Source organism: Corvus hawaiiensis, chromosome 10 (assembly GCF_020740725.1).
Source record: "Corvus hawaiiensis isolate bCorHaw1 chromosome 10, bCorHaw1.pri.cur, whole genome shotgun sequence".
In the NCBI taxonomy this organism is placed as follows: Eukaryota; Metazoa; Chordata; class Aves; order Passeriformes; family Corvidae; genus Corvus; species Corvus hawaiiensis.
The window spans coordinates 9,393,414-9,454,361 of record NC_063222.1 but is presented as its reverse complement, the minus strand read 5'-3'; the positions used below and the strand labels follow the sequence as shown (position 1 = coordinate 9,454,361).

The following is a 60,948-nucleotide window of genomic DNA, read 5'->3' as shown; positions in this document are numbered from 1 at the left end:
AGTAACCACATTACTGCTAAGCTCCCTGGGTTTGCTTACTCCAGCTTTGCAAAACCTATGCAGTCACACATTCAGCTTTTCTAAATGAATCACAATTCCTTCTGCCTTCTGATAAAAAAAGAAAAAAAGAAAAAAAGTAGAAGTTCTGCTTCGTTTAGAAGTGAGTAAATATCTCAAATATTTGAAGTTTTTCACATCAGTCATGGGACACTGTTTACACAGGTCTCTCAAAGTAAGCTAAGAACAAAAGCCCTTTCTATGGTGATGGGTAGAAACAGAATTGCATCGTGGATTCACACGTTTCAAAAGGGGGATGCCTTGACAAGGTAACCCACCTATCTCCTGACAGTTTGAGACTCAACTGGGCATAGGGTGCATACAACACTTGAAATCTTTCATTCTACCCTCCACATGCTTTAGAAAAACACATCACAGACTCTCACTTTTTTTCTCTACCTGAATTTATTCATGACATGTGGTGACTCTGCTAATATTGACCTTTGGCTTATGTAGTATTTTACTTCTCTGGTCTCCGTAGATTATTCCACTGACATATTTTTTCAGCAGAAATCATATCTTTTCTTAGTCTATTTACCCAGTCTAAACAAAACAAATCTTCTAAGTGTTCTTTGATATGATAAGGCATCCATTCTGCAGATAATCTGAATGGCTCTTCTGTACACCTAATTCTCTGAATAAACCTGTCATAAAAACTGGAAGCCTAAGTCCTACAAAGTGCTCACCATGGCTGTCATGAGGGCCAACTATCAGGAATTAACTATTTCCTTTATTCTGTACTAAGTACCTGCATGTTCCTGACTATAAAACCCATATACCACTCTCCCAGTCTTCATTTACATGGTACTGATATCCCACACCTTTTTAAAAGATCAGCTGTTCCTCTTTTCTTCTTTCCCTACTAATTATCCTTTTTTCCTGTCCTCTTCTCCTTTATCTTCTGAATATTCTGTAAGCTACAGACTTCAGATAAGCAACTGAGCAATAGACTTACAAATATGTATTTACAAATGTGTATTACAAAGGTTTTTATGTCCTCAAGGAACAGAGGCTGCTCCATTCTCAAGCAAAAGAAGGCCTACAGAAACTACACAGTTTTTTATCATGCCCTCCCTGCTGGCTTTTTTGGCCAAAAGGTTGTTTCTAAATCTGTCACTGATCTGTCCAATGGTTTTGATTAAACATCTGTCTTGTTTCATTCTGCTTCCTTATTTGTGAAATGGAGTTTAAAATATATTAATAAACAGATTGATAATATTAATAAAATATTAATCAAGGCACTTCTAAAGTTTCTCAGTGGTCAACTTTTGCTAGGATAGAGTAGATGTCTTGTACTTTACGCCATTGCACAAATTCACTTCTATCATTTCAAAGGAGCAGTGCAAACACACTCATTTTGTTCAGAATCAGTACACTTTATGAGCTAAAAAACACTCCTTGTAATATCTTGCTATGATTCCAGATTCACAACTTAAAATATGCCCAACTCCTGGCAACAAAAATCCCAATCTCACCATTTATGCTGGTGGTATTTATCCCTGGAGTCTGAGTTGCACAGGTCAGAACGCTAGTTATTTATAGAACAGTCTTAAGATTTCGCAGTTTATATGTCTAAAATTCTTTTCCCTTCATTGAAAAGCTCTGTGAACATACTAGCAGAGAGAAAAAGAACACTGTGTGAGAACATAACACCATCTCCCCTGTTTTGAACAGTCTATGAAAACAAACTAGATAAAATATCAGGGAAATGGTATTTAAAAGGGGGAAAAAACCCAAACCCTCCCCCCCCCCCAAAAAATCCTCATATATATCTCATGTAACATGTACTAAAGAAACCCATCCAGCTTCTTTGCAGAGGCTTACTTTAGATCTAAATTTAACCTTTCCGCCCTCATTAGCAATAATGAAGTAGCTCAATTTCTCAGTGTCATTAATAAGAATGAGCTCAAGTCTCATTTCTAAGCCAGACATATCAGGAGATTAATGCTGGCTGTTTAACAAGCTGTACTTCATCCACTTACAAATGTTGAATCAAAATGCTTTTAAAAATGCCTTCCATGGAACACAGAAAATAATATGAAAAAAAGGAAGTCTTAATCACCCACTACTCCTTTTCCAAAGCACAAAAGTTATAATTTAAAGTCTAATGTTAGCCTGACTTCCTTGTGAGACCAGCTCACTGTTTCCCCTCTTGGAGTAACAGCCCACTCACATTTTGTCACTGCCAAGTCCTTGGGCTTTATCTCAATTTGTGTACTTGTAACGAGGCCTCATCTGAGCTGTCCCTGCAGTACAGGCTACCTTTAGTCATTCCAGTTTGGGATGTATTCTCAATACTTAATCCCCTGGAATTTACAGCCTATGATAGTTCTTCAGGCACAGACACTTTGTATTGGTACTAATTCTGGCCCTGAGACAGAATAGATGTTAAACCCTGGAAAACTGTGCCTTCCAGTGGAATATTCCTTCTTCACTCCCTCTTCACTCCCTGTGCAGTGCCTGATATACTCAATCTTATTCCACTGGAAAGAAATACAGGAGAACATCACACATCCTCAGGATAACCTATACCAAGTGCAATTACACAAAACATTACCTTGTGAAATTTAAAGAAAATCTGATATAGTCTCTGACAATTTCTCAGATTGTAAGTGTTGAGTTCCTAGAACTAAAAAATACTTAAAGAGGAGAACATGAAGGTAGGGGTCACAATTTTATGAATAGTCTGCATTCACTCACTCTTCTAGAAGCTCTTGAAGTATTTGAAAGACTAAAGAAAATGAATAAAAACTTAACATCATAGGTTTGAATTCTGAGTATTCCTAATTTTTTATTTTCCACATCTTGTCATTCCTGAATACATGTGTCTAAAGGGAATATCTTAAGACATCTCTCCTCTCCTTGCTTGTCATGATATTTGGAGACAAACAGAGCATGGTGAATGGGATGATCATTTAAAGTAGGCATCAAGGAGATGAGGAAAAGGTAGTTCCTAGGAAGAAAACACAGCAGCGCACCTCAGCCGAGCCTCTTCCTGTGCTCTCAGCAACATCCATAGATTTGCTTGCTCGAGGGAGATTTGTTTCTTCCATCTCACGACTCAGCAGCTCAGGGCCAGCAATTTCATAGTATTGCTGTGCCTCCTGAGGCCTTAAAAGAGAGGCTGGACTCTGCCTCCACTCTCGGGAGCACCGCAGGCCACACGCAGCCCGCTTTATCCACATGGTGTTCCCTGAGCCAGGCCCTTAGCTGAGCTCTGTGCCACTGTCTGCTGCTCGTCGGCCTCAGTGCTCCATTCATCAACAGGAAAGGGGGGGTTGGGTTTTGTTTGCATATTTATTTGGTTTGGTTTGGCTTTTTTTTCATTCACACAAACCTCAAAAGTTTATTGGACTGAAGGATCCTCCCTACTTTCAAGTCCCCTGGGGATACAAATCTCCCTCTCTCTGCCTGAGTATGTAATATGTACATCATTATTGCATGATATCAATAAATAATATTATCCCAAGGCAGGAAAATTTCATAGCAGGAGAAAGAAGTGGATTTAAATTGTTCAGAACCAAAATTCTCTACTGAATAAACCTTCTTTTCATATTTCTTGAAGGGAGAAAATATATTTCTGTGAGCTTGATCAGGAAAAGGAATAATGTATCACTTAGATAAAAAGAGCATCTAAGAATGCTAAATATTTTAAATAGGTTGTTTAGTACAAATATTGTTTTCTGTTGTTTTATGAGGGTTAACCTCGGTACTGGCAGAAGATAGCAAGTGCTTGTTTGAAGAACGCTATAGGGTAAACAAAGCTATGACTACACTAAATCCATGTTTCAGATGGGGAGTAATGGTCCCATTTCCTGTATATTTTAAATTTGTGAAATGTGGTCATATAAATATTAGAAAAACAGAGGGTCATTATAACCATAGTAAGGAGGATGTGAATCCAACACAGTAGTTCTGAAGAGAAAGACAAATGCAATTTTTGGCGACCCAATGGAAAAAAGGCAGCAGAGATTCTGCTGCATGGGAAGACTCTATTCTCCCACCTTAGGTTGCTATAAAGGAGCAGAAAAAAACCAGCTGTTATCAGGTATTCTAATGTATTCTATTACTCTTTTTGACACAGAAAGCCAGTGATGAAATTTAAGAAAGAGTGTGTTCTGTTCAAAGACTACAAGAGGAAAAGTGCCGCACATGGTATGTGTATCTTGAGGAAAAGTTAGAAAAAAAACTGAAACAAAGTCTTCAATTTTTTTTTGTCTCCTATGACATCTTTGTTAAGTTCTATTACACATATTCTGCTACATGAAGCAGAATAGCAAAGCTAAACCCAAATCCCATCCAAACAAATTCTATTTTAATTTATTATTTCTAAGAAATCAAGAGGTAAAAAAGACCGAATATTAAGTAGAAGAATTAGTCAGGTTTTTGCAATAAAAGTATGGAAAACCCCAAAATCTTACAAAGTCTTGTATGAATGAGATCTTTTGAAAATGGGATTTCATGCAATTTGGATGTTTTTATTTATGGTCTGCACTCTCGGGTGTGATCCCACGTGTCAGCTCCTCTCCACACTTACCCTGACGGACGAAAGGGAAAATATGCTGTAAGAATCCATATCCATCAAATATTATGGATGTGCAGTCCAGCCAGAAATCCCAGCCTAACAAGGAGAATAGAAGTGGTATTAAAGTCAATTCTCAAGAAATAGTGCAAAATAATTTTGAATCAAAGTGCTTCAGACTCCTAATAAAAATTGAAAATATTTCAGTTCAGACCCTTTAAACATTTCAATGGAATGTCTAAATTTTCCATAAAATGATATATTTTTAAAAATTACAAAACATCCATTTATGTAAAGAAAATGTTTCAACAGCTCAACTCATTCTAGCTATTCAATAAGTATTCATGAAAATAACCACATTACTTTTTCTTGTTTGCCACTGTGGAAGCCATGCATGCCAGATGAAGTTAAAATTTCCCAGATTAGGAGTTCACCTATACAGAGACAGAATAAAGCAGAGCCTGTGACTAGTATTGAATCTTCTTTTGAGTTTACTGGGACACATTCTCCTGGATGGAATCACATGGCCTGCAGAAAACCCATCTTCTGTTCCCTTTTAAGCTACTGAAAGAATTTTAAAAAAATTGGACCCATGACCTCACATGAAGTATTCGGCATATGACCATCTTTCATGTAGGATTTAATAAAATCACTGTTGAAGCTTTCCAATACTTTCAAAATAATGTATCTGTTTTAATTAACCAGAATATATTTACTCTTTTCTGTGTGAAATCTTGTGCCAAGCAGCATATGATGCTTTCTCACTTTTGAATATTAAATTTAATATATCTCGTACACACATACTACAGGCTTGTGAAAGTCTTGCATGTTTTTCTACTTTGTAACAATTATTCCTCTGCCATTCGCTAGTTTCAACTACATGCTGTGCCCAGGGGTAATGCAGGATCCCAGCTGCAAAATCATTATCCTACTTTTACTTGTCTCAGTGCAATGTAACAATTTTCTTCCCCATCATCTCCACATCTCACACTTGTCCAAGCCTTCTCCCATCCAACCTCCTCCTTAACTCCCACCACACTTTCAAAAATCTCACATTACATTTCCAACATGCCTTCCACACGAGCTCACATGCTCAGAGGAGCATTTCTCATTTAAGACATAGCTTTGAAAATGCATTCTTGTTCTGTTCTGCTGTTATGAAGTATCTGCTTACATTTTGGGGGAGGGTGGGGGGGATGTTGTGGATATTCATGAAGATTTTAGCAAGTCATGTATTTGTCTTTAGGTACTTGGATTTTCAACATATTAACTCTGATGACAATTTTACACATGATGTTAAGTGTTTTCCTGTTTAGCCTTATTTATTTTCCCTTATCCGTATGTTTTTGAGGAAAACCAAGATGAAAGCCACTCAGTGAGCCAGGACACTCCCTTCAGAAACACCCAAGGAGCAGTGTTCGGGTGCCTCTGGGGAGACGCATTGCTTCAGTAGCTGAGGGGATGACCCCTAAGTCAAGAATAAGAGGAAACAAAAACTAAGACCACCACACAGCTTACTAGTGCTGCTGTTTGGGGTTGCTGAGGGCCCTGGGGCTGGCTTTTCATACCCTTTTCCCCACATTTTCTGCACTTGCTGGTTGTGACCTTCCCAGCCTCAGCGGCTGCGGGTGTAACAGAAGGGGTCAGGTTGGAAGGGACCAGAGTGGGGCATCTGGTCTCACCTCCCTGCTCCGGAAGGGTCATCCTAGAGCACAGGGAACAGCACTGTGTCCAGACAGTTCTGGAATATGAGAAGCGGGACGGGCCCGCCACAACCGCGCCGCACCGGCTGCGCTGCCGCCTCACGGCTACCCACGCCAGCCCGACAGTCTGAGGCAGCGCTCGCGTGACGTCACACCCCGGGGCCAATGGCGGCCTCTGTTTACTTGGGGGCGAGGAGATTCGTTGCATATTCACGAGGTGGGCCCAGTGCCTGCGCTGACGTCACGCCTCCGTAGCCAATAGCAGCATCGGTTTTCCGAGGGCGGTCGTTGCATATTCATGTTATGCATATTCATAGCCACGCACTCTAGGTGCCGCAGCGGCCGCGGCGAGGGGCGGGTCCGGCTCGGCCCGGCCCGGCCCGGCCCGGCCCGGCCCGGCCCGGCCCCGCCCCGCCCCCTTCCCTCACAGGAAGCCGCTGCCCGTGTGCCTGCGGAGCCCCGCCCGCAGCGGGAGGCGGAGCCCGGCCCGGCCCCCGTTCCTTCACAGGAAGCCGTGGCCCGTGTGCCTGCGGAGCCCCGCCGGCAGCGGGAGGCGGAGCCGGCCCGCCCGTATTTATGCTGAGCCCTGCCAAGAGCGGCGCTGTGAGCGTGGGGCGGAAGCGCCCGGCACCTCCTTCCTCCCGCCCGGGTGCAGGCGACGAGGATGAGCCAAAGAGACACCCTGGTGCATCTCTTTGCCGGCGGGTAGGTGAAGCCCCGGGAACGGCTCGTGCGCTTTCCCGTCCTCCTCCCCGGGATGCGGGTCTGGCCCCGCTGCTGGCTGGCCTGGGCGCGCGGGCGGCGGCGGCCTGGAGCGGCTGCCTGGGGACGTCTCGGTGGGGCTGTGAGGGGCTGCTTCGCTCCTCTGGGGCCGCGGGGAGGAGAGAGGGGGCCGCACTCTGCTTCCCGCCGTGAGGCCCTTCCGGGCCCGCTGCGGGGTCGGGCCCGGCCCCGGCCCCGGCCCCGGCCCCGGGTGTTGCGTTGTGTCACGGGTGGAACGCGGGCCCCTGAGGAGGCGGGGTGGAGGCTTCGCGTAAAACCAGCCCGCTCCATCTGATTGCGGTTCCCGGGTTTGTCCCTTATCTGGCGTTTTCGTGGAGAAACACGCAGGGCCCACTGTGCAGGGGCTACCCCTCTGTACGGAGAGGCTGCCGGGACTCCCCTGGCGGCTCCGCGGGCTGGGAATGCCCCGCTGGTCACGCTCGTGTCCAAGGGCCGCTGTATCCATGGAATGCATTTTAACGCTCCGGTATGTGCTGCGCTTCCGTGTGGGGCTTTGGCGCGGTCGTACAGCTCTCCACCCACAAAGGCAGAAGAAATAGGAGGGAAGAATGTTCCCAGAAGTAAAGATGTAGCCTTAGTTCGTTTTGAAGTAACTTTTTTACCTTCACAGCTACTAATGAAGTTTCAAAATGTATGTTTTTAAGTTTCAAAACTGTATTTCAGAAGCCTGTGGTCCTTCCAGGGGCAGGTTGGGAAGGGCACCCAGCTTCAAAGGGAAAGCTGGGGGTCCTGGTGGACTTGACTGTAAACGTGTGCTTGGGTAGTGAGCATGGCTATGCAGAAGTGACAGGGGACACACCTTGCATCCCATGAGAGAGCTTGAAGCTGTGACTTCCCTTTATGCTCCTGTGCTGCTTCTGGACTGAGGTGTTTGAGGTGGCAGAACGGTGTATTGATTCTGAGCAAGTCTGAGTGACTTGGATACATGTGAGTACTTTCTCTGCTTTTGGCACACTTTGCAGCATTGTGCACCTGATCCAGTGCCTGTGGGGGGGCTTTGTCATCCCCTTAATTTCTTGCACCGTGTTTAAGAGGGGAGTGGTTATGCAGCAGGAGGCCCAAGATGCAGTAATGTGTACTGGTTTCTTCAGACTTTGCATCCTTGTAAGCATTCAGAAAAGCAATAGCAGGAACTCAAGCAGGATAGGGAGCTGCTGGAGAGGGTCTGGTAGAGGGCTACAAATATGATGAGGGATCTGGAGGATCTCTGATATGAGAACAAACTGCAGGAGCTGGGCCTGTTTTCTAGCCCAGTTTGGAGAAGACTGAGAGGGGATCTCATTGATGCGTACAAATATCTCAAAGAAGTGCCAAGAGGATGGTGCCAGACTTTTTTCAGTGATACCCAGCTACAAGACAAGGAGCAGAGGCCACAAACTGAAACACAAGAAGTTTCACCTCAACATGAGGAAGAACTTCTTTATATTGAGGGTGGCGGAGCACTGGAACAGCTGCCCAGGGAGGTTGTGTAGTTTCCCCCTCTGGAGACGTTCCAAACCCACCTGGACATGTTCCTATGTCACCTGCTCCAGGTTACCCTGCCAGGGACATTAGACAATATGATTTCCAGAGGTCCTTTCCAGCTCTAAGGGTTCTTTGTGTGGTGCCTGATTGTAGCCCTTCAGCTTGACAGCTCTGCACAGGGGAAATTACTGGGCAGAATTGTGCATTATGTCAGAAACAGGTTTACAAACCTCAAACTCAAGACCAGATGAAGATTGCTCAGCTCAGCTTGCTGATTCCTATTTATTGCAGAGCAGTCTGGTCAATGGTTAGGTGCTGGCCAGCTGGGTCAGGGGTTATGCTGTGACGAAGAGGTTGAGTGCCAGCCACATGTTTCCTGTAACTTTAGTTCAGCCAAGCTAGCACTATTTGGTCACATTTTGCAGTAGAGGAGTTTTTTGGGGTCATCTCATGACTTTGCAAACACGGTGCACTACAGATCACCTGAGTGATCTTTAGTCTTCAGTGAAACTTAGAGGAACGGAGCTTTGTTTGCATTTAAGTTGCACCAGAGCCTCTATGGAAACAACATGATTATCTCTGTCTGCTGGCTTGCTTTTTTTTTTTTTTTTTTTTTTTTTTTTTTTTTTTTTTTTAAATGTTGAAGTTCATTCTTCAGTTCCTGCTTTCTGTAATGAAACTTTAACAGATGACACTGCTGGCTTAGTAATGTAAGCGGGGCCATTCTGGGATCTCTCTGTAGCTGCCTAGGCTGTATGGGGTTTTTTGTGTATCTTCTCTTTTTCCACCACACAGTCAAATAGCAGCTATTATCATTGTAGACATTATGTTGGTAGTATAAACTCAGGTCCTTTTATTGTAAAGCAAGGATGCAGTTGAACACTCTCCATTCTTAAATTAAAAGGTAGTGATTGAAATATAGGATGTAATTAACATTTTTAGTTCAAGTAGTAAGTTATAGTTGCTTTTCTAGTTGTTAGACTCATTAAAAAAAGTAGTAGAAAACCTTAATGTTTTGCTTTATAGGAAAGATTAATATGTTTTGGATGTTCTGGCTTGCAGCCATCCAGTGAAAATTCAGGTGTTGGCTACAAAAATAGTGTTCAGGTTTTCATGATTTATTCTTCATTTCCAGAAAGTTTGACAGTAATTCTGTATCATACAAGCTTCCATCAGAGCAGTGAACTTGTGTTTCCTCAGCAAAAGGAGGGGATTGGGTTAGGAGGTGGACAGCTGCTTTTCCGAGTTCACAGTTGGATAGTCTCAGGTTTGCTTGTTTTCTTCACTCTTGGCATTTCTTGCAGAAATCTGGCTGTTTTCTAATATAATGTGTGAGGAAGTATAGGAAGGAGCCTCTTTATTTGTTTTGATTATAGAATGGTCTTAAATTGGTCTGTAATTGTAACCACTCTGTCTGACAGAGGTTCTTGGCAAATCCCTGCAGTGGCTAAAATGGTTAAGGTGCAGAAAATGTATTTAAGTAAGTGTTTGAATTCTCAGCAAGATCAGACACTGTTGAAATATATGAAGTAAAGATTAAAGATCCTTGGGCTTTTTCTGATTTCAGAAGATAGTTAATAATGTGTAACACCTATTATGATGATTGGGGCTTTTTTACTCCCTTTCAGAAAACAGCCACTTGAGTCATAACTGAGTTGCTAAGCACTCAGCTCCTCTCTGCCCTAAAATACATTCCTGGCATAACCCTGGATGTGTTTCAGAACAAGTGAGAAGGAGGTTAATGCCCTTCTGTCCAAACTTGAGGTTATTTTTATATTCAGATGCATTTTTGTGTGAAACAAGATGGTGTTTGTTTAAAGCTTGGGGTTGCTCCATGGGGTTACTAAATAGCATGAAAATTGCTGTCAGTACTTGAGATACTGTGCCACTGGTATTTTTCTCATATTTCTTTCTAGATGCTTTGAGCTGTTTTTGCTTAATACAAATGTTATTGTAAACATTTATTTACCCTGGCTCCTAATAGAAGCTACACTGTTCATGTTGATGTTTGTTTTGAATAATGGAACCCAGTGATGCTTGATCCTGTGGTGGTGGCTTTCCTGTTTTCACTTGTAAGTTTCTGTGTGGCAGCACATCCAGGGCAATTTTATTTTTACACTGTTAATTAGAAATAGCAAGTTTGATTAGTATTTGTAGTTTAAGGATGTGAGCTTAACTTACACTTTCTAAGTTTCAACAAAGAAACATAATTGATGAGTAAGGTGGGTAAAGGTTTTTGGCTGCTAGTACTCAAGTTGAACAGTATAATAACAGGAAAACCCTGAAAATTCAGGATTAATGAATGCTGTTTTTGAAAGCTGTACTTGCTAAAGCCCTTCTAAACTCTCTAAAGACAGATACAGTAAAATTAATATACAAAGCTGCAACTTTGTTGATGTGGAAGTTACTCTGGTTTAAGACAGCTCATGAAACTGCTGATAGACTTGGGACCTGAATTTGCAGTAAGTGATGAAGAGATAGAAAGGTGCTCTGATTCCAAGTTGTTTGGATAATTTTCTTCTTTTTTTGACAGAGTTTTGAGCTCAGGTTTCTTGCTGTGTCTTTTGACAGCCAGTGTTTGCATGAAAGTTTCATTTTTGTACAGGAAAGATAAGTAACTGGTAAAATACATGAATGAATGTAGACCTAAGATAACAGGGTCAAGGGTTATCTTTAAGTCTTTGAGGCTGTGGTTACAAATACTGTGAAAGGTGAATCTGAAACTAGCACTAGGCAGCCATGGCTTTTGTTTTTGTAAAATACATCATTATCTCAAGGAATTTAAGAAAATATGCAATGACAGTTTGAGTTCTAAGTCAGCCTGCACTGGCATTTGAAATATTAGTGTGCTTTAGAGCATTTCTAGACAGTCCAGTGGCTGAATTTGAGACCCTCATTCATGCTAGAGCTGTCTCTGGTGGTACTTGCCGGGCTGAAAGGTACCAGTAGAAGATACTCAGCTGCTCTGGACAAGGGTGATGACTCCTTAGCAGATACCTTCACCTTGCAATAATAAGAGAAGACTTTCTTGTGTAGCCATGTCTGGAAGGAGAACTTGGGATGTGAAGGCTGAACAGGTTTAGGTTTTTGAAGCATGTGCATATTTCTTTCCTTGGAGTGTCACACAAATAATGCAGGTCTGTCTGAGGACAGTGGTTGTCAGAGCTGTATCTGTTGAACTGTTAGCAGAATTTAAAGCCCGATAGTTCCAGGTTTGTTTCTGTTAAACAAGTGAGGTGATGGTCTTCTAAATCGACATTTGGGATCAAATTAAATGTGTTGTGGGTGGTTGGGGTTTCTTTTGTGTTGTTTTGGTTTTTTGTTTTTTTTTTCTTTTTTCTTTTTTAATGGATGCTTTTGGAGGAGAAATGTCTTCCTTAGTTTAGGAGAACATTGCCATCTTCCTAGATTCTTCAGTCCAAGAGATGTCAAGTAGACAACTGTTCTTAGTTTTATTGTTTTTCTTTTAGGTCTGTCATGATCCTGCAGATGGTAACTGCATCTTGTGATGTCCATTTATCTTGTTTCACTGAGTATGACGTCTCTTAAACTATACAAGAAGGCTTAAGTTGAAATTTTAATTTTCTACCTTGACTGTGTTAATAGTAGTGGGATTTTGGTCTTCCTTTTTTAACCAGAGTGTTTATTTCTGTGGATTTACCTACTGATCTCTGCTTTTCTGCCCTTCAAATTACTTGGACCCTACAGGTGGATTCTTGTAGCCTTTTATGATCAGATGTTTCTGATGAAAGTCAGCTTTGCAAGCTTTTTTTAATACTCACTTGGTAAAGCTGAAGAAGGCTTGTAGTAAACATTGATGAGAGGCGAATGTCACATTTTAGATGAGATGAGCAACTGGTCTTCTGAACAGCATTCACTGGAAACTGCAGTAAGCACTCAGACACAGGAGTGTCTCAGGTATTGCCATTCTTCACTTCCCATTTGTACTGTGTCAGCAGGAGTGTATTCGCTCACCTATGTACACTACCAGGTGAAATTCATTTAATCCTGGAGAAAAAGCTACAGATTAGTAAGTGTTCCTGCAAGTCACACTTGTTGGGGCCTGGTGCATGCATGGCTGGAGAGACTCAAGCCCAGAGTGGTTTTAGGTAGTTGAAATTTCTGAAGTAGTTTACAAAATCTCACCTGCATTTTCCAGGAGAAGAAATCTAATATTCTTCAAACTGTTTAAATAAAGTTTTTCTGAACTGTTCTAGTTCCTAATGTGTGTTAAGCCACAAGCTAAAAATACTCCCCTTAATTTGAGCCAGTGAGGAGGGTAGCAGGAAAAGTGGCAGCAGTCTGCTGGCGATTTATAGAGCACTTGTTGTAGGCTGGAGCTGGTGGCTGGCTGTTAATGGCCTGCAAGGACTTGAGGACAAAAACATAGCTGTCTCTGATGGTATTCTCAGTAGTGTGTTAAATAAGCAAAGCTGGAAATACATTTCTAAGTAAAATACACTGTCATTGATGCTGGTGACAAAACAGCTGCTATGCTTATTTGTACAGTGTGCATATTCTTGAATTGTTTCTCTTCTTTGTTTACCCACAAGCTCTGTTTACTGACAGTTTTTCATAAACAGATTTTTGTCAAGCCTTGTGGTCTTTATCTTAAAGGTCAAGTGAAGTAGACAAGTCAGGGTAGTTACTGAGTTATGCCTTCATTTAGTAGTTTAATTCAAACTCAGTGGATCTTGTGGCCGTGGAGAAAGTTCTGGTTCCTCAACATATCAAGATATTTCTTTTACTCCTTCAGTTTCAGATGTTTTGTCTATTATATGGGGCTTTTTGGGGGCTGGGAAAGTCACATATTACTTTGACAGAAGTAGAAATTGGGAATTTTGCCAAGACTTGAATTACAGAACCACATAGCACTGTAAAACTTCTCAGCTTTCTTCAGCAATTTTAACTAGCAACTTGAGGTCTTGAAGATGGGGGACAGAAGTTTAATTAAAACTATCAATAGTGGAAAGCATTAAAAATATTCTTGGGATTAGTCAAGACATCTTAAATTGTTTAAGAGAAGGCTAACCAAAGAAGCACAACAGCAAGAAACTGCCAAGGGTGCTGATTATTTGAAATTACTCGAATGGCAGAATGTGGTGCAGGAAAAGGCTCTTAAAGAGAGCTTATGATGCGTGTGATCATAGTGCTGGCTGCTGTTACATCTGCTGGCTGTCACTGGCCAGTGCCTGCTGTAGCCAAAGTTACAAAGAGCAACCACAGAGTAGCTGTGTATCAGCCCTCTTCCCAAGTAATCCATTGCTGAGTGAAGGACGTGTGACCCATCTACAGTGGATGTCTGGCAGAAGTGTTGCAGTCAGGCATCCCTTGTGATTTGGGTGTGGTGTAGGGGAGCATCCAGGTCAGCATTAATCTTCAACTTTAGAAAATTTTTCTGCTCTGATGTAGCTGGAGGGAACTTAAGGGCTCCAAACTCCAAGCCCTGTTCAAGAATGCAGGTCAAGTTTTTTGTCCTCATTTCTTCCCCACTTCATAGCATTTATCTCATTAATATAAATCATACCATGTACTTTCTCTTGTGATTAGTATTGCTTGAAAACAAGTTCTTGTGTAACCTGTCCAAAATGAAACGCAGAAATGTTTTCAAGAGGGTAAGCTCAAGGGGAACAGAAATGTAAGGATTGCAAGAAAGGAGATAAACTCTGAAGCCCACTTCCTACATTGCCTGCATAGGCACGTTACTATGGGGTGGAGTCTGTTTTGAACTGCAGGAAACACAGACAACTTTGTCTGTCTCAGAGCTTTAGAGCTTCAGTAGCTTCATGTCAAATTGTTTTGGGAGCTGATCTACCTGTACTTCTCACATGCTGTTCATAAGGAGCCTTAACATGTTACATGCTCCTGCTACTTCCAACCCTGGCTGAAATAAATATTAACACATCTACTCTCTCTTTCTGCAACTCTAATTTTAAAATAAGTTTATATGTAGCTTACTGTTAGAAACAAGTGAATTGTTCATTCAGAGCAGGTTGCTCTAAGGTCTGTGTGAGGCTGTAACCACATGTGTGTGGCACATACTGAAGGACTGTCTTTCGTCTTCCTGTGATAACACTTTTTTCCAGACTGGCAAAGAAACTCATTATCTTTCCCCAATTAAACCTTGGAAGAGAATAGACTTCAGTCTAATGTTGGAGTTAGGGATGGGCAAGATGCCTTTAGGCTTAGTAATGGGGTACCTCTAGGTCACTGTGTTTAAATGGAGTGTTAAGTGAACATCATCAAACTTCTGCTTGGCAGCTCTACTCTCAGTTCACTTCATACAAACAGATTAGGTTTGTAGGGTGTAGTGCTATATTTTTTGTATTCCCTATGGTAGAAGAGAGTTGTCAGGCTACCCTCCTATTAAAATTTATAGGAGATCTTGAGTCTTAGCTGTTACTCCTACTTTGGACTGAACTCTCTGTTGCATTTTGGAAAACATTTTAAAAAGACTTGAACAGGCTTACAGCTTATTAAAGGGTTTGGGGGTGTTTGAGCTGCTTGTGTTACAAAAAAAAAATAGCTGATAACTATCTTGTCAGAATCAAGCACTTCTCATTATATATATATGTTATTATATTTATTAGGGAAGCAAATGCTTCGCCCTTTGAATTTAGTACAAATTGTATTTATGTGTTAGTGCATTTCAAACTGAGCTGTAGTTAGCATTAATACCTGAATTGAAATCTAGGTTTGCTTCCTTGGGTTGGATTTTTAGTTAGTTTGTTTGTTTTTTAAAGGAGATAGTGTCCTGGCCATAGTTTTAAGAAGGATGTTTAGCAATGTTAAGAATACTGATCTCTGAAAGTGTTCAAGAGACTGAGTCTTGGAACTCAGAATTTGTAGATTTGCTATTTTTCCCTCTGAGGCTCTAATTGCACAGCTAAGAATGTAGATATTATTCACTGAGTTCTGAGGAAGCCCAGGAAGGCTCTGAGCAGAGCTATGCAGGGCAGCGTGTTCCTGGCTGCGCTGTGCTCGAGCAGAATGGCAGGAACTGCTCTGTCAGCACAAGCTGTGCACAGCTTGCCTTGGCTCGCTCTCAGAACGAGAGGCAGACTGAAGCAAACCCTGCAACTCTTCACCTGGTCAGCCGTGTGAGCTCTTCTGGCCTTGCAGGTTCTACTCTACAGTACCTGGTCTGTCTTTCTGAAATTGGCAGAGCTCAGGAAGCACTTGCACAGCCGCTGCTTTCATGGTACAAGGACTGAAATGCAGTCGGGCTTTTGAAGATGGTGTTAAATTGCCACACCACAGATTTTACCAGTTTTTACATGTAGCCCTGTGTGCATAGTGCATAAACCTCTTCTGCCCTTAAGGATTTTTGGCACCTTGTTTGTGGTCAGGAGCACACTAAACATTAAAAAAAAAAAAGTTAAAATTTACCATAAAAAGTTAAACATTTAAGCTACTGAGCTACTTTCCAGAACTGACTTGAACAGCATGTACCGAAAGTTATGTACCTTGACTACTTTTTTTTCTGTTTAAATTTTCACTTCAAGTTGTGGGGTTTACAAACTGACTTAACAGTTTACTTGCCTTCAAGGGCAAATAACTGTCATTGTGACAGATGTTCCTGTTGGTTCTTCACCTTTGCAGTGTGACTGTGTTGAGTATAATGTCCGTTCTATGTGAAGGTACCCTTCAGTTACTTTGCAGTTAAAAATGTGGCGATCCTATTTACCTTTGCAGATGTGGAGGTACTGTTGGTGCAATTCTAACATGTCCACTGGAAGTTGTAAAAACACGACTGCAGTCCTCCTCTGTGACTCTCTACATATCTGAAGTTCATCTCAACACTGTGAATGGTGCTACCGTCAACCGAGTAACCAGAGTTTCTCCTGGACCTCTCCACTGTCTGAAGTGAGTGTAGCTGGCACAAAGGTTTGGGTTCATTTTGGGGAGGGAGGAGGACAGGTGTGCTGAACAAATCTGTGTGAAAGATTGACTCTTACATGTGTTGTGATGTTACTAGGAGATGACTTCCCATATTTTGCCTTTTAACTGTTTCCAAATTTTCAAATGTCCTTCATGCTTGAGCTTTTATCTTCCAAGTAGCCAGAGCAGATTTACCTTGTACAACTCAGCTCCTAACTGCGTGCTGGCAACATTGTAACATTTACATGCCAGACTCTCATGTTCATTCTGAAAAAGTGTTAGTATAAGACTTTTTTAACTATTTGTGTCCAAATCATAGAAGTAACCAAATGTGGAGGCAATTAAAATTAACTCAGCCTTTTAGTCTCTTTCAGCTTTCACCACCCACACATTTTATGCCTTTGAATGTGTTCTGGTGGATGTGTGATTAGTAATACTCTTTTAGAGCTAGTAAGAAATAGCTAAGGTCAGCTTTTGCAATGATCTGGGATGTCTTGTTTGTGTAGTGCCTTACTGAATGGCGGCTGCCTCTCCTCTCCTTGCTGGCAGTGCTTGTGTAGTTCAGGAGCCAGCAGGAAAGTTGTAAGGTCACAGTTAAACTGCTTGTAATGCCCACAGGAAGGGTTCACTTCACCCTGGGGGGCTCGGGCTCACCAGTTAGGAGGAGGGGAGGTACCTTCAGTATTTGGGGAGGAGGGGAAATTTCTTCCAGGAAGGACCTGCTACTGCTTCTTGCATTAGAAAGTTGGTTGAATCTTGACAAATTCTGGGTTTCAAGTTCTTTAAATACAGTAAATGTGAAAAAATACCAAGTGACATGGCAATGGACTGTGACAATAAAAATACATAGGTGCAGGACATGGTTACTCTTGTTTAAGGTACTAGGGCTGTTTAGTGGGGAAATAAAACTGGATTCCTTTGTCACTGTCATGCCCTTACTGTCACTTGATATTTTTTGACTCATAGTTGTCAGAGTGTGGTTGTGTCATAGCAAATTCAGTGCAGTGCTCCAAGGCTCACATTATTCAGTCTAAAAGCAGCGTGAATCAGGCAAATTATGTCAGAATTTCAGTGAACTGATTGCTGTAGAATCATTTCTGCATCTTAAGCATCAGTGGAGGTGACTTCAAAGGCATCTCTGTCAGGAAACAAACTCAGAATAACAGGTGACTCTATTGATTGGCAACCAAAGCAAATTCTTTTGTTCTTAGATATGTGTTGCGTTTCATATTCCATATTCTCATCATTCATCTTGCACAATTTAAACCTGAGGTCTTGCTAATGGAAATCTCACCAGCCTCCCAGTGCAGGCTCTCCATGTGACATAAGAAGGTCAGTTGAGGTCGTATGGGGCACTTGTCCTGCTCTTCCAACCATGGATTTGCCCTTAACTGCTTTCAGTAAACAAGTGCAGGCTCTGGGATCTGCTCTTTAATGTAAAAGTTTGTGTCTTATTTTCAGTGCAGCCTCTGGCACTTCTCCAGCTGGTGTCTGTGAATGGAAAAGAGCGTCAGTAGCTACCTCCAATATAATCCTGTCTGTTGCAACCTCTCTTTAGCTCTTTGCTCTCTGTCAAATTCTGGGACTGTAGATCCAAAAGAAGCAAATAGACCTGGTACACTTCATTCCTATGTTTCTAAGACACTGAGATTCCTGCTGCTTTGAATACATGTATAGCTATATGTGCATATATACATGTGTAACACATGATGTGGTGGTAGTGAGTTTTAAGTAGTGGTTTAAGTGAACACAGATCATGTTAATTGGGTTCAGCATTGCAAGGCATGAAAATGCTTTCAGGATGACAAAAACAAGGTCCAAGTTATTTGTATTTCCAAGGTGTCTTTGAGTATGCGCTCAATATTCCAATTACTGCTGTGGAGCAATGCTGCTCACATAGTGAAATGATAGCTACTTGTTATGGACAGAAAGCTGGAATGTTGCTGGACGCCTTATATGTCAGTATTCCTAAATAGCAGTGGTAACTGCAGAACCACTGTTTTATCTTTGCTTAGTGAAAGTAAAGGCAAACTTTCAGTTTGATTTAGCAGCAGAGCAATTGTGAATCAGCTGCTGGAAGTCAGAATAGGCTTGGAATCTCCTTCAGTGCTATAGATTGCTTTCACTTGTTTGTTCTCGCAGTAAATTCCAAACAAAATGGCCATTTATACAAGGGTAGTTTGCTTTATTGAGTAATTGACTTGTCATTAACCTGCATGGCTCTTTGAAGAAGAAATATACAGGAGACCTATTTGTGTGCATTGGCCAATGCTTCTAAATCAATAAGCACAGGGTTCTGTTTTGCAGCATCTGGGAATGTAGTTAATTCTTAACTTTAAATCTGGTTCTAAAGTAATTGCTAGAGCAATTTGCAGTAATGAGATGCAGGTAGTCCTTGCTGCTCTTCCCATGTCCTACCATACTTTGTAAAATACCAGTGATTAGCATCTAGATTGTGGGGCAGATTGATTTCACTAAAACTGAATATTAATGCATAGTCCCTTGCTGTGCCAGGGTACCTTGCTGCATAAAGGTCTTCAACTCTTCCTAAAATCCACAACTACATGGGATCCATATTGCAAAACTAAAGGACTAATAATGCCTTATTTGAGGTCTCAACTCACTGCTTGTATCCCTGCTTCTCTGTAAATTCCACAAATGGGGAAGGTTATACCCTGCTGCCACCCAAGCAGTCTTTCCTGAGCTGTGCTCATAGTAGACATGGTATAGGAGATGTGAGGACTGTACTGTGGCTGTGACTCTGCATGGGTTGCACTCTTGTCTCAGTTACTATCAGTGAATTACCTTGTGTGGACAGGTAAGGTTTGTCTTCTCTGGGACAAGTCAGAAAGCAAAAAACCACTGGCTCCACAGCCCAGCAGCAGTGCTTGGATAGGAGCACACAGGCAGCAGTTCAGAGGAATAGGAGGAAATACCTGCCAGCCTCTAGCAAGGGCCACTTTTCACATTGAAGTTTTCAACTTCCTTTTACTACAGGCAAAATAATCACCATGCCTTAAAGAAAAAGCTAAGAATGGGCTACTAGTTGAATACTTAGTGGATTTCGGTAATTTATGGGTATGAGAAAACCAGAACATGGAGGAAAGCAGCCTTACAGATACAGATGCAAACTTCTGCCATGGAACTGTTGGGAACCTTGTGGAATCACAGTGGGGTAGCACATGCAAAGCCATGTTGAGGTCTCTCTCTTTTTGAGAAGAGATAATAAATTGCCAAAGGTGTCCTTGGCTGGGTGTCATGAGCAGTAGAGCAACATCTTCCAGAGTGGCTCTTGGACAGCAACGACTCAGTGAAACTGAACTTCTGAAGTCTCTTTCCTCTCCTTCTCTTGCCCTTTGTTCTCTGGCCCTCCCACTCAAAAAAGATCACAAGCATTGGGAGCTGAAGAGTGGTGAAAGGAATGTAGTGTAGAAAAAAGTATTTTTGTTTCCTGAGCAATCTACAACCTACATGAATGGGAACATTTCCATGCTTTGTATCTTGTCCCAGATTCAAGGAGGCTTTCTTTAACTTCCTAACAGACAACTCCATGCATGTATGTGTTCCTATACGTAAGTTAAAGCTGTACTGAGATGTTAAGTCTTACTCCTGCATTTAGTGTATGGTTTTCATGGTATGTTGAGCAATAATGTAATTTTTTTATGCTGATTCTAGGAAATGACTAATGTTTTTTATGGTCAGCACTGTATTAGTATCAGTTACTATGAAAGCTTTTCACACGATATAGTTTTGGTGGTTAGTACATTCCTTAATTTTGCTGTGAATGTTCCAGTATTGTCTTTTTGTTTTCTAGGATGATCTTGCAAAATGAAGGCCCTCGATCTCTATTCAGAGGGCTGGGTCCTAATTTAGTTGGTGTTGCACCTTCCAGGTGAGTACGGATATGCACAATAAATGAAATACATTAAGGGATTTAAGGTTTATTTGAAAAAAGTCTTGCATCTGCAGTTGTAAATACTTAATTGGCAGCAGGTAACCTTTGGTTCCTGGGGTAACTTTTTGCCTGAGGAATTGAGCCATTTATGTACTCCAGACTTCCAGCTGTCTCAGCATTTCTTATACTATGTGCTACTGTAGTAGTATTTACTGTTGTGTACTATCCCTTGTGCAGAGTTTTGTCCAGTTAAAAAGAAAAATTTGTAAGGAATTGCACATGTAAACTACAAGTTTGGATCTTGGAAAATACAAAGGTATACTTAGCTTTCAGTTAATCCTTCATCTTCAGGAAGCAATTATGTGACTGTATCCTCAAAACACTGGGTCTTCCTTCCTGAGTTCTGGTGAAGCACTGCCTGGTGCTCCCCTGCAGGAGGAGAAAACCTGTTCTGAAACTTCAGAAAGGTTGAGACATTGGGTATGATGACTCACCAGCTGTCCCAGAGAAAGCAGATCCAGCAGTGGGCTGGGCTCCAAAGGGTACTGGGGCAGTGCAGGGCTGAGGATGTAAATCTGATCTAGTTGGCAGTGGTGTTGCTATTGTGTATTGCTCTGCATCAGCACAAATACTCCAGCTCCTCGGCTGGTGCTGGCAGGCAGAGAGGAACAGATCATGCCAGAGTTTGAATTTATCCTTACATAGAACTGCTAGCTGAAGTTCAGTCCAAAAATAGGAGAGTACATAGGAAGAGTACAGAAAAAAGCTGTGTAAAAGTAATATAATTCTTTAGGCCTGGATGAGGATACTTGAAGTTGTTTCCTGGCTCATAGTTTTTCTTCTCTGTTTAGGAGAAGAGCCTTTATGCAGGGGGAATATATTCCACAAAGGTTTTATTCTTTCCTTGACTTAATGCTCTGCTTTTGTTTGTTTGTTTATTTTGTTTGAAGAGAAAACATTCCTATCTCTTGCACACTGTTGGAGAGTATCCTAACTTTTCTGGTTTGAGGTACTGGGATGTTTCTGAAAAATATTACTAAACTGAACTTTAGATGTGATGAGATAATGTTCTTTAGATCCTCTGCATAAATAAGAGAAAAACACAATGAAGGAATTAGATTATCTTTATTTTAGCAAATTTTTTTAAGGATTTGGGAATATCTGAGGTATTTTCTGATCACTAGATTAGCACCAGTCTTTGGAAAAGCTGAAGTAAACCCAGTAACGTTTTTGTTCTTGACACCTATGGGATGTCAGCACTTCCTAGTCTGGAGAGCCTGTACTTTTGTACAATAGACCAGTCTGTTCTGTCAAATCTTCAATATTGATATCACTTTAATAGACATTTTTACCCAGGAATGGGATCCGTTGCATAAGTGTCTATCCTCCATGAAGAATATCCTCAGCTGAAAAAACCAAATTTTTTTCAGTTAATTATATGTGAAACCTTCTGTTCCCCTTTGGTTCTTCACCCAGGTGAAATACTTAGCTTGTTGCCTCCCATCCGCCATACCAAAAATGTCAGCTTGATATAGTGTGCAAAACTTATTTATAAGCACATCTTTATTTCCCTCTGGCTGATTCTGTTTTCAACCAGTACTTCATTTCAATTAAGCATTAGCTAAGTGGATTTAACATCAGCTCTTTGTTTAAATAAGCTGTAGAGAAGCATGTTTCATAACACATCCAGTGTACTTAACTGAGTACAGGTTCCATTTTAGAAATTACACCCACAAAACAAGCACTTTATCTTTTTTGTAATAAAGAAAAACATGTTTGCACAGCTAATGATGTTAACGTTCTGCTCGGGAAAAGTGGCACATTCATTTTTTTCTCTTGCAGAGAGGTGTCTGTAGATATAAAACAACTGCGTTACAACCTGAAATGTGAGGTTTAGATGTGCTTAAAATAAGTTTTTTAGCTTTAATGACCAAAAGCAAGCATTTTTCATAATATTGAATCGGGATGCTGACATTGTCTGGCTTTGTTTTGATACCAGCTCACAAACTTGATTGTAGCACAAGTTTACAACATTTTTCATTGTGTATTCAGAGACAAAAATCAGTGTCTATTATAAATACAGAACTCTGGAAACAAAATGTGAATTGCAGCTTCACAGCTGTTCTAGCATTTAAAGCATAAATATTTATAACCGCAAGTTAGCAACTTTTAAATCTTAAATGCTATAGTGATAAGAATGTGGTTTTTGGTTTTTTTAAGAAGCTACATACTTGCTAGTTCTCTTCAAATTGTCCTGCTCTTTGAATGAGTTTAGGTCCATTAGAAGAAATTTGTTCTATTATTAATGTTGAAGAATACTGAAACTTTTTTAGTGTTTTTCTTCCTTGGCTGAACTTCCTAGTGTCACAAAAATCACTGCCATATTTCACACTGTCTGTCCTTCCCCTCACTAATTGATAATTGGAGCTGTTGTCTGGGGGGGAAAAAAAGTTCAAGTGTCATGTTTAGTTTTTTCTTTTCCATTCCTAGTATAGTCCCACTATACTAGTTTGCAAGAGTTAATCCTTGAGTAGTTCTTTACTGAGGAAGGAAGCTTTAGCCCAAGATAATCTTCAGTCAGTGAAGTTAATGGCTCTGCTTGTTAAGGATTTTGACATGTTAAACATAACATAACTTGGATTTTGTTCTAATTTTAGAGCAATATATTTTGCTGCTTACTCAAACTGCAAGGAAAAGTTGAACAATATTTTCAATCCAGATTCTACCCAGGTACACATGATTTCAGCTGGTGTGGCAGGTAAGGATCTGTAACTTTTTAGCTTCATCCTACAGTCATATCTGCAAATGAGAGGTGACAATAAATGTGGAAAAAACCCCAACAAAACAGAACATGTTCAATAATTGAATGATGTCTTTTTAGTGGTTATCTGCCTTGGCCTCTCATTAAACAGGCTCTCTAGAGAATTATATGCATGAAACTCCACTGAGTGATAAATAAGTGTGTGTGAGCAGTCTTCTCTAGAAAACCTGCATGCCTGCTTTTTCAGTTGTAAATTTGTGAAATGAAAAATGTAACCTTTCAAAACAGTAACTTGTTGCTCTGTAAGCTATAAACATTGTTTGCACTGACTTCTGGTTTAATTCTTCTTAATCAGTTTTTTTATCACCACTTTCTGCTACGGCTTTGTATATTTGACTTATTTTTGTCTTTCAGAAATGTGCCTGCAGTTATTTGTGTAAATTATATGTAACACTCCCCCCTCCTTTGTTCATATACCAATCTGTGAGAAGCTTGCTCTACCATTAAAGAGTCAGGGAAGAGCAGATTTTTCATAGTTTTCATGTGTTTTCATCTCTGAAGAAATAATTCCTATTTTATATCTGCAGTGTAACTTTGGTGTATTTTAGCAGCTACCAATATTTATTGCTCTATATTTTGTGCTTTGGGATCATTAACAAGGGGGAGTTAAAGGCAACTGAGCTATGGTCATGAACTTGTGCTGGGAAAATCAAAACTTGGGCTGGCAACACTTTATCTATTGTTGCCTGTGCCTTTCCTGCACAAAAACAAATTTTCATTTTTTTTTTATAGGCCATAGGCACTTCACAGATGAATTCTGACAATTTAATTGTTGAAGTTTCTAATTCCTGTCAAATTTTACAACCAGTCTATAGAATGTGAGTACCAGCAATCTGGAATGGACTCACAGAGGTGTGATGTCAGAGTAAGGAAGAGGATTGGTTTTCTATTTAATGTTTGCTAATAATCTGATACATAAAGATTTTATATAGCATATAAAATATAAGTGATGTTAGCTTTATACCTAAATGACTCTAATGTTCATCTCTGGCACATGAAATGTTGTGGCAGGTTTTAATCTTTAAGGTGTAAGAAGAGCTCTTTTATTTCACCTGAGTCAGACAAGGACAAAATGCAGGGTTTGATTTTTTGATCATCCAGAAGTGTGTGTTTTTGTTTGTAGGTGAACAGCATGGGGAATGGGATGGAAGGGGATTTAATGAAGAGTTCATCCTAATCAGTTAATTGCATCAAGAAAAATGAAGAGTCTTCAGGTTCTTGTCAAGGGAATAAAACATGTCTTTAATTTGGGGGCAGGGGGAAGTGTGGGTGATATAAACAAGTCTGTCCTCAGTTGAAGACAAATGAAGGTGCTGAGTGTTCCTCACCTTTGGAAGTTCCTGCCCTCATTCTGTAGTGAAAAGTACATTTATGGAGATGTGCTGCAGTGCCTTTTCCTGAGTGTTTGCAGCCTCAGGCTGTAGTTTGTCATGGAGCTCTGTAGCGACTTCCCTTCCAGAAGGTTGGTTGTGTGCGTTTGTATGTACAGCTGCAGGACACTGGGGAAATGGATTTGAGCCTTAATTGCTGTTTGCCTTTTTTTACTTTTGTGTACAAGTTTTAACATTGAACAGCTCTTGGGGCTGTTAACTTTCTCACACTTCCCAGGTTCTGCAGTTGTACTTCTAAACCAGTAAGTGAAATGGAATGGTTGGTGCAGGTTCACACCACAGGTCTTGGCACTGTACAGTACAGAAATTCTCAGGTTCTTTGACAAACAACATTTCAGTTCTCTGTTCTGGTGTTATTCTGATACATGAAAAGGACTCTGCAGTTAAAATTAACAGTGCTTTCTTGGGAATGTGCTAACCTTGTTTTGTAATTCTAATATATTTCAGAAAATGCACTTAAACCAGCTATTAACAGTTTTACCTGCAAGGTTTGTATTGCTGTATGATGCAAATCACCTTAAAGAAATGGCAAAATAACAGGGGAAGGATCAAATATGAGCTCTTATTTGGCTGACAGGTTAATACAGAAGATCGTTGCAATACTTGCTTTGGAACCTAAGATTTCAGAATTGGCAAGGTGGATAAATACTTCAGAATTAGCAAAAAATAATCAGTATTGGTGTTTTTCTTTTTCAGCTGCCATTGGTTTCAGTAAGGAGTTGAGTAATTCAGTCTTAAATGAGGGTTGTTGTTTTGTTGGTGGTTTTTTGGTGGGTTGGGTTTTTTTTTGATATGACCTTGCTGTTTCGTAAAGTCTAATACCTAATTAGCATGAAGTGGGATTTGCACTTGCAAAGCTTTTCCTGTAGGTTGCAAAATACAGTAATGATACAAAAATACATTTTAAAAAAAACCAATTGTAACATTGTTTTATGAAAGTACTGCAAATAGTGAACTTCGGTCAACTTTAAGTTCTGTTTATTTGTATCATGTGCTAATACATGTCTCAGGCTAGACTGATGTCATTGTTAAATAAGGATTGTTTCATGCACGTGGCGTTTTTGGGAGTGAAAAGCTGAGCTATAGTATTTTAAGCATTTTTTCTTTTGTTGGTTGGTTTTAGGCCTGATTCTTCTCAAAATGTGTATTTATGGTTTTAAGATTCTTCTACTAAGTTTGTTTTATCCCAAGAAGAATGAATTATTTACATATCAGTAACTGATGCCTTATGCAAATAGAAATGAATGCTGTCTTCTTGCTGTGCTAGTTTCTAGCATATAGAGCACATCCCCTTCATACCTAAATATATCTGTGTTGACATGAAGAAGTACTCAGCTACTCCTCAGCATATCATGGTTCTCTTTTTGCAAACCAGGGCAGGGAATATATCTGAACTTACTACAAGACTGAGAGTGTTTGCTTGTGTGAAGAGTGTTGATTTCTGGACATTTCCAAGTTAGGCTAAATTCTCAAATTCACTATAAGCTCTGCCTTCTCATTGCACTCAGCCTTTCTTACCACAGAGAAGAAAAGCTGTAGAGAACTGAATGATATACTTGATTCCTGTATGGCTTTCTTGTTTGCTTTTTTAATGATTCACAGCCTCAATCAGACAACATGGTTGCAAATCTGCTGCAAAACTACTTTGCCTTGTATGCTGTTGCTATTTTTTCTAGAACTTTACTGTCAAACCAACCCAAATGCAGATTTTTTTTTTAAATTTAAAAATAATTGGGATCACCTTATTATATAGAGACACATTACTTTTGTAAATTTTCAGTACTATGCACACAATTAATTCATACCAAATAAAATGCATATTTAGTTCACTGACCTTAGAAAGCTGGATTTCATAAGGCATCTATCTTTGCTTTTTCAGTCCTAAGACTAGGCTAGCTTTTGTGAATAATATTTTCAAGGGAGTGGGGAAGGAGGAGGGTTCACTTGTAAATTTGCTATATAGGTAAGTATTTGGAGATGTAAAATTAAACTGCTGCAAATGAGCAGAAATTTCAGTACTCAGTGCATTTTACACATCTATTTTAATATCTGTGGCCTGTTTTGATTATTTTTCTTTCTTTTTTTCCTAAACTTTTACCTGCAAACAGTTAGATCTCCCAATAATTAATTGACAAATCCTTCCTCTGGGATTCGATTTGTACACTTTGTGTCTGATGAGGTCACTGCTTGTTGTTATGATACAGAAAAGCCTGTGTCTATTTTAGGCATTTACTGTACATTTCTCCCGTGAAAAGAGTGAGATCGTGTCATCTCATGCTCCCCCTCCGCAGGTCACTTCCTGCAGCAATATGGACTAACTTAAACCTCGTGAGTACTGAACTGAGCGTCTCTTGCAGCCTCTAGTGTAAGAACCACACATTGGGTTTGTGATATCTATTGAATAAACAACATACGGGGAAGGCACTTCTAGCTTGAACTCAGATGATGTGCGTTGTGCAAAGACATCACTTTTCATTAGCTCTGTTTAGAGTGATTTTTTTTTTTTTCTGTGCAGTTCAGGGAAAGGTAGGAAATACCTTTCACTGAGAGCTGCTACTGTACTTAGCTCTGGCTAATTGAAAGCCCCTGCTGGGTTAAACAAGGCATTTTGGGGGTTTTTTTCCCCAGTGTTCCAGAGCTGCCTTTAAAATGCTGCAGCTGATATTCTGTGTTGTCACGTTTATTTCAAAGACCTCTTTTCTTTTTCTTTTTTAATATGTGTATATAATCTCCTTTCTGTCTCTTTCTGTTTATTCTTTTGGTTTGTTTTTATTTTACTACTTTGGATTTTTAATTCATCATTCCATGTTCACATGCGTCTGTATCAATTACGTTGGCTTATAGATTAAAAAGCACCAACCCTATCCTTTGAAATATGATGCATAATAGGAATACCTGGGATCTTACCTGTCAGTAGCTGGGATAGCTGAAAAAGTAGATTGAGGTAATCCTCTCTGAAACTGCAATATAATAAAATAAAACATATAAAACTACAGGAGTTTGTAATACTGCTAAATTTATCTGTACTTGTCATGAATCGGGAATCTTTCTTGAGGATGCAACTCATTGATAGGCATTGTAAAGCATTATAAAGATCATTGAGGCTTTTAAAAAGAAAAAAGGAAACAATTGATGGAGCTTCATGGCAGTTGTTGAAAGCCCCCAAACTTTGTTTTAACAAATATTTTTGCTACAGATTTTCTGTATTTAAAAACCAAAATTTATCTTCTTAAGGTTCCCAAATGGTGTGTTTCATGGTTTGGAGGGCTTTCCTTGGTGTCAGCATCACTCAAGTCTTAATTTATTTTTCTTCACTAACTGCATTTACTACATTAGCTATAAGAATTGACCTGTAGTCATCTCATCTTGAAACCTGAATTATTGAAGGCCCTTTGTTTTGAAAACTTTGGTCTGAATTGTCAATTTAGACTTATGACAGCCCTGGGGAAAAATATTGGCTATGTTGCTGAGTGTCTGATCCTGCTGTTGGAGGTGCTGCATTTAAATAATGCTTACAGTGACCCCAGGAGTGCAGTTTTGAGTAGAGTAGGGGCTGCATCCTGTGCCAACTACTTTTTGCTGGAAATTTCCAATATACTTTTCCCAGCCAACCTGGAAGTATCAGGCTGCTGCTATGGGTGAATACAGTCACTGCTGTCACTCAGCCACTGCCACTGATGGTACTATGCGTTGCCTGTTCCAGATTTAGGATTTGAAGAGACCCTTATTTTGAGTTGAATATGAAGGAGAAAGACTGTATGTTACAGTCTAACAGTAACAAAATTCCAAAACATGCAACTTAAATGGGAATGCAAAAGGCTTTTTGGCTTTATTGATTTGTAATTAAGAACTAGGAGTGACTTAAGAATTAATTTTGGTTTTTAGAGAAGTCTTTCCTTGAAGATGTGTTGGTAGGGAAAGTGAGTGGTTTTTCCCCACCTTATTTCAAATCCTTTGTTGCAGTTCTGTGCATTTTCTAGTGCACTTCATGCCACAAAGATTCTGATTGGAAGTCAAAGACAATTAAAACTTTATTAGTGCCAGTGTAAAGAAATAAAAACATGCAAGAATGAAGTTTCCTTTCAGTGTAGTTGAACTCAGGCTCAAGCACTGTTGGAATCCGTGGAGTTTCTGTGACATTAAATGTCAGGTCAGACAGGCTCTGGCTACTTGAGCTACAGAGCCTGTTTTGCACGTGGGGTGTTTTAAAAACATCCCATGCTTTGTATGGCAGAGTAGTTCCCCCACTGCTTTGAGTTTTTTACATTATTATTTACCTTCATGAAATAGAGATATAAAACTCTTGGCTTGTTAGGATTTCTCTCCATCATATGAACGGTCTGTAAGTACTGAGATAGGAAAAATGAGTAGTGAATCAGAAAAAAAGAAAGCCAACTCCAAACCTTTATTATCTACCACAGGAAGTTGCTTAATTAAGAAGTTTGAGTCAGTTTAAAAATCTGTTTAATCAGAAGATTGAACAGAAACCTCCAATCTGTTTTTATTCTTTTGGTATAGAAAACCAGCTCAATCTTAGTAGCTGCCAAATCTGGTAATTTTTTTTCAGAGCTTGAACTGAAAACCATAATGACCTGTTTAAGCTTTGGGGGTGGGCACAGATCAAACCTTAGAACAGTTAAGATCCCCTGGCATTTCCAAGTATTGCAGACCTTTGTGTGCAATGTAAACCTAGATTGTGATTGAACAGGAGTAAGATGTATGCAACCAGTTCTGCTAAATCTGTTGGTGTGAGCTGTTACTGATCTGGTAAACGAGCTTATCAATAGCCTGTTGCTGGATAAGTACCATACCCCAGCAAAGCACTGACTGAGGTAACTCTGTCCTTCCCCACACCCCCAGTCTGTCCCCGTGCAGGAGAGCAGCATGTCGTTGTAGTGATATACCAGCCATGTGTGTCACTTAGAGAGCAAGTGTCTAAATTTATCATCTCTTGCCTGGCCATGTTCCAGCTTTTCCTTTTTCCTATTCTCTCCTGCAGACATGACACCTCATTGGTGGTGCATGTGTGATATTACAGCTCGAGATGATTTTTTAAGTTTTACTTTTTTTCAGAGCTGCCTTTCACTCTGCTTTCTCTCTCTCTCTCTCTCTCTCTCCACAGTTGTGCAGAAGTAAGAGTGATTCTTACTTCTTTTTTTTTTCTTTTTTCCTTTTTTTCTTTTTTTTGTTTCCTTTTTTCTTTTTTCTTCTGTTTTCTTTAGTGGACTGAAAATCAAAGCTTTAACCCTTGGCCCTTATGCAAGCCTGAGTAGTTGCTGTCTGTCTGAACAGTTAGAAGTCATAGTATTTACTTTAACAATTTAAACACTCATATGCTTGTAAAAGTATTCCAAGGCCAGCCAACAATCTCTGCTTTGAATACTAAATAAAAGATTAGCACTCAAATTTAACTGCTCTTTATAGTTCAGTATTAAAAGGTCTCTTAATTTACAGTAATAAATGCCTTTTAACTGCACCAAAAGTAGTATTTATTCAGTCTGCATGCTTTTAAACTCGGATTGTATTTCAGGTAACAGAGTAAATTGGGACAATGTTTTATAGCATTTCAAATTGCTATTGCTGTCTCTGCAACTCTTATTGACATTTTTGTCCAATTGGCTGATATTTGTCTAGTTGGCATTGGTGTTCTATGGTGTCAGAACAGGGTTGGTATTAGATAGGCAGAGAACTGTACTTAATTTGGCTTATTTTATATGGGGCATCTCTTGCTAAGAATGAAACTTACTCAATATTAATGTAAAATTTAAAAACAATCTAAGTGTTTATTGGGTGTATGGATTGACAAAATGTCAGTAAAATGGGGACTTTGGAAAAGTCAGTATAGTCCGAGTTTTTGCATCCACTGTACCTTACTGTGTGCATTTGGAGCTTAGATGCAGCTGTTCTTGTGATATTATCACATCTAATTTTGTTCTTTTTACATTTTTTAGGCTTTACTGCGATCACAACAACTAATCCCATTTGGTTGGTAAAGACACGATTGCAGCTTGATGCGAGGTAAAGTGGCAATGGGAAACCTCACTGCTCTGATAAGATTGTACTCAAGTGTTGTTAATCTGTTCTGCATCCCAAAAGAGAACGAATTCTTAAACATTCAACATTGCAAATTTGGAAAGTTGATGCTGGTCTCTCTACAAGTTATACTATCATTTCTCTCTATTTTAATCCATTCTGAGACATGCTTGAGGCACTGTAGTAGACTGACCAGCAAATTTGGGATGAAATTCAAGGTTAAAAGTCTCATTAAAATCATGTTCTACCAATATGCTTACATTTTCATTGAGTAATACATTCTCTTTAACTGTTGAGCTAAACATTCCTGAAATATGGATTAAGTATGATAGCAAATGTTTAGAAAAAGGCCTTAGACATCCTCAGGGGCTTTTTGTTGTTGTTGTGGCTTTTTTTTTTTTTTTTTACATACAATGACTTCTAACTTATAAAAAGGGAAGACTTCTTTCATGGATAGAAATACAGGAACTGCCCTAATGTGGGATAGTCAGTAAGTTGTCTGGACTTGGCACAGAATTTACTATAGAAACTGCTTATTATAAAACTTGCGATGAAAATAGAATTTTGTGCAAATAGGAAGGAAGACAGACCTCTATATTCCCATCTGTTTAAAACTGTAGGGAGATACTGATATGATTCCATATGATATGTGTCCATATAAGTTACCATAACTCCTTAGAAGGTTATCTGCTGTTCTGTGCTGTGACTTACTCACTCAGACCTCTGCTGGCACAATCCATGTGCCTGCCCTTGCAGCTGTAGTGAAGCACATCTCATGCAGTGTTGTCGTGGGTTTGCATAGCTGTGTACAATATTTTAACTACTTTGATATGCACAACTCAATTCAGTGAGCAAGCTCAAAATGGGAATAAGCCTTTATTTGCCAAATACTGCTTGAAACAGGTCTATCTAATGAGCATTTTCCTTGACATCAGCAGTGGCTTAGTTCAATCAAATAACAGCTCCCAGTGTTGTCTTGGTTGCTGTGCCAGTTGTTTGCTGAGAGCTGTAATGCTGAGGGCTGCTGTTTGAACTCTTGGCCACTGAATGCTGTAGAGCTCTTTATTGAGGCAACAATTAAGGCAAATCCATTATGCAAAAGGAAATGGTCATTTTTCTCATGAGTCACTGACATTGATAGCCCATTTGGGAGTCTGTTTCCAAGCAGTTTAGTGTATTATTGCATGAGAACTGGGGAGGCCTAGAGCTGCTCAATGTTTCTATGGGATACTTTTTCTTTAGTCACTGTGTGAAGTTTGGCTTGGATTCTGTGTAATGCTTTACCTGCATTTAGTGCTGAAGGCCTTTGAGGGTTTCATGTTCTATGTGTTCTTAGCTGTATCTGACTTGGAGCCCCTCAGCATTAGTGCTAGGTATTTCCTAATTGTTCCAAACAGTTGTTCCAAACATTGTTCCAAACCTGTTTAATTATTTTCCAGTCTCACTGGTTGCACCAGTTGATATTGGACTTGTTATCTCCTTTTTAGGAATCGTGGAGAAAAGCGAATGAGCGCTTTTGAGTGTGTCCGCAAAGTTTATCGCTTGGATGGTTTTAAAGGCTTTTACCGGGGAATGTCCGCTTCCTACGCGGGCATATCTGAGACTGTTATTCACTTTGTCATTTATGAGAGTATTAAGAAAAAATTACTGGAGTATAAGACTGCTTCTGCCTTGGACAATGAGGATGAATCAGCAAAAGAAGCATCGGACTTCGTTCGAATGATGATGGCTGCTGCCACTTCCAAAACATGTGCAACATCAATAGCATATCCCCATGGTAAGTGGGACATGTGCAGCTGAGACCCTGAGTCAGATCCATCAAAGGGAGTCTTCTCAGTGAGATTTGTAGCCAACTTTGGTTTACTTGCTCACAAAATACTTCCCTGTCTAAATACCAGATTTAGCAGGTCAACATGAGTATAGTATTCAGAAATGGAAGTGCAGGGCCTTTTCATAGGCAATGTGTATTTTGCCAGGGTATGGCCCAAGGTACTCAAAGAGGTACTTTTTCAGTTGGAATCTTTCCATATACTCAGCAATTTTCCATAATTTGCCAGCAAATTCTTGTCCCCCTTCTAGGGAAACAGGCTGTCTAGTTTGTTTCAGTTGGACTTGATCTTCCTGCAAAGTAGTTGTCTATACATTGTTAATGAACTGAGTACTGAACCAGTGTCAACTTTGGAGCTAAAATGTAAGCCCGAGCAATTGTCCTCTTCTGGATTGTAGCTAAGGAAATCAATTTGCCTTGTTTAGTCAAGTATCTAATACTGCCAAAAATGTAACTCATTCTGTTCTTACAGATACTTGGTTTGCTACTTTGTTCGTCTTCCTCCTCCTCCTTTAAAAGAGGAGTTGTGAGATTGAGAACTTGGAGAGGGGGATTTTTGTGTAAAAATCACTGATTGGTTGCTGGGAAAAATAATTAAAAGTGGTGAAAGTAACCACTCATTTTTTCTTTTTTCTTCACTGGTTTTCTTTGTACAGAGGTTGTACGAACAAGACTAAGAGAAGAGGGAACAAAATACAGATCTTTCTTCCAGACACTCTCTTTGCTTGTGCGAGAGGAAGGGTACGGCTCCCTGTACCGAGGTTTAACTACACACCTGGTCAGACAGATTCCAAACACGGCTATCATGATGTCCACCTATGAAGTTGTAGTCTACTTACTTGATGGATAGCAGTGTGACAAGGCTTTCTGGAAGAAGGTGGAAGATTGAAAGACTGGAGTGGACCACTGAATGTCAATGCCAATGTGGTGGGCAAAAGGAACGTTGTATCAGGAACTAGCAGCTGTGGACAAAACAGAAGGTTGATTGTGGGCAACTCTGAATAATTTTGCTGCCTTTGTGTGGTCTCATGTCAATGTGACAAATGGGAACTGCCCCATAGGGAATGCCTTCATACATCTCTTAATTCAGAATTATTCCTTTATTTTCATCTGTTAATCTAGACAAAGCCATTGAGTCATCTTCAGAGACCCAATGGGTGAGGGAGGGGACGTGAAACATGTTCCTGAGCAGCCCTATTCACTTCTCTTAGTGATTGCTCTCAACTACATCATTTTTGTTCTGTTTTACTGCACAGTAACCTGTTGGAAGAATGGGCAAGACAGTACTTTTGTAGCTTTCTATACCTGAAATTTCCATTTAGTTGCTCTGAAGATTCATAAGGAGACTGAGGTAGTAGTCAGTGTGTAAAGTTTTCCATGTTGCTACCTCAAGACAAAATATGGTGCAGGGACCCAGAACAGTTATTTCTTCGCTACAAAAGGTGATACCTGGTGTAGCTTTTTTGTTTGGTTTTGATTGTTCTTTTTTTCTTTGGTGTTTGAGCAGTGTTGTCGGTTAGTGAGAGAGGGTCTGACTGTTCAACTCTTCAGGTTATCAGTCTGTTAATGTTGGTGTATGTGGACTTCTAGTCCTGCTGCATCATCCTTTTTCTTTTCTGGAACTTATCTTAAGTAAGAGACGCCTATGAAACACTGTCCTGTATCATCAGTTTTCCTTGCCAACCTGTTCAGGTCACTCACACAGCTAAGGAAGAAGTTGCTGAATGCTACTTTATAACCTTTTTTAAGGATTTGTAATGTGATGAGAAATCTCAACTACTCCAGCCTCCCATTTGTGAAGACAGGATTCACTCAGATAGTTTCATGCTGCCTAAGCACAAGTTGTATTACCCTTAAATGTCTGGCAAACCTTGCCTTGGATTACTAGTATTTATGTGGGAGTACTGGGGGGAAATGCATATCACCATGGCTAGGGTGACCAGAAAGCAGAAACCATTTGAAGCTGTGATAGATCTTGTCAGTGCAGACAGGCTGTGTGCAGAAGGATGGAGAAATTATAAATGAGATTTTCTTGAAAGCATTCCCCTTGATAATTACTGTATCACTTCTGTCAGCTTGAGCCTGTGTACTGAACTCCAGCTGACAGTATAACCTTGTCCTCCATGTTGTCTGATCATTCAGGCATTGGTTTTGTTCTGTAAGCCAATTGCAAAATAATGCCTTGCATTCAGCAGTGAGGTGTAGCTGGTTTATTCTGTCATAATTTACAGTTTTCCAAAATCATACAACTGGAGTGTCAAGCAGTTTAATGTTACGGGAAGTTTTACAGCTTTCCAGACAGACACCTTTTCAGTCTGCATCCATTATCCTTACAAGGAAGATGATCGTTATAAATTGGGGTCAATAGCTTTCTCCGGATAGATGCTGCTACACTGGCATGGACAGAACTGTGCTCTCAGCTCTTCCAGTGTGGTACTTCAGTACACTTGAACTGTGCATCATGTGCAATGGCTTTATTTTATGAATGACTTCTTATGCACTTTGTGGCCTTCTTAGGGCTTATAACTTTTCTTCCTCTTACTGATTATCTGGAATCAAACTGTGTTTGAAACATGCAGTTTGATTTTTAAACAAAGCATGTGGTTCGATTTCTGTGTAAGCTGTGCAGGAGTTTATGCTGTAAATCCATAGCATCTTTGTGGCAGTGGTTCTGTAGGCTCTATGTAAAACCTCAAAGCTTGCGGAACAATCAGTCTGGGTTTTTCTCCTTTGCTTTCCTTTATTGACCCTTGTCATGTTCTCCACACAGTGTCAAAGTATTTGAGTATTTCATGTAATTCTCTGTATTAATTGCTCATCCTCTAAAAGCCACTCATAGCAAGTACAGCGACCTTGCAGTGTTGTGTTGACTTCCCTGCTTGGAAAATGTTCCCTTTTTAAAGACATAGCATGGTCTGAGGTGTGACCATGGTGAACCTGATTGTCTCAAAGAAGTGAAAGGAGTGCTTAAATGTGTTTTAAAGTGAGCTTTTTCTAGTGGTCTCTCTAGGAAAAGACTGGAGTATTTGACTGACCTAAGCCTTGATGCAATGCTTTTGTTCAGATAAATAAATGCAGGAATAGTGACTTACTGTAATTCATGTGATGTAGAAAGTGAGTCACTCTTCAGGTTATCCATATTACTCAGTCACAGCCAAAACTTAAATTGGCAAAGACTATACTCAGCTTTGGAGTTGATGAATACAGTGAACACTTGGAGTAGCCTAGGCTTCATGAGTTTGTCTCCTCTGTTTGGATACATTGTCCCTTGGTTCTGTGTTTGTCTCCCATTCCTGGGTATTCCCTGGAATTCCCTGGGTACTGTGTGTGCCTTTTCTGGGTGAAAGCAGAGCCCCTGGAGTTGATAAGTAGGACACGTTAACAAGGACAATTGAATATAGGAGATAACAGCTAAAAGCAGACAATCGGCTTTATTACTCCACCTCTTTAAAGGGTGTTCCAGCTTTGTTTTAAACTTCAGGGGTGATTGTTTTGGCTTCCTTTACATAACCAAACATAACCCCAAAATTTCTTGGGATTTTTCATTATTTTTAAACTACAAGCACCTCCAAAATTACCTCTGATATATTTCCCAAAGATCTTTGAATTATTTATATAGTTTTCTTGATATTTATTATAAAAACTCAAAGGGAATAACAGGATGCTTCATTCAGTAATATCTTTAGCTACAGAGCTGAAAGCAGTGCATTTAAACTTTCAGTAGCTTGGTCATCATGATTCGTATTTGGATGTCATGTATTTATATCAGCCATGTCTGTGCTAGAGGAAAGGATTTGTGAAGGGCTCCCAGTGGTGAATTCGTTCCTCATTTCCCTGGCTGTGCTCGGAGCCGAGGTTGGTGCGCGGCGGGGCCGGCAGGTGGCGCGCCGCCCGCGGGAGTCGCGGCAGGTAAAACCATGGAAAACTGATCCCGGGAATGCCGTCCCTGAGCCCCTCCTAGCCCTGCAGCGCTGTGCGGGAACAGGCCAGCTGTGCACGGGGAGATCCGCTGTGCCTGGCCCAGTTTCTGCTCTGCGTGCTTGGAAGTGGGTAGTGCGAGGGAGCTGTGGAATCTTTTGGTTGTTGTAATTGTAACCGAGAGGTCGCCTGTCCACTCATCCATTAACACTGGCCCTATATCTGTTTACATAACGCACTCCGCATCTTCCCTTGCTGATTGAGATGTTAATGACAGCGGATTGTTTGTTTGTTAATGGCAGTTTCTGCTGTTCGGTTTTTCTTATGACACCTGTAACATTCCTCAGACTGTAGCATTGTAAAAGAATGCTTCCAGAGACAAAAGAGTGAAGAGCCTTTATAAATGTTGCTTCCTGTTTAAACTGTTCAAATTTGGAAAACAAGCTGTATGCTGAAGTGTGCCTAGGTAAATGTACTACTTTTTCCAACTTTCTGTCTGTTAAGACTGAGTTATGTAAGTTTTTTCAGTTCTTCTATTTAAGAGTCTGCCTACCCTGCATATGTGAACATAACTATGCCCTCAGAGTCATAGCTAAACACTCACAGATGACAGATGAACACTTCAGTACTCATGTGAGGTTTGCTATTATTCTTGCATACATGTAGTTGGCTGTAAATGATGTGCATTTACTCTGTATTTATATAGTTAACTTTTTGTTTGGATTGCTTTAAACTTCAAAGCAAATTAAAATTATGTGCTTCTATTCAAGTGTTACCTTCTGTGCTAAACTGTATGCTCTTTTTAACCTTTTAATTTTTCTATTATTGATGCACACCAGTGCCTGGATAGTTGTGATTAAAAATGAAAAATTCATTAGGAGATCCCAGTGAATCATTTTATCTTGTGCCATTTTATAGTAGCTGAAAATAAGGCGTGTGTATTGTACCTTTAATACGACCTTTTTGGAGGGATTCATGGATGACCTAAACTAGTGGTATGTGTTGTGCAGTTGGATTTGAATACGGTTACCCCTGCAGAACTAAGGGGTCCTGTCTGTCAAGTGAGATTCAGGAACTGGTGACCACAAAACTCGTGTCCATTTGAAGTGCCAGCTAGCACAAGCTACTGCTGACAAAACTGATGGGGCAGTAATTCCTTAAAATACTCAGAGTTAATATAACCAAGTCCTTGAACCTGACACATTGTTAGATATTTATATTGTTTTTCTTACAGTAGTTGGTGCTTGATCTGAAGTCTGTCCTCAGCTTCCTCACAAATCATTCTGCAAATGCATACGTGGGGTTTGTTTGGTGACTGTGCTGTTTTTCCCCCTCAGTGTGTGTTCTGGAACTGAATCTCTGCAGGCTCTAATATGGAGGCAGGCTGGATGTCTGATTTGATTCTTACAGCTATTCAAAGCTACTTGAAAACTTGCATTAAATCAGCACATCTGTGATAACTTTTTTCTTTTGGTAGGTGTTAATGTGAATTGCCCTTTACCTTGCTGTACTTTCTAGCTCCCAGGCCAGCCAGGCTTAGAGGTGATCAGTCCTCTGGAGCCAGTACAGGCAACCAGTGTGCTTATCCATGACACATCTGAAATTGTGCCTCTAACTGGCATAGCTGGAATCCTCTGTAATTGATCTTTCACTTTACCCTCCAAAGGAGGCAATCTGGCAGGGCAGAGCTCAGGGTAAGTCTGTGGGGATGTTTTGATGTTCATGCTGCTTTACAACCACTTCTGCTAGAGGGGTTATGTTGAGTTTGCCATGGTCAGAAAGGTTGTGTGTAAAATGAAGTTGTATTTGCAGTGCTAATTGGTTATGACTTGGCATTAATGCAGCAGTGCAGTCTGACAGAGATGCAGCCTTAAAGCATGTGAGGCTTGACAGTGATGTCTTTCACAAAGGAAAGCCCTTGAATTTGCTAATGCACTTACACTAAAATAAAATGTACTTCCAAAGACAAACACTCATCTTGTATGTGCTGCTGCCAGCCACTGTGCTCTGTGCTGACTCAGAACATTCTTATCTTCCTGCACAGCTTCTGTAAAAGGCAGGAAATGCCAGGACTGGAATCCAGTTTTCATGAGCAAATTGATGCAAACAAAATGGTGTCTTGAACTGTGAAAGACAGATTGGAGCACAGGAGCTTCTGTTTGTGTAGATGGAATATTTCAAGGGATCTTCCTAAGACTGGGCTCACTACTGCAGAGACACCTCAGTGATGAGGTTGTGTGAAGCTGACTAGAAGCTTTCCAAGACAAGGTCCAGATGGTGAAATGCTGATTCTGGGTAAACCTCTACAAAGGCAATGTTTCCTCCATTATTTGTGGCTGTTTGAAAGTTGGTAGCTTTTCCTAATCCTGCTCTTTAGCAGACACTGGGGATGGGACTGAGGGAGTATGTGTTGGAATTGTCTGGAGTGTAACCAAAATGCAAACCAGTCTGTTCTGAGACTCGGTCATCCATCCAAACTTCTGAAATACAGTATGCAAGTGAGGCAGCAAATACTTTAAGGATTCTGTTAATGTAGGAGTTTCACTATGTAATTAGAGAGTAGATAACATAGAACCTGTATTTAAAGGGGAAAACAATTAAAGAGGAAAACTATAGGTTCATGTGTCTGTAGCAGAGTTCTAAGTACATCCCTCTTCTGCAAAGTATGTTACAGACATAAAGGTAACTGGCCAGTAAGCAAGAATTGCTGGTGTTAAAATAAGCTGATGATTATTTGTGATTGTCTGTATTTCACATGAAGTAAATGCAGGAGAGCCAATCTATATGGGGTTTTTGTGGAGCTATGGGATGTGAAGCCACAAAGGAAATATCTTGTTTATTCCTACATGGGTAAGATCTTGATTAAAGATCAAGTGTTTTGTTATGGGCACTGTTGGATTGCTGGTGAATACTGCGTGTTCTGGGTGGCCTCTACTGAAGACTTTGACAAGAACTGGTCTTGGTATTGTGAAAATCATTTGGTGTGGTCAAATTTTTTTTTTTTTTTCTTTCTCTATATATATGGATATCTTTAAGCAGTTCATCACTTTAACTGAACAGTATAAGTTATTGTGTTGGTGATCTGAATCTGTCCTTGTCCAGTGCCACATGATGCTTTTCTGGCAGCAGTATATTTCTGTCAGTGTCTGAGGATTGACAGAATGACATTGTCATATGCTAAGATGTTAGGAGAGAATATATGGCTTTCATAGGGAATGTTCTGAGCTGGTTCATCCTGGTGCATTCCTGTTTGCGTGTAGTGAGGGAGAGTTTCTGCATTAAGCAAGGATTTGGGGTGTTGACTGGGGGAGGTGTGTGGGCATTGTAAAGTTTTCAAGGGAACTTGGTGAGAAGCTGTCCTTTCCAAGTTACAGGCTGAGAATTTCACAGGAAAGCATAAAAATCTGGAAGTTGGACACATCTGAGTTAGAGCAATAGAAAGCAGTATCCCTGCCATAACAAGAGAAACAGGTAAAAATAGAGTGAAAGAAGTGAGCAGGTAATGTGATTGGGTTTGGTTTTATTAATGTTTTTGTGATTTCAGGTTAGATGTGTAACAATATTTTTAAATGGAAAAGGTGTCCCCTTTGTCAGCAGTTCTCACCCAGAGGAAAAAAGCTCTCCAAGTACAACTTTGCAGAATTTTTATCCCGATTTAGCTGTGCATGGAGAAGGTAATATTATGGATACTTTTCAGGGCCACATCAGACTGTGCTATTTCTAGCTCCTCAAGACCTCCACAAGAATGCCCAGCAGAAGTTTTTCTGTGAACTCAGATCACTCCCCTCTAAAGAGAAAAGGCCAGTTCTCCTAGGACTATTCTATTTCTCTCAGGATAGACTTTGACTAAAATGAGCACCAGCAAGAGCCTTTTGGATATGGATGCTGAAGGGAGAGCACACCTTCTGACAGAAGGTGCTTCCCACTTTCTGTAGTTTATCCTTTGGATAGGAAAAGGAAGTAAATGCTGAAGAAATAATAACTCTGTTCTTGCTAAGAAAGCCCAGTAAGTGTGAATCTGTTCCCAGAACTGGGTCATGCTTCAAGGAATTCTGTGAGAACTCACAATGGATTTGCCTAGGTCTTCTTTCAGTCTATCTGGGAGCAAGGTCTGCTTGGGGAAGAGTTTCCTTCCTCATTCCCTGGAAATAGTTGGAGACAGATCATGCTTTAAGTTAAGACTTTCACTGCCCACAAATGCTTTTTCCTGCCAAAAATTCTTACTGAAGTGCAAATAACTTTTTTTTCCTCTGTCTGCTAAAGGCAGGCAAGCAGAATTTGTTTCTAAGCTGGTACGTTTTCATTACAGTTCTCAGTTACTTTCATTCTGTCATTTCTGGAGGTGTTTGTTTCCCTTGTGTCTCTCCCAGAATGCAGCTAGCAGCAAAAGTTTAGAGTTCTGCTATCCTGCACTGCCACTGTAAATGTTTCTGGCCTTTGCAGGGACTTGCAAGTTGATTTGGGGAGCTCCAGCTGGATTTGTGCGGGATATGCTTAGAGACTTGGAAATATGCTTTGAATTACTTGAAACAAGAATGATCTATTATCATTCACACATTTTCCTAAGAAACTACTTGAGGGGAAATACTGAAAAATGACAACCATTCAGCTCTGCTTGTAGGGTGGTCCAATATTATTCCCTAATTCATTCAGGCAACAGACAAAGATTTAAAGTGCTTTATTTGCAATACTAAAAATTAAAAAAAAATATCACAAAACCAGTATGAAAAATATTGACCTTTCCCCCTTTGGGAGAAGAATATGTGCCCTAGTCCCTAATTGTTATAAACCGAGGAGACCATTGCCAAAACTTTATAGCTTGGATGTAAATGGAATATTGCCTCTCGAGCAGGAGCAGCTTAGAACTGTTAAAACCACACACACACTTGGCCACACAGGGCTGAACCAGTTAGAGCCAGCATTCCCCAGAGCTCAGGGCAGCCAAAACTAAACTTTCTTCCCATCACCTTCTTTCCCAGGGTAAAAAATTGTTTCCTTATGGCAGGGCAGGGACACTGGAGTGGTCCTCAGGTATTATTGGGTATTTCTGTGGGACAGCATTCTTCTAATTCTCAGGATCTGAGCTTTTCACTTGGGCTGTCACTTACCTCACCCTTCTCCCCCTCCACAGAAAGGTGATCAGAATTAATTTGGGAAGGATGGGATTTTTAGAGATGACAGACAGAGAAAGAGGCTGAAAGCTCAGTAAAAGTATGAGAATTCTGGCTTACCAGGAAAGACAAAAAGATATGACCACCCCCTCCTTCCCAGATAGCTCGAGAAAGATTAATCTTTGTGAAACTTTGAGCTTTATTAATCCCTAGCTGTGGAATTACTTCTGTTATTCAAATGGAGAGTTGGCAACATGTGGTGGCAGTATATGCCAAGCTTCCTATTCCTGAAGAGGAAATAAGATTGGGATCCAGCACTTCCTAAAGAAGGATTCAGGCAAGGAGACAGCATCTGGAGAAGGCAGGGAGTTTCAACTGCTTCTCTAAGTCCCTGAGATGAAGAAGGCTCTGAACCGAATTCAGTGTTACACAGTATATACACCTTACTCAGTTATATCCAGTCTTTCCAGTTTGCATGTTCTGGAAAAGGAGTAGAGGAGCTTCCTTAGCACCTGGTTTCTCCTCCTGCATGTCCACATGCAGCCTTGAAGGGCGATGGAACAAAGCTACAGTGATTCCCAGGCCTGCTCTTTGCTCAAGCCAGACACAAAAGTCAGAGGGGTAAAGGGTGACTTTAAACTGTTAACAAGGAACAAAAGCTGTGTAGCTGTCCTCCTGATTTGACTGCATCTATTTCCTAAATGTTTATTTCCTGATGTGTGTTTGTACAGTTTTTCTTTCAGTTGTAGATTTTGATGATAAAAGCAGTAATGGATGGAGAAAACAGGATTATCTCACTAGGTACAGCAGTTTTTCTACAAGAGATCTGAAGTAGCATTGCAAAAAAAGAGCTTCTAACAGAAACATCCACAAACATCCTGAGCCCATAGACTAAACAGCATTCTCAGGACTGAGCAAGAAGCCTGGAAGTCTCTGCTAAAGTCAGGGGTAAGAGTGGAATGTCAGCAAAGTCACCCTGAAAAACAATAGGTGGCCTATATATAAGAGAAGGATAAAATGGGTTAGGCTGGAAGGAGCCTTAAATTCATCTTGTTCCAACCTCCCTGCCATGGACAGGACACCTCCACTAGACAGTTTTTCATACTGAACCTGGCTAATTCACTCTTTTACATGAAATTAAGGCAAAGACAAAGGAAAAGAATTGAGGTATTAGTCAGCTGAGCTTTGCATAAGGAAAAATTAATTACCAGCTCACTCCACTGCAGGAAACAATTTAGCAGTAGTGTTGTCAAAATGGTTTATTATGCTTAAGTAGGTATAGAGATCTTTCTACAGAAAGGACTGATGAGGTGACCATAATATAAGGTGATTTAAAACCTCACTGTCAGCTATAGTCTCCTATGGAATTATGTTGAGAGAATTTGGATTATGATGTACGTTATTATTGTAGCATTGAGGAGTGTTAATCGTGAAAAACCTGGTTTAGTGGGAGGTGACCCTGCCCATGGCAGAGGGGTTTGGAATGAGATGTTCCTTCAGGTCTCTTCCAACCCAAACCCTTCTGTGATTCTATGAGCAGGACATCTTTGTGCAAGCTACAGATGTGCACCTTTGGAATGTCAGCTGCCTTCTAAGTGGGCCCCAATTAATGCAGAATATTTTAGGTTACTATTAATGCGTGCAAATTAATTTTCTGCAAACTAAGTAAGAAAAATGGTGTAGTCAAACTAATTATTGATTTAGCTTTCTCTTGGTTTAGTTTTTGATGATTTAGGAGTGTTAGTGGGAAGAAAAACATTTCCACCTGTAATAGCTGATTTGATTTAACAGAACTGTAATTTAGTCTGTTAATTTGAAGTGTTACAAAGTGGTTACTTGTGAAAAAGCAATGTAAGTCCAGGAGAACCAGAGGGACTGGTGAAAAGATGCCTATTTTTTTAAAAGGTCATTCTGAACTTTTGCCTCTGAAGCTGAGGGATTGTTCTTGACCTTGGCATTTCTGGTCTCTGGACCAAGGGTCATTAAGAATGTTGAAAACAGAGCTAATAGAAGACTACCCATTTTCACTTATTGTGGAAACTGATAGTTTTTCAAGTATGTGAAAATTTGATCCAGTGTACAGTGTGCTTTTTCTGCCAGCCAACCCTCCTATTCATGGTGTAAATGACTGCACTTCTCCCTCTGGGCAAAATGGTGAATTTGTTCAGGCCCAAATATGTCTTTCCATGATGAAACTTTACCCCCTTCTATCAAAAGCAGCTTTTTTTTTCATACAGTAACATGGTTTTCCCACTGTTTTTCTAGTCATAAGAATTTCAGTGCAGAAACAGTGGTGTGGTGTTTTGGGAATTGCATACCAGCTAAAGCAATTCCAGTCACTGTTCTCCCAGCTGTATTTCCACCCCTCCGTGGACCCCACACTTCAGCTTTTCCAGGTTAGTGGGAAGTCAGTAAGAATTAATGAAGGTAAAATTACATGAATGCCTAAAAGATTAATTTATGCTGATTATTTCCTTGTTTACAGGCAATCAAATATCTCCTAACATGAACAGAAAGTCTCTAACATGGTGAAAAGCCTGATACTGCTTAAGAAAGCACTTTGAAGGTTAAAGACAATGTTAATATCTTACAGTCAGAATTATGTGCAGCACAGTAGGGTCACCAACAGTAAACCATGAATGGGTCATAGCACTTACAGAACAGAAGTACCACATAAATTCACATTCATAAATAACATATGCAGTCCTATAGAATAGGAAAGGAAGTATATATGAGCTTTCTCATATTTTCCCTCAGTATGTGAAACGTTATGAGAATTACTTCTTTTTTAAGGTGATTAAGTGTAAAGGGGTGTACATATGAGTTACTGAGATCAAGCTCTTAGGGTTGGATTGTAACATTTTGTTGAGCTTATTATGATTGAGGTTCATTCTGTACTTGTATTTTCTGATTATATCAACCTAATTGTCAATCAGAAAATCTTGACCCATGCTGCTTAAGATGTATTTGGCACTAACAGCAAATTTTAGAATTAACAAATCAAGTGAACTATGTGTATATATATATATATAACTATATATATAGTTATGGTTCAGTATATATATATACTGAAATATATAGTTCAGTGTATATATATATACTGAACTAACTGTCCACTGTTCTTCCTACACAGTCTATTTGCAGACCTCTCTGTTTGATATGTCCCTGCCCTCCAGAGATGAGGGCATAAGACACTAGAAAGAGGTGTTGTTTTATATAACTAGTCAATATAAAAGCATGAGTCAGAGTGGGAATTCTAACAAAAAGCAACAAAGCTAAGACCCAGGTCTTGAATAGCCTGGATAGAGCTTGAATATATCAGTGTATAAAGATGTTAGTGTTTTTCTTTACATGACTGATAAATGTTTGGAAGTGGATATATGAGTTGAAAGAGAGATTCTCTAGTAGGTCACACTTCTAGTAAAGTTTCATTTTTGATATTTTCTATACAGGCTGATATTAAGGATAATTTTTGTGGTTGATAAACCTGGTAAATTCTAGTAAATCAGTAAGTTGCTTATGACATGAAAGTGTCTAACACCTTGTTGTGCTGTCTGCAGTACTACTGTTTATGTAGATCATAATAGACCTCCCAAGGACTTATACAATTTGCAGAAATAGGACCCTAATGTGCAGGTTTAGTATTACTACTGAGAAACAGTGTGATTTGCAGGTGGTTTATGGCTTAAAAGTGGCCTGGGAATGATGACAGAAGACTACACAGTAGAAGCTTAAAGCCCATTGGAAAGGTAAGTCATTTGTTCCGGTTCAGAAGTATCCTTGCCCAGCTCCTCAGCAGGGCCTTGCCACTCAGCTAACCTGGTACAAACCTGTATTGTTACTGTTCTGTGACTCTTGTGCAAGGCTTGAGTAGCAACCAAGGCACCTATAGGCACATAAGAAATTACTCCCCTCTCACTTAGCAAAGCAGGACCAAACAGGGATTCTTGTGTGATTAAATCCAGGTCCTTGTTGTGGGAGCTTGTGGCCTATACCATTCATAAATCTACCAGGCTTCACCTTTAAACTAATTAGGTTACTTGTTACACGGGGAGGTTACCTCAAAACCTGGCTTTCTTGTGTTGAAACTGCTCTAATTTACTGTCCTAGCAAGAGTCCATGGAAATTGATATCACCAGTGACAATAAGTACCAACAGCCCTCTAAAGAGTTACTTGTCATAGGCACTTTGTATTGGAGACAGTTTCCTTGATTTCCCTTTTTCTGCTGGCTTTCTTTTACTTTTGAGTAGCACAGGGGATTATCTTGCAGATAATCTTGCAGATAAAAGTGGCCTGGGTTGCCTTGTTCTTGGATTTGCGTAGTAAAAACGCTGTCTTATTTTTATTTTAAAACAGTTCATCATGTTTGTACAAACTGGCTGAATAATCAGCCAGCTATTGTGTCTTACAGTTAGCAAATAGCACAGCTGGCTCAGCTTCTGTGCACCCCAGCAATTAGTTCAGACCGACTCTCTTGGATTGTTTTTGCTCTATCTTGGCTCTCAATTGCTGGTTTGCAGCAGTGACTCACACATTCTGTACAAATTTTTCTGTGGCTCTATAGACACTAAATTTCCTTTTGGTTATACATTAAATTATGACACCATTGAAATGCAACCTCATAATATTTTTGCTTGCATCCTTCTGTGGGCCTGATTCTGCTCTCCTAGCTTGCCTAAATAAATCCTACTCATTTGATGCCATCATGCCAGCCTACTACTGCTCTTACAGCAGCACAGTGTAAGGCTATCCTGAAAAAAAAAAACCATTCCAGTGGTTTTTAGCTCTCCTTCATTGCTGTACACCTATAACTGCTCCTGTAGCTTTGGGAAACTGTTGTCCTGATGTTATTGTATTGTGTGTCTGACCTTCAAGCCTACAGAGTCCTTCAGTGGTGGGGTTGTTTGAAGTCATGGGAGAGTCAGCACTTCCATTCCTGGCTCTGCAGCTGTGCACAGCATGTGTAAATCACGTTACCCTCTCAGTGGGAATTAGCCACGCACTGACAGGCTGTGGATATAAATAACGTGTGTGGAACGTAAGGTGCATTCAACTGATCTGTCTGATAATGAAATAATTCACTGGCAGCTGGTCTTTATTACAAATTTTGTTGCTGTTACTGAAAAAGCTGAGTTATCATCCCTTTTTTTTTTTTTCTGAGAAAGTTTTCCATTTCCCATTATTTCCTGCTGGGAAGTCTATAATTCATAAAACAGGTGACTGCACTGTACTGATTGAGGTTAATGCCAACAGAAAGAGTCTTGAAGGGGAGGGAAAAAGCTCTTCCTGTGGGGGAGAAAGCTGTTCCTGTAGAGAGTTAAATCACTGCTTCTTATTGTTTTTTAAAAAATCTGTCTTAATTTGTGCTACTCTCAATGCCAAAGAGAAATAGATTTACAGGTATTTTAGTGAACCACAAAAAGCTGTCTCTTACTTTCCCCTTTGACAGAAATACCCTTCTGCTAATTTTAGAAAGGCCTTCTCTGGACACTGTAATTAGAGTGGTTTCCTGGATTCCTCTAGATGAGTTTGTTTCATTCAAAAGGGCTTATACATCTTGGACTCAGAGCCTTTAAATTAGAGCTGCCTAAGTGTAACTTAATTTATGCCAGCATTCTCTGTCCCTCAGGCTGTTATCTTGTGCCCTCACATAAGGTGCTTTCACCCAACCAACTGCAAGTCCTAACACAAGTCTTGCATAAGTGAAGCCGTTAAATTGACAAGACCAAATGGGGAAAAATATTATAGGTGCATAGCAGTCAAATTATAGACTTAAATGAGCCAAATCATAATTAATTTTCCTTTCTATTTTTAGAATTTTGTTTGGATTGTTTGGGGATTTGGGGAATCCTATGAAGCTGAGGTAAATCCTTTGATGTTTAAGAGTTTATGAATATTTTTATCATGACATCCAATTGCCATACTCATGCTTTGAGATTATTTTCTTCATGAAGTGAAGTTAGTTTATCATTGAAACCATACAAAACTCAAATAAGTAGCAGATTCTGTGACTCTAGTGCTGGACTGCTTTCAGTAAGGATTTTTCTTTGTCATTATTCAGTTGAGATTTTGCAGATGAAAACCTTTTGCATTTTCCTCTCTTCTGAGACAAAGGCAGAGAGATACCAAAATTTCTTCAGGGTCTGTGATAAGTGAGCACATTGGAAATAATCTTTGTTTTCTCAACACAGAACATTTCAGAACAGGACTGGCTTTTATCTGAGGCAATGTATTGTCATCAGTTCTCCACACATTTCCCTGTGCTTCTCTAGGTCAGGCACTTTCAAAGACAACCCCTGTGCAGGAAGATGAACTGAGATGTGGCTGAGGAGTCTGAGTGAGAAGTGACCAAAAATATTTGAAAGGCATCATATCTGGTATGGACACAGGACAACTCAGCTGCTCCATGGGATGGACTTGCAGGGAGAGAGAAGGGGAGCAGCTGAACAGATGAGTATTCAGGCTATTTATAGGCTTCCTTCCAAATCTTGTTTGGAAGGCTGGCTTGCTTCCTAAATCTTAGTGAAGCTATCAGATCAGCTGTATTACTTGTACAGATTTTTATTAATAGAACTTCTGGAGAGACTTTTGGTTTCTTGTGCCAAAATGTAGAGAACTATCACCACAATGTAAAACAAAAAGCAGGCTTTTTAAAATCACCACACAAAACCTCAATGGTCCTGAAATGAAACTATAAGTAGACCCAGAGAACAAGTATAAAAAAAAGCATGAATTTTGTTGCATCAAGCATGCTGTTCTGAAGGGGAGCTGTGACTTCAGCTTTGAATATTTTCTTGTCATAGGGGTTGCTGTGACCTTCACAGTAATGAAGGGGAAGGAGCTGTAGATTGAAGGGAACAGGGCCTTCTTTTCCTTGCATGAGTGTCTGAAGCTCTCCAGTTTTCAGACTGGGAGGCTGTGTTTGACCATTCTGCACCCAGTTCTGACTGCCCTGCAAAGAATGTTCCTGGAGCTGCCCATTCCCCTGGCCTGGAAGCAGCAGTGCATAAATAAAGCTGTATTTGTGTGTGCCTCTTCCTGAGCCAGGTTGAAGACTTTCTTTTCCAGCATGGTCCATCTGCTGTCACCATTCCCTGTTGAAGGCAGTTGCCACTTGGATGTGGTGCCATGCACATCTCAGTGAAGCTGCTTTCTAACACAAATCAGTCAGAATACTCAGAACTGTGCTTTTATTTAACTGATCATTTTGTCAGGAAATCTTTAGAATATGCTTATATGTGGTGTCTTGTTGCAGTAAAAGCCAGTGATGGGACAAGCAGCTGGGGAGGGGATTGGAGTGGCTGTGTTTCAGTGGTCTGAGCACTTGGACACACCTGGAGGTGGGTATCTCCTAAAGCTGTGCTTTAAATGTTAAATTTTCTTCCTTACATAAATAGTAGTTAAATACTTAGTTCCCATTGAAAGTCATGCTGAAGGTCAGGAGCTGGTGTTTAACTCCCACTTGTGTCTTTTGAAAGCTTCCATTTTTATTTTGTCACTGTGCAGCAGCATGAAAGTCCAGCAGGCCCATCTAATTTTAAATACTCAATATAAGAAAAAAAATTATAATGTGAAAATGCTGTTAGATTTTACAAACCTGCTTTGCAATGCAAAACTCATTCACAGAAAAGAAGTTGAATCAAAGGCTCACCACTGCCAACTAATTATTTAATGTTCTCCAGCTAATGTTGCTATGCTGCCAAAAATGTGTGCTTCCATCTTTTTCTTTTCTCATTAGAAGAGGATAAGCTCATAAATTATTTTTCTGCTTGAGTTGTTTGATTTGGACTAAATTTTCTTTTGTGAAACTATATGTCTGCTCACCAGCAAACTTGGAAAAAATGGCACATCATCTCTTTGTTGCTGACGGTAGAAGCAAATATATTTTAATTGGGTTTTATCACACTTTTCAAACAAAATATATTAAAAATCTTTTTACAAGAATCCAGAAACCAAAATGAATGTGTGACTACTTGTTTCTACAAGGTCTGAATATAATGGTACAAAACAAGGTGTTGGTTGGTTGCTTGTCAAAGACTTCAGAGATTTGCCTTCAGTTTGCCTCTGCTGCAAACCATTACAGGTGCTGTAAGATTGCTGACAAGTAGCATTAGAAAGGCTTTTCTTAGTACACACAAGAGAACAAACCCTGGACTTCAGGTGCAGTTCAGAGGTGTTCAGGGTAAAGCGGGGAGTCTAACACCTGAACACAGATGTCCCTCAGTACCACCTGCCACCAACTCAGGGTGGCTTTGCTGCACACCAGGACTAAATAAATGATGCCCTAAGAGGCCTCCTAGAAACAGAGACTGGACAGGAGTAAAAGAATAAAATAGGTATTTATTTGAAAGGCCTTCAAAAGTACCCCCTGGGGAGCCAGAGGCTATTGCCAAGATGGACCCCAAGACAGACGACAGGTCACGAGTTCTTCACACCTTTATAGGTTTGGTTCATTTGCATATCAGGGTTAATTCTCCAATTAAAGCTTCAGTTTAATGATGTAATTTCCCCTCTGCTTGCCCCCCTTAGAGGCTCTTTGGTTTATACTTTTCAGGCCTAGGATGGTCTGAGTGTCCTTGAAGAGCTGGCCCGGAGAGGCTTTGTTATGTCTGCCTAGCATGAGAGAGCAGAAATTAACAGGCTACAAGAAACTTCAGAGTTACACACTAAGCAGTACAGAATTTGAAAAATACAAAAGTTAAAACCTAAGGCATCACAAACACAGACATTCTGTCTGTATAATTTGGGGGCTGTTGATGTGAGTGCAGGTATGATCCCCTGGATCAAATATGTTTCTCCTTCTTGCAATATCCAAAGATAAGCATTTTCTAGTAGAGGTTTATTCTTTGGACACAGCAGCTCATAGCTCTCCCATCTGGAGCTAGGATTTCATCAGCTTTTGTAAACAGCATATTTCAGTCTGGTTCAGAGGCTGGGAAAGAAAGAAAAATCTGGAATGTTACTGCTGTGATTTAGTAAATAGTGCTATCCTCCTGTTCCAGTGCCACACTGTGCTTCCCTCAGAAGGGACAGTGTTAGTTGTCAGATTCCTGGAGATCACAAGTGAGGAGAACACATCCATAAGGTGATGAAGGCTTCCTGTGCAGTATTTCAGTGGCACCAGGGCACAGCAGAGCAATGGTTGGAAACAAGGGCAAAACACTGGGCAAAAGAGGAGAATTTTCATCCAAACAGGTACTGATCCCTTACGTATCCTTAGTGCAGAGACAGCTTGCAATGGTCAACTGGAAGTAATACTGCAGTTCAGCTAAAGCAAACCTGAACTTATAGAAATAGAGATGTTCCTATGAATAGGAAGCATTTGTATTTGCTTTGAGATGTAAAGCCAGCAGGAGATCCCTTTGGGCTAAGAGTCAAGGTCTGAGATGTTCAAACTGAGGCCTCACGACAAGGCGTTTCTAAAAATGTGTAAATACTCAGCCTGTCATATTTTTGGCAGTTTTTGCTTATGTCTCCATAGTGAACCTGACCATTTCAGTGCATGGAACTGGTCAGTCAAAGAAGTAATTGAGGCATTAAATGGTTGTACCCTCAGATATCTCATATCTGTCATAGCTGGATTCCTGTAAGCTAAATTAAGCATAAAACACTCTATGGAAGTAAATGTCTTTATTGCCATTGGGGTAAATGGAAGTAAGAAAAGGTGAGTTGAGGTATTGGTGACAGTGGTTGAAGAATCTGAAGCAGAACCTGGCAAACCTGTATAGCAAGCTTGGATTTATCAGATCTATTTCAGCAAATGGATGTGTGAGACATTAGTCTAAATGCTTGAATTTCATTAGGGGAGAAAAGAGACAATGCTGAATTTCCACAGGCAGGGAGATGTCTCTGGATCCTAGCTGACTTCACACATAGTAGTGATCCAGTGGCAATTGAAAGTATGGCAGGAAATTTCAGATTATTATACAAATTCCAGTCCTGATAAAGACAAGAGGAGAGGTGGTTGGATTTTTGGTTTCTTTTTTTGGTTGGGTTAAACTGTATTTTTGGATTTATTGCTACTTTCTGGCTTCTGAATAAGCAACGTGTTTGACCTCACACTGCATAGAATTTGTAGATCAGGTTCCTAAGTGCCCTTGGCCTCCACTGTGGACGCTCTGTTGCAGTTCACTGTAATACAAAAGGGAGGAAGATGCTGCAGACATTCAGATGGCAAGTTAACTTTTATAGAAAACTTTTTTTTTTTTGTATCATGGGCAGCTTTAAAGACCATACACAGCACCTGCCTCAAAACTCAGGCCTCAGAACTCTGGTGTTCTGACAGTGATTGAGATGGTCTGTGCCTGAGCCTGCTGAGTTCTGGCTCTTTAGGGGCATTACAAATGAAATCACAGCACGCAGGAGAGGCCTTGTGTTGAGTAGCCTAAGTACAATCCTAAATTGTAAAAGCCTCCTGGCAGCATGGCACAGAGCTGGAGTGTTGATCTCTTGTTCTCCAAGTCTCCATATCCATTCATCTTGTCAGCTGGGACTACACAGGACAGAAGAATAGAGAAAAACCACAGAAAATATTCAAAGTGGTACAAATGTTAGCCTTCTTTCAGAGGTTGCTGAGCTTCCATGTGCCTATTTGCCATCTTTAACCACAGCCCTGCAGGCATTTAAGGATGGCTGTGTAGCTGGGAGGGATTGAGCAGTGCATCCAGACTTCCAGCCTCCTTCTGCCTGGGTTCCTGGCATCAAGAGATGCAGTGCAAGTTCTGATCTTGATCAAGCTCATAGGAGTTGAGGTGACTTGCAGGGCTGAGCAGTTGGGATCCTAGGCTCAGTAAAACTGCATTCACACTCACTTGTGTCAGCATGAATGTGTGATATCCTCAGGAAAAACACTGGAAGTGAGAAGAGAGCACAGCAATGCAGTTATATGCAAAGGAAGAGACAAATTCCACTTGGATGCTTCCAGGTCACTTGCCAGGTTTAACTGCCAACTTCTTCTCCCTCAACTTCATGACAACCTTTCCATTGCAGTGGCTATGTCCATATCTAACAATCTGAGTAAAGTGGTCTCTCTACAGTGGATATTAAACAGTTTATGCCCCAGGCAGTGAGTGCCCATTTACCCTCTCTTCAGAAGGCTAAAGGAAGTCTAAAAAGAATTTTTAGCAGAGCTGCAGTAAAATCATTCAGAGCCATCTTATTTGCTGCCCTGAGGTTCTCCTGCTGCAGCTGAGATACTGCTCTTGCTCTAGGAAGACGTGGCATTATTCCAGCTTGCAGAATCAATTTCCCTGAGCTGTTGCTCCTTGGTGGGTGGTGACTAATGGAATGATATCCTGAGAAGTGCCGCCATAAGGCTCAGGGATGCTGAGAACCATCTCTGGGGTCAGTAACTGCTCGCAAGTAGCTCTGTGTGTAACAAATGTTTCCATCAGGGTGAGTGGGATTCACCCAGCTGTGCCCCTGATGAGCTGCTGTGAACGTGCACTGTGAGCTGTGATTTAAATTGACAGAAGCATCTAAATTTGTAATGAAGAATTTTTATCTTCCATCCATATTATTACATAGCTGTGTCCCATATGCCTGCTTCCCAACTGCACTTGTGGCACTTGGAAATCTTCTGTTTCCTCCCAGCTGAGAATAAAGTAAGAGAATGGAAATACTGAGTTACTCTTTATTCAATTCTTGCGTTTGTTTCTGGTAGCTCAGAAACAGGTTTGTGGAGTTTGTTGCTGGTCTTGCTTTTCATTTACAAATGCACTCTTGATAGAAGCAGCTGGTTTCAAAATGCGTTAAGTAAGACAGGCTTTAAAAAGAAGTTCAGAAATCATTGCAGAGATGACTAAAGATTTTATTTTGTAAACTGCATGCTTTATTTTAAAATGCTGCCAAGTATTGATTATATTCTTAAAAAAAAATCCAAAGGACAGAGAACTTAAGTCAGGGACAGGATATTAATAGATACATTATCAGGTAAAAATAACAACTAATGTTTGGGGAGAGAGGGCATTTTCCTATTTGTTCACCAAATGCCCTATAAGCAATACATTAAACTCCTCTCTTCCGCTCTCTTGGCTTTCTGGTTTGCCAGGTCTCTCTAGTGCAGCTTTGGAAGACAATGAAAGGCAGAAATAGCTGTAGGGTTTGCACCAACTCCCTCTGTGCCTTTGACACCTTTTGTTTCAAATTCCTCCTGCAGTATTTGACAGAGATTCATCTGCCTGCAGGTAACTTAACAGCCTGTGCTGCATTTAAATGTATCCTCTGTCTGTGGCATTTAGAGTGAGTGAGCAGGTGAGGGATGGATTGTGCCACTGTAGGCAGCTTCCAGTTGTTTCATTGTACAGCTCGCATAGGAGGAAGTTCTCCTGCTGGGACCTCCCAGTGAATCTGTTCCACTGCAGTTGCTTACATGCAGAAGTGCTTAATGTGGTTTCCAGCTGTCCTTTGATGTGTACCAACAGATAGATCCTACAGGGAGGCACAGTGTCATGGACACAAAGATCTGTAAGGAAACTGTGTTCCTTCCAAAGGGCATTTTGTTCTCTGCTCTCCTAATTATCCCTTCGTTTGGGCAGCCTCGCTGTCTGGGAGGTGTTCCCTTGGGGCAAACAGAGGTGGAAGATCTGGTACATCTGGATGCACTGAAGCACAGTTACTTGATAGATAACACACTTAAGGTTTTACTTAATGCAATTGGAAGTATAATTCAAAACTGGCATGAGCCAAGTTCAGGGCGGTGGCATAGACTGAAACATCAAGGTCAAGAGCAGAGTGGGTCCATTAAGGGTCTGTGAAAACTTCCAAATAGCTTTTTCCTGCTGATAACACAAATGGTGCTTTAAGACTGTACTGTTTGACAGTATTGCAGAGGATGGTGATGAAAGAGGATTATGCTAGAACTGAGGGCATATGTTATCTAATTAACATTATATACACGTATATAAAATTCTCTGGACTTCCAGTTATTGATAAGTTTGGCATTATTTTCAATTTTCCTTTTAATTTAAATTAAAAGGAACTATCTTACTCTTTAGAATCATGCACACTCATTTTCACTTACAAAGCTTGTGCATTTTAGCCAAGAAAAATACATTTGTGCAGACTGAGAACTCCTCCTGAACTGAATGGGAATTTTATCTTTGGACTGACTGTGCATCACATAGCATTTCTGCAGGGAAGATATCAGAACGTTTCATTTGTGTGCACTCAGGAAAATGTATCCTGGATAATGTCTCTGTTTATGTCTAAAGCTGGGTCTTAGAATTGGCTTTCAGAAAAGGACTGATACAAAGAATGCAACACAGCCTCCAGATTTGCAGACTTTTAACCTGTCTGTAATAGCACCCACCCATAACTTATACTTTATTTTACCTCTGAAATTAGCTGGGTTTTTGTTGTGGTTCTGTTTCACAGCAGGGATACATGATGCAGTTCTGGCTGGATTGTGCAGAGAGTTCTGTGCTAGGACAAGTCAATGGTGTAGTGATAAGTCCTACCTTACACTTAGATCTTTCTGCAAAAACATTTTTAAGAATTTCAATTTTACTAAATTGAGGGGATGGTACCAGATTTACACAGACTTTTGGGGAGGCATTTGGGTAGTTAAGTCTACTGCTAGGGTAAAAAAAAAGGGTAGAATCTCCTAGGTTGCAGTTCAATCATTTGTATTCCTCTAATGCAGAAAAAGCCAGGGAATTGTCTATGCCTTGCATCAGTTTCATTGGAGATCTTGGCCACCTGGGACTGGGGTTTGGGTTAGGGTTTGGCTTTCAAAAACAGGGGAACAATCAGCCCACTCTTAGGCTTGGAGAGCCAGCATGGGGGCTGCTGTAAATGCAGTTTGGCTTCCATGGGAGAGGTGTCTGCTGCTTCTGTTTCCAACTAAGGCTCATTGAAAGTTAGTTTCAGAAAAGGACTGACATCTCTTGCTACTTTTTGCACAGTTCGTATGCATTCCCAGTTCACTGGTGAAGAGGGAAGTGTCTGTGCAATCAGAGCCTAAGGCTTACTCGAGCAGCTGGATTAAAAGAATGCTTATCTTCCAGCAGTATCTTAATCTTTAGGTACATCCAGAGGCACTGGTTTCAGCAACACAAATAGGAAGCTGTATAAATGTACATTCCATGGGCCTAAATAATGTGTCAGGGAAGGGATGATAAAGCCACCAATGTTCTTGTCTATACAGAGGCAGACAATCTTTAAATCTGACAAATAATGAGAAAAGAGTATGTGTTAATAGTAATTAACTTTGAGTGGTGTCTTGGAAAGCATGAGGCTTTGCTTTATAGAGCCACTGACTGATGGCTGGATGTTGGTGCTTGTTTTGTTGTACAAGTGACTGATGCAGTCAAGCTGATGATATTTTGCTGAGGGCAAGTCAAGAGAAAATGGAGTAGTGCATGTTGGATATTGTTGTCCATAACACTAAAAGAACTGTACTGCTTTCCACTGTCTCTGGCTTATAAAGAAAAAAGACTAATGAATTCCCATTATCCTTGACAGTGTCTGTCTTGTGTCTCTCAAATTACCTCTCCCAATCTGTTTCTCTCCCTGTTGGCTAATTCCTGTCAAATTTCTCTGAGGCAACAGTAAAAATTATGGTCAAACAAGTTTCTTCCTAGTAGATAGCAAAGGATCTCCATGGAGTGTCTTTATAGAGGGGAACACCACAGGGTGAGTTTGTACCTGACTGAGCATCAGAGAAGCCACCAGGGAGTGAGTTCTCTGCCAAAGCCTCAGTTAAAGCGCTCAGCTGTGGGAGATGAAGCAACCTTCAGTGGTTCTGCTGCTCACAAAGCAAACTGGCATCACTGAGTTGTGGCTGAGTAACGCTGGATATTGTCTCTGTAGGTTTCTTAGGGCCTTGAGACTTCCTACTCCAGTAGCCATCCCGTGGAGTTGAAAGTCACAGTAATTAAATGCCTGGGTGAGATGGTGCTGTTGGCACCACAACAACAAATGTCTTTCACCAGAAGAAAATTTGTTTTCCCGAGTTTGTAGTTTATTGGATTTAATGGTAACTTGATTCCTTAACTGCTTTGTGAGCCCTTAGTCAGAAAAGCAGCTGAGACTCTGAATTTCTGCCCATCTTCGTTGCATTTAGATGGGGGGAAATTTCCCTAAACATCCATCAGGTTTAACAATGACTAATCTTCAGTAACAGCTGGAATAATGCAGAAAGCACTCATTATGCAAAAATCTGCAAACAAATGGCAAGTACATTTCCTTGCTTCTGTTTCCTCAGTTGAAAATGAGAAAGCTTTTGCAAAGTCATGGAAACAAAATAGCTGTGCTAGTCTGGAAACAGCAGCCCTGCACAGCTTTTCAAGGAGAAAAGAAGAAGCCTGATGCTTGTGAATGGCTGAGTCTCTCATGTACCAGTTTTGAACTGGCAATTTAGTGCTTGTGCACCTCTTTCCCTAATATTCACACATGAGCCAATGTTCCATCAAAAATAGTCTTTCTACTGCCATCCTTTCAGAGGAGGAATTCAAACGCATTTGTTTGCATGTTTTCATGCATTTGAAGAGTATTCTGGCATTGGGCTTTCTATTAAGAAAATCACAGTGTGTAGAGATCCAGTACCACAGCAACCCTTCTTCCAGAAATATATACCTGTAGTTTTTTGGGGTCTGGTTTACTCGTTGAACAAGTTAATCTCCACTGCATGAGGGAGAGACAAATTTATTCTCTGATTTCCTCAATGATAGCACATTATGGATGGCTTAGTAGCCATCATGGTTTCAAGATGGAATCATTAAAGCATCAGACAAGCTTTCCATGCATATTTCCTGGCTATGTGTCACACCCTAGGAAGGTGAATGTGAATAGAGGTCAGTAGCACATAATGAACATGTGAACAGTGTTGTAAGAACTAGTTCATCATGGCTGTATTTGTGGTAAGAGGGATCCTGATTTATCTTTTCTGGTTCACATGCCATTTACATGTAAATTATCATCTTCTCACTGGATTTATGCTGAAATGAGGGTGAGAATGTATTCCCTCCATCTACAAATCATGACCAGTAAGTTTATATGCACCAGTGGCACTAGATGCAGGCTCAGTGCTCTACTTTTATATAGAGATAATCGAGGGGAAAAAATAAATGTCAAAACTTCACTGGTGAAAGAGGCATTTCTAGCAATATATAGTAAGATGGACTCAAACCACGAAATAAATACTATTTTCTCTTCTGCAACTGGTATAATTTGTACTGTGGCAATGGCTGAGGTCCCATTTAGTTGGGCACTGAAGGAATAGACAGCCTCCTGAAGATCTCAGTCCTGCAACTTTTGTAACTGTCTTCCCACTTTCTCCTTAAATGGTTTGTAAAAATCTGCCAAATGATGAGAAAGTTTCTCATAAGTGAAATACGTTTTAAATGGGAGAAATATTAATGCTGACTAACACTATTCCTGTTTTATGATATAAAGGAATATTTAAAATAGTGTAACAATATTTTTCAGTTCAAAATACATCCTTTTATGGCCCTGTAAAGTATCTCTCTTGCATGTGGGAATCCTATGTAGAGAAAGATTGAGTGTACAATAAGATAAGTGACTGCTCCTTTGGAGAATTCGAGTGTCAATTCTTACTGAAGTGATGAAATCTGGGTGCTATTGCAGATATCTGAGGGGATATGCTTTGTTACCCAGTGTAACATCCACAGAAAAATTAGTCTGCACCTCAGAATTCCTGCATTTCATTTTCTGGAATTCTGCTTTGCTCAAATGCTGTCACACAACTCCTGCTGTCAGATGACACCATAGAAAAGTAGAACAGAAAATAATGCCATTACATAGTGTCTCTGCTCTTTCCCTCATCTTAGAAAGTGACTTTGCCTCAGCATCAGACTGGAGTGTTTGCATCTCCTATTCTCCTTTAAGAAATAAATAGGTCAGTTTTCTGCAACAGGGTGGAAAGAGCCAACCATGTCCATGGTACTGCCACAGGCATGTGATTACTTACAAAATATGATTATTAACCATGTAATCATGTGTTTCTCTACCATATTTTTCCTGAGGTGGTATTGTTCAGTAGTCTGTTGAAAATGTGCCTGGGACAGCCTGAAGAAATGCACTGATAATGAGCTTCCCTGCCTGGTGATTCAGTCCCTTCCAGTTTCCTGAAGGTCACCTCCAGCTGCCTCCCTGTTCACGCTTCAGTTTCTCCCAGTTCAATTTCAGTGCTCTGTGCAATAACAGGTTGCAGAATTCAGTTTCTTAAATTGGCATCCTTAAAAAGCCCTGCTCTGAAAATCTAAGCACTTTAATGATTATGTGAATCCACTCTGCAGGCTTTAATATAACAATTTTGGTTTTCCTCTTGTTGACATTCAAGAACTAAAGCGGAGAATCCAAAAAATAAAGCAGTGAATTCTTCCTCTTCTGAGAGCTCTTCAGCAAGAGCTACTTCACTCCAGGAGCTTTCTTTTATGATACCCTCAGAGCACTGCCCAATTTTTTGAAATGGTACTCAAAGCTTGGTGATCAATTGCAGTAATGTGTCCCCTATCTCTAGAGAAGCAGGATCTATGAATGGAGCCAACCTAAGCGACAGAAGTGGTTGAGCAACCCTGACAAGTTGCCTCAGAGGAAGCATGTGTAAGTCTACTTCAAGTCAGATGTTTTCATGATTACATGACTTGCAGTCTTAAAATACTTCAGACAATTGCTTCATCTCTGGTCTGGTTGCCAGGTGGATGCTACAGAGTAAAGTCTTTGTTTCTCTTTTACTGAAATCTTTAGGAAAACTTGTACCTTTGTCTTCTGTGAAGAATTTTGTTTAATGATGCATAGAAAATTTGTATCTAATAGAACATCAATAAAGACTTTTCACTGTTAATTCGCACTAAGGGATTTGCCCAGGATAGCATTTCCAACATTCTTAGCTCAGCAATCTCATACACTTTTGTGTGCTTTATGCATAGAAACCATGATTAGACAGATTTGAACATGGCCCTGTGCCACGCACTTATTAAAATGTAAGTGCCTGAAATCAGCCATTAGCTTTGGTATTTATGTTATTTGTGAATATGATAGTAAATTTGGAGTTGTTCTGAAGCAATAGTTATTCTGTGAGATAAGTATGGGAAGTATGCCTAAAGGGTTTTCTGTTTGCTTCCACTCATACTACATCTTTGTAGCTTTTGCTGCCCTGGGGCTGTGTATTTATCCGCGCTGCATGACGCTTTCATGTCATTAAACACACGTCTATATTGTGGGTTTTTTGGCTAAAGTTCTACAATATTTCAGATGGCTCACACCAGACTAAAAAATTGTACTGAGGAAAGAAAAAAAAAATCAAGGCTTGTTGGGGTCCCCCCCCCCTGCCATGGAGCCCTGGGAGAGGGGCCCTGGGGGGGAGGCACGGGGTTTCCCTGCCCCTGGTCAGTCTCATTTCCCATTGGTTGTTTTGTGTTCCCCGGTGTGGGAAGGACCCTCGGGTCCTGTGACTGGGGGAGTTCCTGAGCAGAGCCCCGGCCATGCGGCTGGAGAAATAAACATCTCTGAAACATCTACCAAGAATCTGTCCATATATACTTCTTTTCCATGGGACTCCTGGTTTGATATATGCGTGTTACAGTAATCCCCACTGCAATAAACTGGTGGAGGAATGCAGGCACGACACCGATACCTCAGGAAAATTCGTGAGTAAAAAACCACTCTAGACCTCTCTCTTCTCATCTTGGTTTAGATATTCTCTCTGGACTATGGAAGAATCGTGGGAAATGGGGCTCTCTGAGCCACAGAAAAAAAAATGTATCTAGAAGTAAAAGGAATCCTTGAAAAACAAAACAAGAAAGTATTGGAACCGGGAGATCTAGAACATTTTTTTATCTGGCTTTTCAAAAGGTTCTCCTATATTTCTCGGGACTTACTTTTTGATATTGAACCTCCTGGATCTTGTGAGGGGTGTTTCTGGGACGAGATCTGGGATAAGGTAAGGGATCAAAGAGAAGCTTTCCGTGCATTCCTTATAATCAGTGAAGCTCTTGAAGAGCATTTGTATGGTCCCATTACCCCTAAAGCAGAAGATCATACTTATCCCGCGGCCGAGGCTGCGCGGCCGCCATCCCTGGGGTGCGTGACTGCAGCCGTGCTAGTGGAGGTGCCTGTGCTGGATATGCCCGGCCCCCTCGGGAGCGCGCGCCTTATTGCAGACCCCATCCCTGTCTCGGGTCCCCGGCCACGCGGCCGCGAGTGAGGGAGCGATGCCGCAGGCGCCGCGGGTGCCGTGGGCCACGAGCAGCCAGGAACCGGGCATCAGCGTGGCAGGCGGCTCTGAGCACACGGCTCGGAGAGCCCTGCGGAGGGAGAAGCGGCGGTTTCCACAGCGACACGAGAAGCCGCGCAGCGCCGAGCCGGAACGGGGCCACTCCCAAAGCAGCGTGGAGTTGGCGGAGCAGAACCACTCACAGGGCACGGAGCCAGTGGCAATGGCAACGCGGGGCCACGCAGAGCCCGGACACGCGCCGGAGCAGCGCCACTCGGAGGGCGCGGAGCAGCCGCAACGCGGGGGCCCGGCCGAGACATCGGAGTCGGCGAGGCGGCGGCCACGCGGGACCAGCAGCCACGA

General features: G+C 40.6%; 1 protein-coding gene across 1 annotated transcript; it reads left to right on the top strand.

The window, feature by feature from the left end:
* The first annotated feature begins 6,778 nt into the window (after nt 1-6,778).
* SLC25A36 (solute carrier family 25 member 36) lies at nt 6,779-37,065 on the top strand. The gene is made up of 7 exons (XM_048314160.1): nt 6,779-6,987; nt 16,225-16,395; nt 20,225-20,302; nt 22,963-23,063; nt 30,469-30,535; nt 32,038-32,327; nt 33,035-37,065. The coding sequence occupies exons 1-7, from the start codon at nt 6,947-6,949 to the stop codon at nt 33,226-33,228; spliced, it is 942 nt and encodes a 313-aa protein (XP_048170117.1). The 5' UTR covers nt 6,779-6,946; the 3' UTR covers nt 33,229-37,065.
* Nucleotides 37,066-60,948: the final 23,883 nt, after the last annotated feature.

Excerpts from the sequence above, each read along its gene's own strand:
- SLC25A36 (XM_048314160.1), top strand. The coding sequence starts at position 6,947 with ATGAGCCAAAGAGACACCCTGGTGCATCTCTTTGCCGGCGG. Across the intron at positions 16,396-20,224 it reads GGACCTCTCCACTGTCTGAA|GATGATCTTGCAAAATGAAG; the intron begins GTGAGTGTAGCT and ends TTTGTTTTCTAG. Across the intron at positions 30,536-32,037 it reads CGATTGCAGCTTGATGCGAG|GAATCGTGGAGAAAAGCGAA; the intron begins GTAAAGTGGCAA and ends TCTCCTTTTTAG.